Consider the following 70,933-nt stretch of genomic DNA (forward strand, 5'->3'; position numbering starts at 1 on the left):
GCCTGCCCCGGCCCAGCTTCTGCTGGGTGGTGGACCTGTTGGGGGGAGGAGAGCAGCACTTCACCATGACCGAGACATCTCAGGCAACCACCGGGGACAGGCCCTGCTGAAGCCTTCCAAAAAACATAGCCAGGGGTGAAGCTCAGTGTACCAGCCTTATAGCACAAGGGCTTCTGCTGCAAGGAAGAGCTCTCACGGAGGCGGGGGCTGCTTCTCCTTCTGCCCTTTCTGGTCCAGTTCCCTCCCTAAGCTCGTGTGGCCCCATCAGGTGCAGGCCAGGGCTTGTACTGGCATTGGGATTTCAAATACAGATGAGCCTGGCCGGTAATCAGAGACGACCAGCTCCCTCTTTGAAACATGCAGGTGGTTGGTCACAGCTGCCACCATGGTTAGAGTGGCCCAGCTGGCACATCGCTTGCTGCCAGCATCGACTCTCACTGTGGTCCGCTGCAATCACACACATCATGCCAGTGGGGCCACAGACAGCAGTCGTGCTGACACAATGTCCCTCCTTCCCGCTGCAGCCGTCCAGCACGGCCCCTCTCCCGTGGGGTTTTCCATTCCTCCCCTGGCGTCCCCCAGCTATGCAGCTTCTTCCCTAATTCGAAGTTCCCACTGGCATCTTGCACTGGCGACCACGTGTGAAGGGTAAGCAACTCTTAACTTGCACTCCCTTGAACCCAGCAAAGTTTAACTCATCAAGCAACCTTTGCCAGATAACCAAGCCAACTGAGGGAGTCACCAGCAAACACTCAGGAACACCTCTAAGGTACTGATTAGCTTCGCTCATCCTGCACTTGCTTTTGTACCCACTCCCTTCATGTTAAGGGTGCTGCAAGGTTTGGATGGCAAATTCATCCTGCTGCAGAAGGGAAGGGAGGACAGGAATTTTCCCTAACAGCTGTCTGCTTACCCCTCTCCAGAAAATGGGGGGTGCCAAAAAAAAAACAACTTAAAAAATAAAAATAACCTTTTCGTGAGAAAATGCTGTTTACTAAACCAGTCTTTTTTCCAATGATCCTTTTTAAGTGCAGTTTATATAAAGCTGGAAATAATGTTTTAGTTATTACCCATCCTTTTTTTTCCTTACAGTTTATAATAACATAAAAGATTCTGAAAGTATTTTTTTCACTTTTACCTCAGAGCTTCTCCCCCTAATCTGAAGCTCAAATATTTTGTTTTCTGAAAAGTTATCACATGCCTGAAAGAAAACTGCATTTTGCCACTTACTCAGTAGTTTCCCTACACAAGGAAAAAGTTACAGATGTCGGTAAAGTGGGAAAAAGAAACAAAAAGGCTAATAGGAAAAGATGAAGAAAATGATACGTAATTAATTTCATTGCATTGACCATGGTACGGAAGGGAGATCAAAGAAGTTGTGTTCCTGAGGGACAGAGGTTGCATGGCTCTAAATATCTTACATTTCATTATTTTTCCATGCCACAGTGCTATTTAGGCTTCTAATCTTTTTGGCACCATTAATGTCAAAAGCAATGCTGTAAAGCTGAAGGCTCTTGCAAACCCACAGTTGCAATGAAGCTGCTCGTTAGCTAAGTCAGGTCCGATATCTGGGCTCACACCTGTGTCTTTACTGAATAGTCCAAGCCATACAGGGAGTTGTAGTTGTTAAAACACATTTAGTACATGTCCTATGTCTGGACTCTACTTGATGTATAGGCAAGTGGTGAGGAGCTTTCAACCGCCTGAAGGCCATCTCATAGGCTGTGAAACAACTGCATTACTGCCCTGAAGCAAGAACCTGGGCTTCAACTTCACAGATCTCTGCCTCAGCTGCCAGGTCAGCCTCTCTCAGTGTCTCTTGCTGGTGTCATTGTAGACTGGAGATTCCTGCTAGCTCAGAAGAGTTGGTTCATCTGCCCTTTCCCCTTGCCCTGAGGGTCTCCTGTTCTGTCCTCAGAGAAATGATCTGAACTTCCATGTCTCCAACCACAATGAAATTTGTTGAGGCTGTTTTCATTTGTTACTGTGGTGTTGGATTTTTTCACACCAAACTTGCCTTCCTTGGTCCTGGCCAAGGAGTAAGACAGGATACATCAATGATCAAGAGAGAATTCCTAAGAAATCTGACTACCATGTTGAGGAGCTAGTTCTCTGTTGAACACTGAGGAACTCCAATGACTCTCAGGACAGGAAAGGGTCACACCATTTGGCTTCACAAGTAATGAGAAAAAACCCCAAACCATCCACAAGCCGAAGCAGTGAATCATTAACTAGAAGATTATGACAAAGCAGCACAACTCAACAGATAAACCGATCAGCTTCATTCAAAAGCATCTTCAGGATACTGCCTGAGGGAGAAGGCTCTCTCACAGTCTGTACTCTGACCACAGGAACATGACTTTGAGGCTTTGCTCTGCCTGGATTTTTATCCTCCTCCTGCCTGGCCTCTCAGATGGAAGGAAACTCCTGGTGGTGCCCATGGGTGGAAGCCACTGGCTTAGCATGCGACAAGTGGTTGAAAAGCTCAGTGAGAGAGGACACAAAGTGGTGGTGGTTATACCAGAAGTAAGCTGGCAGATGGAAACGACACAGGCATACACAGTGAAAACATACCCAGTGTCTTACACGTTAGAAGAGCTGGATAATGCCTTTCATGAGTACGTTGCCACTCACCTGAAGGACCTGCCTTTCCCTCTGAACGTTCTAGCACTATACAACATCTCAGTGCACGTTTTCCGTACATTCTTTGTTCAGTGCAAGAACCTGTTCAGCAGCAAGGAGACCCTGCAGTACTTGAATCAAAGTGGCTTTGATGCTGTCCTGACAGACCCCGTTTTTATGTGTGGAGCAACACTTGCTAATTATTTTTCTCTTCCATTTGTGTTCTTCATGAGAGGATTTCCTTGCAACTTACACTACGAAGCGCCGCAGTGCCCAAGTCCTCTGTCATATACCCCAAGACTATTTACCTTCAACTCGGACCACATGACCTTTTTCCAGAGAGTGGAAAATGCACTGGTTTCCCTCCTGGAGCTTGTGTACTGTAATGGTTTCTACGAAGATGCAATAAAGTTTTCCTCTGAAGTTCTTCAGCGAGATGTATCCCTGCTAGACCTCCTGAACTCTGCTTCCATTTGGCTTCTGAGATTTGACTTTGTGTTTGAATACGTCAGACCAGTGATGCCCAATATGGTCTTTGTTGGAGGTATAAACTGTGCTCAGAGGAAACCACTGTCTGAGGTATGTTCTTTTTCCTCCAAATTATACATTTTCCAATGAAATCTGATTACATTGTTTCTGGAAGTTTAGTGCTACTGATTTTTTTTTATTGTTTCTGGTAATGATTTAATACAACCAGGTTCTGGCAGTTGTTTTCCACAGGCTGAAATCAAATTACCTCGATGGAGGCAAATGACTTACTTGAATCAATGAGGATTTTCTGAGAAGTCCAACAAAAAATGGACTTCATCTGCCAGCCACAAATTACTGTCCTCAGTGAGTGTATATCATTCACCAACCAGACGCAGTTTTGATTTCATTTTCATGGAGTGTGACATATATTTCCTTCACCTGACCAAAAGCTCAAAGACCATGCTCTAAAAGTCTTCCTTTGTTTTTAATTCTAAGCCCAGCAAAGTCAGTTAATTTGCTTCGGTTGTATTTCCATGACATATGGTTTCCAAACTGGCTGTCTATGTTGTTTCTGTTTGTAGATCATGGTGAAACATAAATGTCACCTTGAAATGGGAAGAATTAATCTAAAGTAGTGTATTTGGTGAAACACACTTGTATGCAAAACTCAGATAAGTTTTCATACCTACTTCTTGACGTTTGCTCCTACCAGAATTGTTCTGCAGGATTTTTAAAGCTAATCTAGAAATTTAAATCTATTTTGATAGTTATCATATAGTCTCTAAAACAATTAATAGCACCAGACATTTCTTTCCAGGCACAAAGCAGGACACAAATTTCTTTCCTATGAAATTACTTCCTCACTTCTGAATTGTGGTCACATAATATCACTACACAACTGCAGTACAGTATCTTTGAGCTGAAGGGTATTTTCTTTCTTCTTTCAGATTTCTTTTATAATCTTTGACAGGCTTATGCAGAGTCCACTGAACTTAGTAAAGAATAATATTATAAATTGGAATATTAGAATATTATTATAAATTATAATATTAGAATAACATTATAAATAAGGCATTCTCAAGTTAGGCTCAAGAGAGTGGCACTTTGTAGTTTGAGATTTAAGAGGCAAATTCTTGCTGGTTCCATGACATAACTCTTTACTTCTATATCTTGAAGGTCTTAAAGCTGCAAACAGTTTGTAGCTTGCTACAAGGGTAGAACCATCCCGCCCTCATTTTATACCTGGCATCTCCCATCTTCATACTGACATTTGTCATTTGCTGGAAATCACATGTTCCAAACCTTGAAAAGCCTTGTGTATTCCTCCTATCTTCAGTCTGCCTTTTCTAGCTACATTTCCTACAGACAGCAGAGGAATTTCCCCTATTTCAGTTTGAACAGTGCCCAGCAACAAGGCAATAATGCAGTAGAGTGTAAACAAATGTGAAGTGAGTCAAATGGGAGAAAGAAATCTACCTATGCATACACAGTGGTAAGCCCTGGGTTGACCAGTACTGTTCAGAAATATAATCATATGGTAAGAATAGATAGTTCTCCAAAACCTTGTAGCCCATTGCCAAACAGACAAGAAAACAAAAAGTTAGGATGACTAGGAAAGGGAGAGAGAACAAGAGATTCAAAATGTGGTTTCTTTTCTCAGACAAGGAGCTTAAGCCACAGATGTTTCTGTTATACCACTTGCCATAGTTTTCCACAGACAGAGAAATCAGGCGTTGTGGCCTCATTCCCAAAGAGGGCTCCTTTCTGCCACGTCTGACATGGCCCCATGGAGTACCTGCTGTGGAGCTGAAGATGTCAGGGTGCTGAGGAGCTCATGCTTTTGCTGAACTGGGCATATGTGTCATATCTAGCCCAGAGCTGGGAATTAAATCCCAAGTTCCCTGACCCTCCTGAGCTGTAAGCATTGTCTGTGGCCTGCAGTCTCGGAGGGAGAACATGCAACCACAGGACTGGGCCTGGGGGAACACAAACTGTGCTTACTCATTGACTAAGATAACCAGATAACTGTACTGGCTGCCTCAGGCTGGATTTCCTCTTGTCCTGCACTTTGCATAGACATCTGTCTCAGTAGCAATTACATATGCATTAACAGACACATAAATCCAATTGCCAAGTCCTACTGTGTCTGGAGGTTTAATACAAGGGTTGCAGGAAATCAGACCCAATATCTTGACTGAGCAGAGGTTCTGTGCCAGCGTCATGCACTAATGACTCCAGAAGTACCTGAAGGCTGGCATGGTAAGTGGTCCCTCATTAGGGGGACATCGCAAATGAACTCAGACTGTAAGCCCTGAGACATTTTGATGAACATCTCATCTTTAGCCAAAGTTAATGCAGAGTTGGTTTTTTGGGCAGCTCATAAAAACAAGGTTCATATGATTTGATCAAAACAAAGTTCAGAAATGTAAACTATAGCAACCTTTCAGAGTTGTTCCTGTTTTTTTAATCTAAACCACCCATTACTTATTTAAACAACTAGTTAACTTAAAACATTAAAATAACCCCAGATTTAAGTAGGTAGTAAAAGAGAAGTGTAACTAAATAAATACCTTGTGGTTTGTCCCTCTAGCACAAGGATTAAGAAGACAGGTCCTGTTCTGAAGCCCTCCTGCCAGAGCCAGCAGAATCTGGGAAGCTCTGATAAGGAGACACTTCTAACTGGTCCTTTGAAATATGCAATTAAAGTGGAATTCAAAGACTTTGGCAAGAAGCCAAATAATACAGTAAGCAGTACCAAAGTGCACACACATACCTGGTACGCAGATATATGCTTTTCAAAAGCCTGCACAACCCAAACATCACTTTGTGTGACCTCAGAAGGGATCCTGTCATGTCTGCGGGTGCTGTTAATTTGCTGACATGGGTAGCTAAGATTAGTACAGCTATAGGGGAACTCTTCATTTTCTGCACTGAAGCAGTAGTCATCACTCCGTTCATGAACCAAATGCTAGTCACTTTTTTTGTGCAATATTCAAGGTGTTGATGAACTTAGTGGCAGTTCAGAGCAGCCTGGTATCCTGTCAGCATCTGCTTATTATGCTTTTGCAAAGGATGTTGAGCACCTTTAAAGCTGGCAATACTGTTCATCTGTCTTATATTGCAATGTCAAAATACACAACATCAGACAAGTAAAAGCAGCAATACTTTTGAAAAAGAAAGTTTAACCGTCATGCGTTGTTCATGTTCAATACACAGCATGTATCAACCTGAAACAGCTGCTCTAAACAAACGGTTTATCTCACTGTCCTCTTCAGTTTGCTCTTGTCCACATCCCTTTGCCTCCATATTTTGAAGAAGAGATACTGAAGGAAGATGTAAAATAGTTCTTTCGACAAGTTCTTTCTGTTCTCCGTTTACCTCTAATTTCTCTTTTTCTTATTTCTGTCCTTCCTGTTACTGCCTCACCTGCCTCACCTTTTCCACAGTTTTGCTCTAATGGTCTGGTACAAAAAGTAGGGAGTCTGTTGAGTCCATAAGAAAGTGTAGCCATACTGTAGTTTCTTACAGACACTGGAAGATAAACTTTGTATTGGCTGTTTTCAGCCAGCTAATTTTGCTATTGAAAATCATATCCAAGTGCAGAGTAAAAAAACACACCAAGTACCAAGTTCCAATTGGATTTAGTCAGTTCCTGTCACAGCAGTTGCAATAAATGTTTTATCTCCAAATCTCCAGTATTTAATCAGAATTACTCATAAATCTGTTCAGTCTCACTCTTTCAGTCTGTGCCTTGCAAAACTGTCTCCCCCCTCTCACTCACCCATATTTGGCCCTTCTCTAGAAATCGGTCCTCCATGTCTGAAGGTGGTTCCTCCATGTCAGTGTTACAGTGTGGAGCTACACAGAGCAGTGCTAGGACCCTTTGGGTGTCTACTGAGACAAACCCCATTGCCTAAGGCTGTAAGGGTTTGTTTCTCCATACCGAAGATACTGGGAATCCCACCACCACTTATAGAAGGAAGGAACAGGAATAACTTTGTGCTGCTGATAGTTTTTCATCAGCTCTTTTCTTCATAAGGACCTCTTCCTTAGCACCACCCAAAAGGGTTCAAACTGTTATTGCTTTTACTTGCATAAAGGAAAAACATCCCTTCAGCAAAGCCCTGAGGGCCTCAGTTCACTGCACGTTTCCAGAGGATAGCAGTGAATGGCAGCGAACAAGGGGTCACACCACCCTAGTAGAGCTTTCTCTGGAAACCCAAGCTGGGGTATTACCACCTAGTTTTTTTATAACAGCCCAGCAGTCAGTTCCTCCCTCAGGAAGCATGAACTCTAGGGACAGCTTGTGCCTCCCTGTGAGTGGATTCAAACCCACAGGTCTAACTACCAAGTTCCTGGCTAATTTAATCAAGAGAGGATCTCTCTTCTCATCAAAGTTGAGCTGCTGCTCAAAGGGAATATGGAAGAGGAAAGGCGAATTTGCAGCTCTCTCAGGACTTATAGCTGAAGAGGTCCAGGAGACGCCTGTATGTGGTTGCTTACATTACTGCCTGTTTCTGTGAAAGGAGGAGAGCTCAGAAGCCTAGTTTGCTTGTTGGGGTTTTCTGTGTGTGTGTTACCAGTGGGATTAGTAAAAGATATATCTCCTTCTAAATTTTGTCTTGCTCAAAATATATAAAAAAGGGTTTTCAGGACAGTGACCAAAGACCGAGGCTCCTTCTTTGTGTCCTGGAAGGTCTACACTGGCCTCCTTTCCCTTCACTTGCCCTGAACCTATCATTTAGTTCATTTTTTAAATCTAGTACCATGGGGAGAAAAGACAAACAGGATTGTTCCTCTCCTCCTCAGATTTGGGATTGCATGGTACATCCTGGTAGCTGTGATATATTCATAAGACATGCAGGTTTGACTGCTTCCAGGAGGTGGGAATTTAACATCAACCTTTTACATACTGGTTAGGTGTTCTCAGTTAGGCTAGCCCATAAAAGAAATGGTGCGATTGCCATTCATTGTGCTGGGTGTATTTTAAAGGTTGCCTTTTGAAAGCAAAACCAGGCTTATTTTCTCACTGGGTACTTATCAAGTCAATGGTATTAACCACAAGTATTATTACAAGATGACATCCCTGGTCTTAGTTTCATGAAGGAAGGAGTGTGTTGATATACTTTCAAGCTTAAAAATTAACAGAAAGTACAAAGGGAGACATCTTTTTCCAAGAACAGTGTGCTCTCCTTCCCTGTTACATGAGCAATTGCAATATTGAAGGGTAACCACAACAATATTGGGAAGTTAAATATTTATTTCTGCAGTCAATAAGTTCCCTGGAGAAAAGTTAAAGCTTGCATGGACCTTCATATAAAAGACTGTGTCAGATGCCTCCAGAGCAGAACCCTCCGGTTTACTTCCACCAAAATGGCTCTTCCATTTCAGTGTTTTTACCAATGTACTGGGATATTTCTTCTTCTGACATCATCTTTAATCTTTGCTGAAGGTGGAAAGATCTTGGTTATACCTTAGGATGGAAGTCACTGGCTCAGCACGTGCCCAGTAGTGGGGAAGCTCCAGCAAAATGGACATGAAGTTGTTGTGGTTGTACTGTCAACAAGTTTGCATATGAAATCAAAGGAGCCTCATAATTACACAGTGAAAGTATATCCAATACCTTACACAGAGGAACATTTAGCTGTTGCGCTCAATTCATTTGTTAGTGCTCATTTTATTGAACACTCTGTTTTGAATATTATTATTACAATGTATCAAAGCATGTCGGAAATTTTCAGGTTCTTTTTCACCAACTGTAAGAGCTTTTTGCACAATGAAGACATGATGCAGTATTTGAGAGGGAGCAAATTTGATGTGGTTTTCACGAATCCGATTATGATGTGCAGTCCGATAATTGCTGAGTATCTTTCAGTTCCTTCTGTCTACTTTTTGCGGGGATTTCTTTGCGGTATGGATTCTGAAGCCACACAGTGTCCAAACCCTCCTTCCTATGTCCCCAGACTCTTCCTAAATAATTCAGATAGCATGACATTTGCTCAACACGTGAAGAACATGCTGGTCCATATGCTGAAGTTCATTTACTGTAAGCCTGTATTCGCTCAATTTGAAGAACTTGCATACAAGATTTTTCAAAAGAAAATGACATCTACAGACCTTCTAAGCCGTTGATCTGTTTGGCTAATGAGATACGATTTTGTGTTTGAGATCCCGAGACCAGTGATACCAAACATGTTTTTTATTGGAGGGATAAACTGTGATCAGAAGAAAAAACTGTCTCAGGTATAAAATTTTATTTTATTTTTATTGAAAAGGTAAGAGCATAAATGTTTAAACATCCTTACATTAAAACCTAACTGCCAACACTTTTGTATTTAAAGATAGAAAGCTAATGAGAAATCCTGCATGATGCAGAAATGTTATTTCCTAATATCCAGCATTCAGATTATATCATATCCTGGCAAACCTAAATCCTTATCAGATATGAGAATTTAAGTAACATGTAACTTTTATGCAAATGATAAGGTCTTTTGTTGAACTGAAGCTCACCTGAATTTTGGTGAGTTGCAAACTTTCCTCCCCAACAGGAAGCCAGACTTGTTACCTTCCATTTCATCTAAGTTTCTTATGCCATGTCCATCTCTGTAAGAGCTGTCCCTGCAACCAAAGCCAGGCTCAGGACTTGGCTATATTGCTCTGAAAGAGTAGCCTTAGGAAAACCTGTAAGCAGTCTGCTCTCTGTCTGCCCCATGGTGTCCTCCCCTCCCAGCTCTCTCATGGACTGTCCATCCATACTTCCATATACCCATTCTCCTTTCATCCACAATGAAGGTTATAGGACTTAAGATTTTAGCTATTCATCAGTTCTTTTTCTGTCACATCCATCTGCCAGACTGATTTATTTACATCTCTGCCATTATGTCAAGGTGTCAATATCAAACCCCGAAAAGAAAGCCTTTTTAAATTGTACCCTCCCCCCCTTTTTTTTATAGGTTATTTAATTAGGTTTTAAGCTTTTCTGTGTGTGGATGTCTTCTGTAAATTCCCATTCAGGTCTTTGGGTACCAGCCAGGTCTCTGAATCATGTACAGCGTATTCTATAGCAGATCAAAAGCAGGAAAGGGATATTCAAGTATTGCAAATTGTGAGTACCCCTGAAACAGAGTAGAGTAGAAGAAAGCCCTAATATCCTCCCTTTTTGTCCCAATAAGTATGTTTAGTGCTTGTGTTGGAAGTGGCAGAGCCAATCCTCTTACCAGGACAGTCTCCAGTGCCACTTGGTTCACACTAACTGGTTATATATGTTCGAATAAAAGAAGAGGAGTAGCAGTTGTTCACAAGGGGTCTTTCAAAAGGACATGGAGTCAGGAGTGCGAAAGATTGCTGACAAGGTATTACAGACCCAAGCAGATGTCTGTAAATGCCCCACATAAGACATGCATGACTGTCTGTCTTCATCTGTCAGTCTAGCTTGAATGCATCTTCTAGTGTACATTTGACAGCCTTGTCAGAGGTTCCGAGCAACAGGTCTGTTCCTATGCATCACCTTCTCCCGAGCTGTTTGGAAATTCCCATTAAGTTAATCCTATGTTGGAAACTACCGATATGGAGACAGTGCAGGTGATGGAGCTGGCTGCTCTTTTTGGAGGGCAGGTTCTCAACAAGGTCAAAGCTTTCCCACCAGGCTTGAAAATAAGCATGCAGATACTGCATGTGAAAGAAAGCTCCACCAGTGATGTAGAGCCCTGAATGTCTTGGAGGACCAAATTGTATCCCAAAGGCACCTGCCCAGCCACCTACTTATAAACTTTTATGGTGAGACTTTATCACCAACATTTCAAAATCCAGCAGTTTACAGCTGAGAAGGATCTGGACCCACAGAGTTGATGAACTCTTTCAGTCATGAACTGAACTGACATTGGCCATGAACTCATGAGTTCATGAATTAGAAACGTGTTGTTGGTTTATGTTATCTGATGTACAATGATGAAGTGCTGTTTTGCAATTTAGTTTTAATACCTGATAGGATAAGAGGTTAGATGGAAGTTACATGTAGAGATGGGGAAATATTTTCTGTTGGCTACTTCAAAAAAATGCATGTTTGCATCAATGAAAAAAAAATATTCATTTTTCTCAGTTGTACCAACTGAGGAAAAAACAAAACCCAGGTACTTTAACATTGATTTCTCATATTTATCTTTACTATAAGTTACATTTACTTTATAGACACAGTACTACCATGTGACGTCAGCAGTGTTTCTGTCCATTCACTTTGTGTATGCATTTCTTTCATGGATTGCCATGCACCTTAGAGCATGTTGTCAGTAAATGTCAGCAAAACATGCTGGGTTGCTGGTGGTAAGAAGTGTCATGAGGCTGTGCTCCTACTATGGGAGGAAGAAGAGAAGGCTGAGGCATTGAGCTGTAGTCTCAGCTTGGGCAAGCGAAGTGTATATGATAGGAGACACACCTCTCTCGTGCTCATACAAACCCGCTTTTGAAGTCCAAACCTCATCTCAAGCTTTTATAATCATTAGTCACCTACTGTGAGTCCAATGCATGCAAACTTGTGAACACCTGAAATGTGAGGCAAGCCAAAAGGGCAGAGGTATCATTAGAAAGCATTGCCAAGTGGTGTGTTTGCATAGGTGGAGCATAGCTACAAAAGCTTGCGAACCACCCCTGGCCTTTCTCCTGCATGGGTTCCTGTCTGTCTAACTTGCAACATGCTGGTGGCAGTGCTGCTCCCCTTCTTGGGCTGCCTGAGTCTTGCCACTGCTGGGAAACTGCTGGTGATCCCAATGGAGGGCAGCCACTGGCTCAGTATGAAGGAAGTGCTGGCCGAGCTGAGCAAGAGAGGGCATGAAATAGTTGTCATCGCACCAGACAGCAAAATGCTGATAGATTCTTCTGGGATATATGAATTGAAAATGTACCCTGTACCTTTCAAAAAGGAAGAGATGGAAGAACTTATGCGCTCACTTAGTGCAAACTGTTTTAGCGAAGAGCCGTTCCTGATGAGATTTTTGAATACCTGGGATAATTTCAGAAAGAGCTCTGCCATGTTTCAAACTTCCTGCAGTTCTTTACTCTACAACAAAGAGATGATGAAATACATCAAAGAAAGTAAATTTGATGCCATCTTCACAGATCCTCTGACACCCTGTGGACAGATAATTGCTTTGCACTTTTCTATCCCTACTGTTTTCTTCTTGCGGGGCATCCCGTGTGCTATAGACATTCATGCTGCTCAGAGTCCAGACCCACCATCCTACATCCCACGAATGTTCTCACTCAATACAGATCATATGACGTTTCCTCAGAGAGTGAAGAACTTCCTCATCAGCATTTCAGAGACTTTCACCTGCAGTATGATCTTTTCACCACTTGAAAGCCTGGCCTCAGACTTTCTCCAAAAACCGATGACAATTAGGCAGCTTTTAAGTCATGGATCCATTTGGCTGAAGAGACTTGACTTTGTCTTTGACTATCCCATGCCTGTAATGCCCAATATGATTTTCATTGGAGGCATAAACTGTGGACAGAAGAAACCATTATCTCAGGTCAGTGACTGGCTGGGAAAGGTATAACAAGGGAAAAGTTCTGGCAGTCATACACCTGCACGATCTGGGTGAGGTTTAATACTGTGTTTGATATGGACATTTCTTACCTAAAGAGATAATTTAGATTAATGCTTTTTGTATAGCCAATCCACATGAAAAACAGAGTGGTATAGTGGACCAGAACAGGATGTGATTCCACCTCCTTTTCTTGGATCTGCCCAACACATGGATTTTGTTTGGTGAGGGCATCACATGCTATGCTGAGTTTAATTCCAGCTGAAGTCAGGTACATAAACAGCATCTAGCCTAGGAATTAATGCAAAAAGGGCAGGTGAATTATAACAGCTCTTCCAAAAATTCTGTGCCCCACATAAGAGGCAGTAGAATATTTCTTCAAGAGCATTAGCTGCTTATCCAGTCAGAAAAGTAACTCACTGAGTTATGTGCAATAGCATCATGTGCTCTTTTCTGTAACAGCAGCCTTCTGTTTGAGTTGAAGGCTAATATTTTGTGGTGAAGATTTTGGTCTAACAACAGCTTCCATCACAAAAACTAGATAGCTGATTTCTCAGCTGCATTTTTAGGAGACATCTGCTTTGGATGGGGAAATGTTGATGGGTGGTTGCTGGGGCATCTGTGGTCAAAAAAGTACTTGATAAAGGCATGCATGTGATGTATGTTAGCTTGTTGGTGCTCATGATATATGTTAGCTTGTTGCTGCATGTGATGTATATTCTTGCTTGCTTGTGCTGTAAGACGAGCAGCCTCATGTGAAGTCAGAGATTAAGTAGAAAAGGATAGGAGGAGACAGCTCTCAGCAGATGATGAATCTGTAGTTAGTGTCATCCAGCTGTTTCAGCTATAAATCACATTGGTTCCCAGAAAGGATAAAGTTTCATCCTTTGTGAACATTGCTTAAAAATAAACAGACTTTCCTCTATTCTTCCCTTGAACCTTTTTCACTTGCCAGCCTTTCCTGAGTCTTAGGGAATGGATTCTTCCTGCCTATCACCACTCTTACTCTTCCCCCAAATTCATAGGCCTTCCTGAACATGAATGAGTGAAGCTTCACAATAAAATATATTTGCATTTTACAAGCCTCGCACATCTTCCCCAAAGTCAACCTTAACAGCCCTCAGGCTTTGCTCCTCCTGGTACTTCCCCTGATGCTGCCCATTGAAAGTACTGTTTATTTCTGTTGAGCTGCTAGTGTTCATATCTTGCTTTTTCACAAAAGTCGCATTCAAATTGCCTGTCAGCCCCCCCTCCTTCACCCAGCCCCCCCCCCCCCCCCCCCCCCCGGCCACTTTTATCAGGGTAGTGCTTTCTCCTATCTGTTCTGTCCATCAGAGCTGCTTAATGGCTCCTCAAGACAAACCCAGGCAGACCCTTTGGGAAAGCAGCACCCTGCCTGCAGGCAAGGCCATATGGCAGCTCCAGGTTAAAATCGGACTTTCCTCTGAAGACAAAGCTCACTCTCGCTCTCATCTTGCCCAGGGGCTAAAGATCATAGTTCAGCAGTAATATTTATTGCAGAAGTACTGATTCTTCAGTCCTGATTTCTTCTTGTCTTCCAACTATGCCTCTGCATCACAGTTAGATCTAACGGCAAAATACAGTCTTGCAGGTTGACAAGTTTATCACAAGTACTTGTTAACTGCTCAGACATGCTGTCTTGCTTTTATCTTTTAATCTGAAGTAATAACACCACCTCTTACCATTTAAAATCAATTCCTGGCCTGAAACAAGAGGGCTGCTACTGGGTACTTCTGTCCAAGCTTTCTTGTATTAGGTATAAGGGGAATTGTGTGGCTTTTCCTTCTTATTGCTCCTGGAAGAAGAAAATGATCGAGAGAGGCACAGAGAGATAGGTCAGGATGAGAAAAAAAAAGTGTCATGTATAGCAGTTGGTGGTTTTCCTTCGTGAATTCAAGCCTTTGCTTCAGTGTTGCTTATTGTAATAAATTTGTTCCTGGTGTTGTATCTGGCCCCAGTGCTGAGCTGTATGTAAATCACAGGCCTCCTCCTTAGGATTTGCACAGATATCGTGCTGTATAGTGGCATAATTTCATTATTTCAAACATAAACTCGAACAGCATCTCAGAACAGCTGTAAAATTCTTATAAAAAAGAAAGAAAGAAAAGAAGGAAAGCATTTTAATACCTGCTTTCAGCAAGCCCAGTTACTTCCAAGTGCCAGCATTATTCAAAGGCTTGGGATTTTGTTTTTGCAAAGCCTGATTTTATTTTCAATTTAACATCAATCAGCACAGAGAAACAATCAGAAAGGACCCATCCCAAGGGAGCCTCAGATACAAAGCCCAGTTTTGCCCAACCTAAGTTGATTTATCATGTTTCTTTAATGATTCATCAATGCCTTGAATGGTTACCGGTGACTGGTTCTGCTGGAAAAGCCGGGTCGTTAAGAGGGAATGTGAGAATCTGGCGGAGGGGGCGGGGATGACGGACGGGTGGACGACGAGGACTGTGGGTCTACTTAAAATCTGTTAGGTCAGGGCAGATGAACAGGCTTTGGATTTCTAGGAACATGGCTCATGTAAGTAAATACAGTTACTTAGTTCCTGTGGGGGTTTTGGTTTTCCTGTCTCTGTTTTGCTTGGCTAATGGTGGAAAGCTGTTGGTGGTGCCAATGGATGGGAGTCACTGGCTCAGCATGCGCTCACTGCTGGCAGCCCTCAGTCAGAAAGGGCACGAAATTGTCATTGTTGCACCAGAAGTAAACTTGAACGTGAAGGCATCTGAATATTACACTCTCAAAACATATCCAGTGCCTTTAACTAGGGAAGAACTGGGAGCAAGCATGCATTCATTTGCGAATGATCTTTTTGAGAGAAGACCTTTTCTTCAAAGAATTACTGCACTTTATGAAAAAGTTCAAGTCATCTCCGATCTCTACATCTCCTCCTGTAGCAGTTTACTGCACAATAAGCATCTGATGCAATATCTTGAAGGGAGTAAATTTGACGCAGTTCTCACAGATCCTGTTGTACCATGTGGACAAATACTGGCTCTGCATCTCTCTATCCCATCAGTTTTCTTTTTACGGGGACTCCCCTGCAGTCTTGATTTGCAGGCTACTCAGTGTCCTGACCCCCCTTCCTATGTCCCAAGAACATTTACAGACAACTCAGACAACATGACGTTTATGCAGCGTGTGGAGAACTTATTTCTCAAGTCATCAGAATCATTTCTTTGCAATTTTGCCTATTTGCCATTTGAACTTCTGGCCTCAGATGTTCTTCACAGACCAGTAACAATGAAGGAGCTCTTAAGCCATGGATCCATTTGGCTTAAAAGAATGGATTTTGTTTTTGAGTATCCCATGCCAGTGATGCCCAACATAGTTTTTATTGGAGGTATAAACTGTGGAAAGAAAAAAACATTATCTCAGGTCAGTGATTTCCTTGATGAACTATATTAATGTTTGAAGGGAGAATGCTGTTTGCTCTGTATGTATATAATTGTATACATGGGTTTGTGGGATTTATATGTGCAGTAAGGTATACTGTAAAGACAAAGAAAATAGGTGAAAACCGGGGTTGATTTTAATTCTCTCCCACTCTTGCAGGTACTCTTCTACAGCATTGGCAGGATATAAGCATTTTTGCTTACATAATTGTTTTCTTTGGGCTAGGTGGAAGTAGTTCATCACTGCACTCTCACTAATGAGGCACACACCCACCAGGGACAGTGATTGCTGTCTTACCAGGCGGGTCTGATGCTGGTGTTTGCCAAATCAGTATTATTAACTCAAACTATTTATTTTACTGTCACAGTTGATTTTTAAGAACTATGAATCTTTTTGGTTTAATAGAGCCATCCTTTCATAATTTAGAAATAAAGTGTCATAACGCATCAGTCGGCAGGTAACGTTCTGGTTGCTCTGTCAGTCCAGGCTTATCCTTTCACTGCATGGATTCCTTACAAAATTTTCTGCAAAACTGTTGGACGTTTTCATAGCTGCTGTCCAACCCTGCACATCTGCAACAGCTTACGCTGCCTTCTGAAAAGTTTTCCTGCAAAGGCTGTACGTAGAGCTGCAGTAGTTCAGTAAATGTACTTTAAAAAAATTCTGATGTATACTATCAACCTCCATACTAAATTATTGTATTGTCAAAATTACTTCTGTGCAATAATTTTCATAATTAGGGCTGTCTGTCTGCAAATCCTGCCTATGCATGAATGTTGTTTGCTTTCATGGCCCTGGGGCATACTCTTCCCAGGCTGATCTGGAACGGTATTTCTGAGTTCCTAATTTAATTTTAAATATAGGTGGCAAACCCCGTGTCCTTGTCCTTTCTCCTTCCAGCCCCTACTTCTTCCTTCCAAAAGGAGGCCTTTCAGTGAAATGAACTTTCATAGCTAATTTTCCATTTTTATTACAGCATCAAGATAGAAAACTGATAAAGAAACCAGACCATTTCCCATGTGAAGCATTAATATTTTTCTAAGCTTTTACAAATAGAAAATGATTTGGACTGGCAGGAGGGGATGAATTTTCTTAGACTGAAAATTCTTGTTTAGAAAATTAATGATCTGTTAATTAGCTCTTTGGAGCAGATCACTTGTTAAATGATCCCTTATTTCCATAAATCCCAGTGTTCCTCCAATACAAAGAGGTGGGTGTTTCCCAATCTAGCTGCTGCTCTGATTACTATCTGCTAAATTGACTGAACTTTAACACCTTTTATTCTGTCTCTGCCATGCCCATGATTATACATTTACCACACTGCAAATAAGTCTAAAGATCATCCGGAGAAAGCACAGCACAGATTGCTTAAAAACATGGAGCTGGGGATATTCTTTTGGGGCAGCACTCACCAGATTTCTGCTGAAATGGCCCTGGTGCTTAGTGCTCATCCGCAAGTCACGGCAACACTGGTGCTGCTCCTGTCTGTGCTCAGTGTGGCTGCTGGTGGGAAGCTGCTGGTGGTGCCGGTGGACGGGAGTCATTGGCTCAGCATGCGGGAAGTGTTGGATGGTCTCAGGCAGAAGGGACATGAAATAGTCGTTGTTGCACCTGAAATAGACATACATATAAAACCATCAGAGAATTTTATTATGACAATGTATCCAATACCGTTCACAAAGAAAGATGTAGATGGAAGTATCCATTCTTTTTCACAGGATGTATCTGAAGAAGGATCTTTTCTGGAAAGAGTCTTAAAGTGCACTGGAGACTGAAAAGCATCTCTGCCATTACTCTCTCTACCTGTGCACACTTACTGTACAACAAAGAGCTTGTCAGATATCTTGAGGAGAGCAAGTTTGATGCTGTCCTTACAGACCCTGTACTACCCTGTGGGCAGATACTGGCTGAGCATCTTTCAGTCCCTTCCGTGGTTCTTTTACGAGGAATACCCTGTGGCTTAGATTTTGAAGCCACTCAGTGTCCCAATCCCCCTTCTTATGTCCCCAGGGTATTTACACAGCATACAGACCGCATGAACTTTCTCCAGCGGGTGAAGAATCTAATGTTTGAACTCCCAAATTATTTTCTCTGTGATTTTTGTCTTTCAACCATACGTAAAACTGGCTTCCGAGTTCCTCCAGCGGGACGTGACTGTGCTGCATCTCTTACGGCAGGCTTCCATTTGGCTCATGAGGTTAGATTTTGTGTTAGATTATCCAAGACCTTTGATGCCCAACATCATTGTAATTGGAGGAGTAAACTGTGCTCACAAGGAGCTACCTCAGGTGGGTCATGCTCTGTTTTTAATTCTTGTTCTGATAGACTTCTGTGTTCACAAGGGTGGAATTTTGTCTTGCAGATAGGAATCAAGTTCCTGTTTAGGGTGAGTTAGGCAAATACGCACGAAATAAATTATTTTTCTCTCACTTTCTTCCTCACTTCCCATTTTCTGTGAAGGCAGCTCTACCTTTTCACTTATAAAGTATGCTCAGCTGAAGAGAAGCTCTAGGTTCTCCTCGTGAAGGTTGGTGATGGGATGTTGTATCCACCAGCCAAAGTGATTGTCATAATTTGTGGACATTAGGACAAAGTGTTGGATTTGTCTTTTGAGCAGCTCCCATGGGACAGCTCAGAAAACCTTAAAAGCTCTTTTCAGGCTCAAAACCCCAGTCCTAATGAATGGAGCCATGGAACAGGTCTGATTTGACATGTCCAACACAGCATGACTAGCAATGAGGGGATGGATGCAGCCTTGGCAATTATGCTGACTTCTCAGATGTAGCATGTACTCTGGGTGCCTCAGGTGTAGAATATAGCAATGCATGCAGTTTTTAATGGAGAGCCTCCTCTGCTGCTCTGTGGGACAGCCTGGAGAGTTTTGCTATTCTTTTTTGTGCCCTGGCTTTCCTCTTCTGTCATATTATTTAGGACTTGTGCACCATGGGGTGAGGTCACAAAGCCTGTGTGGCAATTCCACCCATCTCCAAGTGGCAGATGTGGCTGTGGCATCTTACAGACATCCTCTTGCACACTGTAATTTGCCACCTGAGCGTTCGTGCAACTCCACCGCTGCTGGACACCATGCAAGATTTGCCAGTGACAAAAAAGCCAGAATTAGGCCCTGAATTGTTTCATGGAAAGTGCCCCTCAAAGAGTGTTCATACATCTCTGCTCTGCCCTCCGAGGTCACAAAGCCAACTCCTCCATCCCGAGGCAGGTGTCGGAGACTGGAAGTACTGCTTAATATGGCTGATGTGTCCTGCAGAGAAACCTGGCATCCTGCTTCCAACTTCATCGGTCTTCTCAGTCTAGAAACCATCTTAAACAGCTCTTCCACATCTGCTATCGGGACATAAGCCTCCTAGAGATGACTCTTCAAAGAGAGAGAGGGGAAAGGTCTTGCCTGGGGGAAGCGAGCAGCCTCTACTAGGCTGAATGGTCATGTGGATGTGACACATCTCCTGCACTTGCAAAAGGAGGAAAAAAAGCCAGAGGAAAGCTATCAGAAATACATTGCCAACCAGAACCACCCCTGCTTGCTTCCTGGGACACTCTTTACTTTTCCTCTAATAGAATCAGATGGTGCATCTACCACACACCACCAATCCTGTGGACTTGGCTAGAAATAAATGCTTATTATGCAGCCTTTTATCAAATCAGTGATTATACATTTACCGTACAGCAAATACCTCCAAGGATCAAAAGTTAGGCTGTAGGACAGATTGCTTAAAAGCGTGGAGTTAGTGCTGTTGCTTCAGTGCCACCAGTGGTTTTCTTTCTGGGCAGTACTCACCAGATTTCTGCTGAAATGGCCCTGGTGCTTAGTGCTCATCCGCAAGTCACGGCAACACTGGTTCTGCTCCTGTCTGTGCTCAGTGTGGCTGCTGGTGGGAAGCTGCTGGTGGTGCCGGTGGACGGGAGTCATTGGCTCAGCATGCGGGAAGTGTTGGATGGTCTCAGGCAGAAGGGACATGAAATAGTCGTTGTTGCACCTGAAATCAGTTTGTACATAAAGCCAACAAAGAATTTTGTTATGAAAACCTACTCAGTCCCTTTCACAAAGGAAGAGATGGATGAAAATTTCCAGGCATTTTTACAAGACTTATTTGAAGAAGGATCTTTTCTGGAAAGATTTCTTAAAATATACCAAAGTATGAAAAGAGTCTCTGATTTGGCGATCACCGGCTGTGCACACTTACTGTACAACAAAGAGCTTGTCAGATATCTTGAGGAGAGCAAGTTTGATGCTGTCCTTACAGACCCTGTACTACCCTGTGGGCAGATACTGGCTGAGCATCTTTCACTCCCTTCTGTGTTTTTTTTACGAGGAATACCCTGTGGCTTAGATTTTGAAGCCACTCAGTGTCCCAATCCCCCTTCTTATGTCCCCAGGGTATTTACACAGCATACAGACCGCATGAACTTTCTCCAGCGGGTGAAGAATCTAATGTTTGAACTCCCAAATTATTTTCTCTGTGATTTTGTCTTTCAACCATACGTAAAACTGGCTTCTGAGTTCCTCCAGCGGGATGTGACTGTGCTGCATCTCTTACGGCAGGCTTCCATTTGGCTCATGAGGTTAGATTTTGTGTTAGATTATCCAAGACCTTTGATGCCCAACATCATTGTAATTGGAGGAGTAAACTGTGCTCACAAGGAGCTACCTCAGGTGGGTCATGCTCTGTTTTTAATTCTTGTTCTGATAGACTTCTGTGTTCACAAGGGTGGAATTTTGTCTTGCAGATAGGAATCAAGTTCCTGTTTAGGGTGAGTTAGGCAAATATGCACGAAATAAATTATTTTTCTCTCACTTTCTTCCTCACTTCCCATTTTCTGTGAAGGCAGCTCTACCTTTTCACTTATAAAGTATGCTCAGTTGATGCCTTTTTCATTACACGTATGTGAAGCCATTTTTTGTCATGTTGAGTAACTTGGTACTCTTTCTCCCTTAGTCAGTGATGGAAGAGCAGCAGGCAAGCCTGAGGGCCTGTCACAGCCTTGCAGTTAGGTATAATCCATAGAACTATGCAAATTCTTGTAGCAGGGTCTTGTATTTACTGAGAAATGCATGTCAGGCTTCTGTCCTGGTGTACCCATGCTGGCTTACAACTTCTTTCTTTGTCAATGAATTTGTCTGCTTCTTCACATGGGTGTTTCCAAAGCTGGAATAAGGAGGAATGTTGCAGGCTGTGGACTCTCAGGAGAAGAAGTGCCATCCCTGTTTACAGGGAGGCCTCAGAAGATTTCACCTTGGCGATGGCTATGTGAGATTTGAGAAAAAAATCAATGAGCCTGAAGGGGTTATGGTGGCTTGGCAGATCCTGCTCAAAGGCAATAGAGCTGCCAAAGGTTTTCTAATAGAAATAGATGGGGCTTATCTGGTGCATCCACCACATTTACCGCCCACCTGTGTAGATTGCTGAACTCTAGTCCTTGTTATGCAGCCTTTTATCAAATCAGTGATTATACATTTACCATACAGCAAATACCTCCAAGGATCAAAAGTTAGGCTGTAGGACAGATTGCTTAAAAGCGTGGAGTTAGTGCTGTTGCTTCAGTGCCACCAGTGGTTTTCTTTCTGGGCAGTACTCACCAGATTTCTGCTGAAATGGCCCTGGTGCTTAGTGCTCATCCGCAAGTCACGGCAACACTGGTGCTGCTCCTGTCTGTGCTCAGTGTGGCTGCTGGTGGGAAGCTGCTGGTGGTGCCGGTGGACGGGAGTCATTGGCTCAGCATGCGGGAAGTGTTGGATGGTCTCAGGCAGAAGGGACATGAAATAGTCGTTGTTGCACCTGAAATCAGTTTGTACATAAAGCCAACAAAGAATTTTGTTATGAAAACCTACTCAGTCCCTTTCACAAAGGAAGAGATGGATGAAAATTTCTGGAGAACTAGCCAGCATGTATTTGAAGAAGGATCTTTTCTGGAAAGAATTATTAAAATGTATGAAGGAGTGAAAAATACTTCTGCCATGTTCCTGTCTACCTGTACACACTTACTGTACAACAAAGAGCTTGTCCGATATCTTGAGGAGAGCAAGTTTGATGCTGTCTTTACAGATCCAATACTACCCTGTGGGCAGATACTGGCTGAGCATCTTTCACTCCCTTCTGTGTTTTTCTTGCAGCAAATACCATGTGGCTTAGAATTGGAAGCCACTCAGTGTCCCAGTCCCCCTTCTTATGTCCCCAGGGTATTCACAGACCTTACAGACCGCATGAACTTTCTCCAGCGGGTGAAGAATCTAATGTTTGAACTCCCAAATTATTTTCTCTGTGATATTGTCTTTCAACCATATGCAAAACTAGCTTCTGAATTCCTTCAGCGGGACGTGACTGTGCCAGATCTCTTACGGCAGGCTTCCATTTGGCTTATGAAGCTAGACTTTGTTTTACACTATCCCAGACCTTTGATGCCCAACATGATTATGGTTAGTGGAGTAAACTGTGCTCACAAGAAGCTGACTCAGGTGGGTCGTACTCTTTTTTTTCTTGTCATTCTTGCAGGCTTTTACATACTTTGAAAAGTTGTAACACAGGTTTTGTTAAAAAGATCTCTTTCTGTGGGTAAAAGGATTTCAAACTGCTTTTCCTTTGCAAAGAGGTGCCAGTACTCCTTTCAGTGAAGTTATCCAAATATCATGGTATAAAAATGGAGAAATTGTTTTAAATTAATTTAGCTCTGGGAAACTCTCCATTGGTCACCTGTCTCTGCTTAAAGCCAGCTTTGACATTAGAGCAGGTTGCTCAGGACTGTTGATGCGGTGCAAGGCAGAATTTCATTTGAGGAGACCATTGCTCATCCTGGGGTCCAACTTGTCATTGCTAATTTCCTCTACATTCCTGTTTTTTTTCGTAGACTCATAAAATACTTAGGCTGGAAGGTCATTTGCAGGCCTCTCAGCCAATCTAGTCAAAGCAGGTCTAGTTAGTTTTGGTTGTTCCATTCTATGTCTTGTCAAGTTTTTATTACCTTCTATGACCCTTATAGTGAAAACACTTTATTATATCTGATTTATTATTATATCCAATTTGAATTTTTCATGTTGCATCTTGTGTCTGTTGCCTCTTATCCTGTCACTGTCAATTGCTCAGAAGAGTACAGCTTTGTCTTCTTTATGCCCTTCCGTTAAGGTGGTTAAAGACCACCTTAAGATCTCTTAAGAGACCTTAAGATCTCCTGCTAGCCTTCTTTTCTGAATCCTGAGCAAGCTTGTCTTTCTTAGCCCCTTTTTGCACATCATGCTCCCCAGCTTCTAACCGTCTTCTTGGCTGTTGCTAGACTTGCTGCAGCACATCAATGTCTTTCTTGTACTGGAGAGCCCAAAACTGTGTACATGTCTTCAGGTGTCTCCCAAGTGCTGAACAGAGGAGTGGGATTACCTCTCTTTTACTCGTGTAGCCCAGGATGCTATTGCCTCTATGGCTGCAAGGGCACACTGCTGACTCATATTCAACTTTTTGTCCACAAGGACCCTGGGTCATTTCCTGTAGAGCTGCTGTCTGTCCAGCTGGAGTGCAGCCTGTCCTGTGGCATGGGGTTATCCCATCCCAGTGGCAGAGGTTTGCTTTTGCCTTTGCTGACCTTTGTGACGCTCCTGTTGGCCCATTTCTCCAGCTTGTGGATTTCTTTTTGCATATCCCAGGCCAGTGACACTCCTTATTTAAAATATCAACTGGCATCATAAAAATAAAGTATAAGGTAGGTTACTTTCTTCTTATAAAATGAATCTTGGATTTATTCAAGATTTTTTAAAATGTGTATTCAAATATATTTTGTGGTTTGCAAAGTAACATCATAGCTTCTATTTTTAGAAATACCTATTTCTGTTAAGTAAGTTTTTCAGATATTGACTTTACAAAACAGTGAAATGGGGCTTATTTTTCAGAAAAAGCTGAATATCATGCAGTAAAAATGAAGCATTTTTAAGAGGATTTAAACTTGGCACTCAGTCTAGGAAAGCAGCAATGGAATAAACCATATAGCTAAAACTATGAAAAGAACTATGACAGAGGATCTGTCACAGAGGTCTGTAAAATCCTGAAAAGTGTAGCAAAGGTGAAAGGGATACTGACAAGCAGTTTCTCCCATTACTTGACCTATGACTAACACTGAAATGAGGTGGCAGCAAGCTTAAAGCAAACAAAAGGGAGTACTTTTTCACACCATGCACAAAAAAAAAAAAAAAAAAAAAAAAATTCTGCCTCTCAATGCCAGCAGTGCTTTTTGTAGGCAAAACCTATGAATTTAAAAAGGATTTGGCTGGTTAATAAGAGGTACATTCTGACTGCCAGGATTTGTAGACTTACAAAAGAGGTAATCATGGATTCCCCTAACTGGGGATATTGACTGTACTGTTTCCAGTGTACAACCTTGGCACTCAACTTTGTACTTTAGCTTTACTTTCTCCTGATAGATCTCTCTTTTCACCCCTGCCTTTGGAATGGGCTGAACTTGCAGACTTCAGTCTCTGGACTCATGTACATATGAAAGGGTGTTTGTGTGTTGCTCAAAATCCTGTGACACAACTTTGAAAATCTTATGAACATGCCATTAATCTTAAGGTTTTCATCTGGGTTTTTTTACCTCTTTAATGTTTTTTTTTAATAGTATTTTATGTTATTGTTACACAGATAGTACACATTTGGCTGAAATGTTATCAGTACTTAAAGACTACATGGAAGTGACTATGTATCAAATATGAGATTTGAGGGCCCGTTATATGTTAGCATAGGGTAACAGTATGTCTGGAACTCCGGGTTAACTACCTGAGTGTATACTGCCACCTGAGGGCATATGTAATGCTGCATCACCTTGTTATGTCAGATCTTTTCCTCTATCGCTGAAACATGAAAATGCACACATAGGTACTGCAGCTAACTCTCTGGCACATGAGAATACCTTCTGTCCACCTCCTTTAGTTTTTGGTCTTTTAATATCACCTCACTGTCAGCTGGAGAGAAAGTTTTGCTTCAACAGGCTGCAGAATGGGACTGTATTGATGTCTGAAACTCCTTCCTCTTTAATGCAGTTTCCTTAGACATTAGAGTCCTCCTTGCCTGGCTTACGAGAATCACGTTTTTTAACATGCCACATGGAGAATGTCCTATCAAAATAAACTTTTTAGGACACATTTGGTATTAGCCTTGGATGTGCTTATCGCAGCCAGGTACCTTTGGCAAAAGTAGCCATTTCATGAACCAGATTTCCCTTCGCTCTTACCTGCTCCAAGGCAACTCTTCCAGGCTGCTGCACAGGATGAAGAAATTGTTCAGAGCTCTCTCTGATCAGGTGTGCTTAGTTGGGGGGTCACAGATGCCATGCCTAATATATAAACTGGGGGGAGTTGCCCAGGGGGAGTGGATTGCTGCTTGGGAACTAACTGGGCATTGGTCTAAAACAGTCTCTCTTCTCTAGCCAGCAATTACTCTTGTTCAGCTACCATTCCTATTTCTTGTTTTGCTTTCATAAACTTGCAAACTTTTGGCATCCACCTTTTCCCTTTCTATAAAATATGAGATGAGATCTGCTTGGTCAGATACTTCTTTTAAGCACAAACTGCAGATACCTGCTTTTCGAGATTCATCTTGAAAGTTTTCATGTGCCTTTGCATGTTCTCCCTATCTAAGGACATTGATTTGTTTATAGTCACTTATTTCATTCACCCATCTACCCATTGGGTTTCCATTACATCATTTGCTGCAGCTTCAACCCAGGTTCTCAAGAATAATTAGGCACTTAAATCCCATTCAAATCAACCTGATTTGGATAGCTAAACAAGTCCTTGGAGTGGGATTGTCTTCCACATCAGATCACGTCAGCCATGCTGTTATACAGGCCAACCTTCAAAACCTTCAAAAAGCTTTTTCCAAATGTTCAGTCCAAATCTCTCAAACTGCCGTTTGTGGCCAATTATACTGTTTATTGCTACCCGGAAAAGTTTGGCCCATCATCATTGTTACTGTCCATCAAGTAGCTGCAGGCTGCGGTCGAGTGTTACAGAGAAGAGGACATCCAACATGGTTTGGGTTTTTTTCTGCCTTAAAAATCTTATCATAGCACATGCAGAAGCAGCTTAGAAACTCTGTTCTCTCTTTCTTTTGGTAAACACAGGACACAAGTGTGGACTTCCCTTGGCTCATACCACAGCCAAGCCTTATTAACTTCTTTTTAAAAGTAACTATTATTAAGAACTTTCAAAAACATGTGACCCATAGTCTCTCACCTGTGAAGTCTTATGGCCTCTCTTGAGCAAGGACCGCATATTCTGCTGAATCATTGCTTTCAAAGAGACATTTGGCCTCGAGCCACTCACCTTACAAACTCTTACGGCCCCTCTTGAGCAGGAGCTGCATATTCTGCTGCATCATTATTTTTATAAAAAGGTGTTTGGTTAATATGTTACCCAAACTTTGGTGACACCACTGCTTGGCGTGCCAGCTCCTGCTTACTATGTAGAACATCCTGTGTGAACTCCAGGCACCTTTCTGAGCAAAGGTATAAGAGAGAAAGTTGGAGGTTTAGGTCTTTCATGTCAATAGTGCAACACGCTTCTTGCATTATAAGCACTCTGGAGAAGCTCAGCGGCCATAAAAGTTGATTCCTGACTTGAATCTAGCAGAGGACAGTCAAGTGCACAGTGACTCGCTTGAAACAACCCTGATCCAGAAAAATCCCTCTGCAAACAACTGCTACCTCTGCTAATCAAAGACCCTGCTAATTGTTCTGAATCATTTAAGATAACTTAAATGCATTGAAATGCTTCTTGTCTTTAGATCCCTCCATAGCACTCTTATCAATGCTTTTATCACTATTTAAAATGTGATCTTTGAACTCAAGCAACCTGTCTTAGTAAACATTTGTAGAGGTAGAGATTAAAGACCATCAAGTTATAAATGAGGTACAAGTGTTTTTTGCTTTCATAAGTTGCTTGGAAGAAGTAAGAAGGAATAGTTCATTTCTTTTCCTGCTGACAGCCCCATGACAGTTATGTGGAGGAACCAGATATATGCTGGGCTTGTTCTTTTTCTTCCTTTCTGGAGTTTGGCAGAAGGTGGGAAGCTCTTGGTTGTGCCTCAGGATGGAAGTCACTGGCTGAGCATGCGTGTGGTTTTGGAGAAACTCTGGGAGAGGGGGCATGAAATTGTTGCGGTGATTCCTGATGCCACTTTGCTCATGAAAAGCTCACAATCTTTCACCATCAAAACATACTCTGTGCCTTACACACAGGAGTTTGTGGATAGATATTACCATTCCATCGGTGAAAAAAGTTTCGATAACTCTCCCTTTCTAGAAAAATTTACAATTTTATTCAGCAATATATCAGAAATGACCAGCATGTTCTCTTCTACTTGTCGGCATCTCTTATATGATGAAGAACTAATGAAGTACCTCCAGGAGAGCAAATTTGATGCCATTATGGTGGATCCTGTGTTGCCCTGTGGACCAATTGTTGCTGAATACCTCTCTCTCCCTTCAGTGTACTTCATGCGTGGTCTTCCATGTATCTTAGACTACAAAGCCACCCAGTGTCCCAGTCCTTTTTCTTACGTGCCAAGGACTTTCACATCCAGTTCAGATCACATGACATTTATGGAGCGTGTGAAGAACCTCCTGGTTGGGTTTTCAGAGCCTTTGTTTTGCTATCTGTTTTATTTCAAATACGAGAACTTAGCTTCTGAGTTTCTTCACAGAGAAGTAACAATACTGGAACTATTTAGCAAAGCATCAATTTGGCTGATGAGATATGACTTTGTTTTTGAGTATCCACGCCCAATAATGCCAAATATGGTCTATATTGGAGGCATCAACTGTGAGCAGAAGAAGCCATTATCAAAGGTTTGTCATTGTTTATGTTGAGGGTATTATAGCATTTATTAGTGATTATTTAAGATTTGCTTTTTTAAGTAATTCCTGTAGTAGTATTTGTGCTTGAGGCAATACGTGATTGAATACCAGGATGGCATGACTTGGGAGTGGGAATCTCAGGCTCTGATAAGTGATCACAAGACTTGCCCTGCAAGCAGCTGAAGGGTTTCTCTGTGGGAGACCTTAGGTGAAGTTGTCTAAGTTATGTAGCTGCCTAAGTATAGCGTAGCTTTTTGTAAGTGTATCACCATAATATTAGACAATCATGGCACATATGCTGTATCTAGATAAATGACAAAATCATTCTAGGTCATACAATTCAGTATCTCTAACAGTTGTGGAATACTGATTAATTGCAGGAGAGTTGATTGGACAAGAAGTGGAAATGTGGAACTAACTCTGTATGTATACACCCAGCTACCTATAGTGTGCCATAGAGATTGATAATGTGGATGAATACCCCAAAACCAGGGGTATGCAATCAAAGATGGTAGAGGGAATTCTTTTGCCTCTGAATTTGTGTAAGAGGCAATGTAAGATAGCATATAAGAGGATGACTAGAAAAAATAAGCCTTCAGGATTGTACTATCTGCCCTGCCTCTCAAGCTTGTTTAAATCTCCCTAGTAGGCTGTACAAATAGTGCAGATGCCAGTCATTTATTCTGTTTTTCAGACCGCAGTGGTGTTGCAACAGCAGAAGTTATTGCTAAGCTTACATCACGTTTACTACTGTAGACTCAGGGCTTTCACTTTGATAACTACTACAATCTAGAAACAAATCTGAAGATACACCTTATCAACCCACTGTATATCAAATCTCTGTCAATCATTGCTTCTTGTTTAGACTCTGACAGTGCAAGGTAATCCAAAGTTCAGGCTTTTGTTCCAAGTTTTGTGTCCAATCAGCTGAGCAGACTCAAGGCAGGGAGTTCATCATTAACTGGATGTTAATAAGATAGTAATTGCTGGGTCAGGTGTTACCTCCCAATCATGACTCTTGTTCAGCCTTTCAGTGCAACACACTGCCAATTGCATGACACTTCTCCCTTGAGCATTTGAAGCCTCTAATGTTAATTCAAGCATTCAACTTTACCTTGCAGTGCCCAGTTACTTAAAGCCTTCACTGTGCACAGATGATAAACCCGATCTTTACCCACAGTTAAAAATTACCCTAATTTCTGCCCACCAACGTACAGTCCGTTAAAAATTAAACACTTACCTTAGTTCAGATTAAAGTGCAAAGTACCCTGTGATTTGGTCCTCATCCCCTGCAATAGTTTTGCAGCTGTTTAAAACTTTGCTGACAGCACAAGGAAAATGGCTTCTTCAAATCCAGGATTTAATTCTCTTGCCTCCTGGGTTGTGTTTTTCCTGCTCCTGTGGACCTTTTCTGAAGGGGGAAAGCTTTTGGTTGTACCTATTGATGGCAGCCACTGGCTCAGCATGCACCCAGTTGTGGAACGGCTCCGACAGCGGGGACATGAAATTGTGGTGGTTGCGCCAGAGATAAATTTGCGGATAGATTCATCAGTGCATTATACCATGAAAACATACTCTGTGCCTTACACCAAGGAGTATGTGGATGCAGAATTTAAAAAGCTGGGCTATAGCAGTTTCACACCTCAACCCTTCTTGGAAAAATTCTCAAAAATGGCAAATATTACAACCATGTTCTTTGATTCCTGCAAACGTCTTCTGTCTAACAAAGAGCTGATCAAATACCTTGAAGAAAGCAAATTTGATGCTGTATTTATGGATCCTTTTTTTCCATGTGGACAGATAGTGGCCGAACATCTCTCCCTACCTTCAGTGTACCTTGTACGGGGACTGCCGTGCAGCCTAGACTTCCACGCTACCCTCTGTCCGAATCCTCCTTCTTACATTCCTAGGTTCTTTACTCGCTACACGGACCACATGGCCTTCCTCCAGCGCGTGGGCAATCTCATAGTTAGCTTGAGCAGTTCTCTAGCTTGCAGCTTGCTTTATTCACCGTATGATCATTTGATCAAAGAATTCCTGCAACAAGAGGCAACAGTGTTTGAGCTGTTAAGCCACGCGTCTATTTGGCTCATGAAATATGACTTTGTGTTTGAATACCCCAGGCCCCTAATGCCTAATATGGTCTTGATCGGAGGCATAAGCTGCACTCAGGAAAAAGCATTATCACAGGTTGGTTGCCTTTTTTTCCTAGTTTAGCTGTGGCTGCACTGTTTGCTCTCACCATGAGATGGAGCTCCTGGTAGTTACAAATAATAGCAGGCGAAAAGAGCGAGGTGGAAGTGGCAGGGAAAGCACTTTGCACCTCTGCCTCCCTTGTGCATTGAGGAGTACGTTACTTTGTGGGAGACCTCCAGATTCCCAGACAAGCATGCATACAAAGCTGGACTTCTCCAGGTTTTTTTCCCCAGTATTTTCTGGCTGCCTATTTCCAGTAATTTTGTTTTGTATACCTGTTTACAAGACTTGGCGCTAGCTAGGGTAATGCAGCAGGCCAAAGCATCCTAGTTCTCTGCTCTTGAGCAGAGCACCACTTCCGCAAGAATTGCAGACTGTGGCAGACCTGAATGAAATCCCCACCACCCCATGAAGCCGCAAGAGATCTGCTTCTTTTGTGTAAACTACTCTGTCCCAGATCTGGTCTGCAACTGTATTTTGCTTGAACTATGCCAAACTTCCTAAATATGCAATATCTGCCACTTTCCACTAAGAAATCTTCCTAATTCTTAGTGCTTTCTGTTATTTTTGCAGTGAGTGTCCACTGCAGGTTTTTCATAAAGGTTGTGTATAGCACCCACTGATACAAGCAGCTGCTGGTTAAAAAGTCTTAAGTAAAATAACCCACCTATTCCCAAAGCAGGGCTGCAAAAAGTTTCATAACGGTAGTGGCATTTCTGAGCAGAAAGTCAGACCTTGGCACACAAAAACATTTAAAGAACAGATTAAAACTGATGTGACTAGTCCCACAGAAAATAAATAGGGCTAAATACACCCTGAAATAGCTGTATCTGTCCCACTGCATCAGGAACTGCCAAAGAATTTTGTACCAAAAGCACATTTGCAGTTTGGGGAGGATTTTGCAGTTCCCAGGTGTCTGTGAGTTTATACAGAACTGAGCTCTGAGTTCCCAGCCAGACATCTATGACACCTTAGTGGAGAGCATGTCTTCAGAGAAATCTGGTAAGACAGAACCAAGCCCCAAAATGAGAGTTATACTTCACCTTGTTTGCCCCCAGGAGAGTGCCAGGTCTGCTGTCCAGGGTGCAGCTATCAGCAAACCTTCGATGGCTCCTTCTATTTGGGATCCAGTCCAAGCGAAGGGCCACAGCACTCTGGTCAGCCACAAAAATACATAACAGAGCGTAAACTAAGAGGGTCAGTCTCAGTTACCCCCTCAGAATCTAGAGATATTTCAATTGCCAGACTTATGGGAACATTAGTTTATTTTACCCCACTCATTTAACTCTGATGCCCACAGCAATTCCCTCCAGTTTTGTCTTTCCTTCCCTGGCTTTACCAAATATTTTTCTGTGGCACAGGATTTTTGCTCTAGTCTTCAGCTGTTTTTATGCTTCATTGGAATCCTTTTGTTCTTGGATTCCAGTGACAGATCTCCTAGTCCTTCTTTTACTTAAATTAAACAAACAGAACATGTAAAAAAACCAAACCTGGCAGTGCTTCAATATTATCATACTCAAAGCAGATCCAATAAATCCATATTAGAAATTAGAGCTATCTGCTGTCAGAACACTTTTCAAAATCTTAATTCTCTCTTGCAGCTGCATGGTTTGAAAAGAAGAGCATCAACTCTAAAGCCAGAGCATCTAACTTGCAATAAATGTGAAAATAAACCACAGTGTATTCACCTGGGGGCTGGTTGCCAGGAAAAGTATGATGATGAATTGATCTCCTTAATTGGTACAGCATCTTTTTACTGCACAGAAACCAATGTCTTTGAGCAGGCAGGCTTTGCTATATGGCTGTTTTAAAGTAATTTTTTTCTCATGTTCATACTGAATGTCAGTTTGGGCTTCAATTCTGCAAACACTCATGCACCTCCATAACTTTGTTCATCCACCTGTGCCCATTTTTTTCCCCTGGGACTCATTTTCATACAGATAACTATTTTTCCTGATCATAATTTTGTTGTGTTGACTGCTCATTTTATTGCCTTTACAAATAGTTTTGTGTGAATGTGACAAAATTACAGTGTATGACGTGGAAGGGATGTGCTTTGTATTGGCAGGAATTTGAAGCTATTGTGAATGCCTCTGGAGAACATGGCATTGTTGTTTTCTCACTGGGCTCCATGGTCTCCGAGATTCCTATGAAGAAAGCCACAGAAATTGCAGATGCCTTGGCATCAGTCCCTCAAACGGTATGGTTTCCCTCTTTCCCTTCCAGCACAGAAATTCAACACTGTTTTCAAATACAGTACATGATTACCTTTGTCCTGGTTTCAGCTGGGATAGAGTTAACTGTCTTCCTAGTAGCTGGTACAGTGCTATGTTTTGAGTTCAGTATGCGAAGAATGCTGATAACACTGATGTTTTCAGTTGTTGCTCAGTAGCGTTTAGTCTAAAGTCAAGGATTTTTCAGCTTCTCATGCCCAGCCATCGAGAAAGCTGGAGGGGCACAAGAAGCTGGCACAGGACACAGCCAAGGCACCTGACCCAAAGTGGCCAACGGTGTATTCCATACCATGGGACGTCACATCTAGTATAGGAACTGGGAGGTGGGTGTGGGGAATCACTGCTTGGGGACTAGCTGGGTGTTGGTCGGTGGGTGGTGAGCAATTGTCCTGCGCACCATTTGTACATTCCAATTCTTTTAATACTACTGTTGTCATTTTATTAGTGTTATCATTATTTCTTCTTTTCTGTTCTATTAAACCATTCTTAACTCACGAGTTTTACTTCTTTTCCTGATTTTCTCCCCCATCCCACTGCGGGGGGGGGGGGGGGGGGGCGCGGGGGGAGAGTGAGTGAGTGGCTGCATGGTGCTTAGTTGCTGGCTGGGGTTAAACCACGACACCTTCAGCTTCCAGTATGCTTGGTCCTCCCTTCTTTGTCCTGCTCCCTGATGCCAGAAGAAACTATCACCCCAGCTGCTCTGCATGATGGAACAGGTTGTGTGCACCACAGATGTTTTTAGCTGTGCTTTTCAAACCCACTGAGGAGCAGCAAGAAGCCAGTTGTTGAGAACTGACATTGTGTTTACTTCTCTTGAAAGGTTTTGTGGCGATACACGGGAGAGGTGCCTCCCAATCTGCCGAAGAACGTAAAGCTTGTCAAATGGCTGCCACAGAATGATCTTCTAGGTAGGTCTGAGATACCTTGAGTGATACCGGTGTTCCTTTTAATCTGATAATGCTGTTGTAAGGCCCCATTAGCATCATCTGTGCTGACTTCTGGTATCACTCTGGGTCACAGGACTTCCTTACAGCCTTTGCTGTTTGAACCAGAGCTTGTCTTTTAGAAACTTATCTGATTGCAACTTCAAAATTGCCAAATTATGAAACAACACTGTTTGGAAAGGTGTTCCAATGCTGGACTAGCCTTACTGTCAAAAATGGGGGGCCTGTATCTCTAACTAGCCAGTCTCAACACCCAGCCATGTTTTTTTGTCATGTTTTTGTCTACTGGACTGAAACCAAAATTTAAGGTGCCTGAGTGAGCATTTCCAGACAGGTTGTTGGGCTTTTCAAGTGGTAAAATTGTACATGCTATTGCTAGGAGTGCATTTGTTGGTTAGACAACAAGCCTTGGCTGTGTGAGATCTGCAAAACGGGCAAATGGAAGACATGGTAAAAAGCAAGCAATGGTAACATCATTTTTAACCTCACTTGGCTCTGATTTAATCCTAAAATCTGAGAAGCTTTGAAGGATTATCCAAGGCTTTCCAGAGATTGCTCAAACCAAGACAGAGCTCTACAACCCAAGGTTCATTCAATCCCTTGTAATGTCATGTTCTCTGCAGCCCTAAGTCTGTCCAAAAGTAGTGATGTGTATGAAAACCTGAAGTTCTTGGTTTATAGCTACCAGTGCCATTTTTTGTGCAAGTTCTTCCCCAGGGATGTGTTACTATGACTTAACAAATCAAATAGCTAAGCAAGCGTTTCTTTCCTCCACAGCTCACCCTAAGACTCGTGCCTTTATTACCCATGGAGGCTCACACGGTGTTTACGAGGGCATATGCAATGCGGTGCCGATGGTACTGATGCCTTTATTTGGAGACCAGATGGACAATGCCAAGCGAGTAGAGTCACGAGGAGCAGGACTGACACTGAATATACTTGAAATGACTTCAAAGGACATATCCACTGCCCTGAAAGCAGTTATTAATGATAAAAAGTCAGTAATAGAAATACAGCCTTTCTTCTTCTACTGTTGTGTAACACCAGCACACTAGCTTCCAGCTTAACAGAATGTTAATCTGTTCTTATATGCGTTCTTATATCAAAGTTACATCATTGAGAACTGATGTTTGCCCTGGGTTAACCTCATCTTGTCCCTGTAACAGCACCATCCTTCTCACTGCCTGGGAATATAATCATTAGGTGACAAGAACTGGCTGATATGAGAAGATGCAGGTATCAGAGAAGATGGGGTATAGATGCAACGGAACAAATCAAATTGACAAAAGATGTGTCACCCGCTTAAAGCCAAATTTACCAGGCAGTGGTGTAGAGGGCTTTGACACAATGTGGCAGAAAAGGCAATCAGTGAAGGGAGATGTGGCAAATTGCTTTTTTATCCCCAAATCAGTGGTGACATGAGTCAGTGGAGAGCCTGAAAAGGTTGAAAGGTTCAGCTGCCTGGTGGATTTTTTTTGCACGAGGCTTGCCCAGAGATGCTGTCTGCACAGCAGCTGGCAGTGCCTTGGTATAGTCCAGAGGCTGTACCGTGTCAGGAAGCATTGCCTTCTGGCTGGCAGGGTTTACTAAACATCTAAACATAGCTATTATCACTCATTTATTTTACAGACTAGTTCTGTCAGTCATTTTCCCCCCTGCCTAGTGCTCCTAGGGAGCTGTATGAGCACAGTCAGCTGCTGCCTGACTCAGCAAGGCTGGACAATTCCAGCACAGAGCAGGAGGAAAATGCAAGGGTACGCTGAGGCAGTACAGTGAACCACACTAGACATCACAGTATTGCAGTCAGCATGCCTAAGGTGTTTTAAGGCATCACAGCAAAGGGGAGCTTTAAGACATACCCTCCTCTTTCTTGCTCTCATTCTCTGTTGTCATTAGGGCTTCTTGGTCCTTGTCATCTTCTTCCCCATCGTGTTTCTGAGAAATGGCACCTTATTGCCATTTTTTCCTAACCACTGTTCTTATAGCAATAATAATAACAACAGTAATAATAATAATAATGCATCTTGATCTTGAACAGCTGGATGGCTTTTCTACAGCCAGTCTCACTTTCAGCCAGATACCTTCACCCCAGAGATTTTGCTGACAGCTCAAACTAAGCTTTTTCTTTTTCTTCTTTTCTAATACCTTTCCCTCTTTTTTTTTGGTCATTGAAAACAGCACTCTTCTGGTCTTATAACTCTGCCGTTATCCTTCTCATGGGGTAGTGGTGGTGGGGAAACACACCAGAGAAGCCCCCAGTGGGTTGTCAGACAACTGACACTGCATCCCTTTTTTCTGGGGACTCAGTCTCAGAAGCACAAGTCACTGAAAACACCCAACATCTTTTCTTGACAGGTACAAAGAGAACATCAAGCGTCTCTCAGACCTTCACCTCGACAGACCCATACACCCCCTGGACCTGGCTGTGCACTGGGTGGAGTTTGTAATGAGACACAAAGGGGCCCCACACCTGCGACCTGCTGCTCATGACCTGAACTGGATCCAGTACCACTCCCTGGATGTCATCGCCTTCCTTCTTGCCGTGGTGCTCCTCTCCCTCTTCATTTCTCTGAAGTGCTGTCTGTTCTGCTGCCGCAGGTGCTGCTGTAAGAAGGGAAGAACAAGAAAGCCAACCAAATCAAAGTCCCACTAGCAGATGAAACCAGTGGTAGCAGATAAGGCCTCTGCTCCAGACCAGAACGATTAGAGAACATCTCAAATTTCACTAAAATAATTGCTGACTTTCGTCAAGAAATAATAGTGTTCCTTTAAACTAGCACCATGGGTGGGATTGTTTCACTGATGATGTAATTTTTGCCTTTAACTAAGAATCGGTTGTTGAAAATAATTTGTATAGGATTGTGTCAGTCACTTGGGAAGATATTAGTGTGAAGTCCAAAGCTCCTGGCTTCCCCGTCTTAGTGTACAGAGGACTCACATTGACCTTTTTTTTTTTTTAACCTCTATATGCAGTGGAGATATATAGGGATTTCATAAGACTTTGCTTCAGGGGCTTTAGCAGAACCATTTGCTCTAGTGCAAGACTGAGGTTTATCAGGCACTTTGAAATCTTTGTATAGATGTTGTTTTAGAAGAGGCAAATGTTATACACTGACAATACATGTCACATAAGCCAAGCTAGGCGCACATCTTAAATGGGTTTTGTGTGTGTTTACAATACCCTGAACAAAATTAAGTTTTCAGCAGGGAAGTGGTAAAGCCACTGATGTTTCACCCGAGTTCCGTATCAGGCGGAGTCCTGTATCTGGAGCTTACCTGTTAGGTGATGAGACCTTTGTAAGCAATGTTTATAAAACCCAACTGATTTACTCTTTTTAAGCGTTGTTCAGGTAAAGACCCAAACCCCATCCCTATAAATAAATCCCCAATACTAACAATAACGGCTCTTGTATTTTCTGACTTGAGAGATATGGGGCTGGATGCTTGTTCAATCATGGGGAGAGAGCTGGAGAAGGGGAAGATTCAATACCTCACAGTGTGAAAGCCACCCCAATGCACAAAAGCCATTTCTCAGCATTACTGTCTCACTGCTTGGTGACTTGGTCCTTGCTGAGAGCTTACATCCTGAGGCTGCCATAGTCCCCACTACTATATGCAGAAAAAGTCAGAAAAGTACTTACACCTAAATTAATATTCAGGGCTCAAAACAGGCTGGGGCATCCTGGTACCTCATGGCAGCACAGGCGTCCTGCTAAGTACCTGGTGCTGTTATTTTCTATTGCTGTTTGAAAAAGCAGGTACTTCAGTGAAAGCTATTAAGTTCAAGAAGACAGTCCCTTTCCTCCTCAGCCTGTCCCCAGTGCAGTGCCCAATTCCCGTGGGCAACCACACCATGGCAACCTGTCCAGGACCGATGCCAACTGTTGCTTTTCATCCTCTGCCTTTCCTTCCCCTCCTCTTACCCCCAGTAAACAGAAGGAAACCCTTCTTTGGGATACGTGGAGAGTCCCCATGGTGCATGAGAGCTGACCTCCTTTTAAAATGCAGCTTTCGTGGCTCCTCATGTTCCTGAAGTGACAGCTCTGGCTGTCCCCACGGTCCCAGCTGGAGTCAGGTGACAGCAGCGCATCTGTGCCTCTGGAAATGAGACCCAGTGGGAACTTGCAATGCCCATCACACCACCAGCCATGGTGGTTTCAGTCATCTCTGAGCATGGGGCTGGCTTCCAGCAGCTGTCTGATGCAAAAAGCACTTTAAAATGTCCTTATGGAGAAGTTCTCCAAGTACCCTGCTGCAAACAGGCTCTGGATTGATCCAGTGACTTTCTCTGCATGGACAAAAGAAAAAACCCTTGATTTCAGATCAGATGAACAGAATTTAAAAAAAATTGCCAATTGCAGCTGTTTGGGTTTTTTCTTTTTTAATAACTCGAACCCTCTTGTGTAGGTGAAGAAAAGGAGCTACAAGAAAGGGAGGAAGAATCAAAAGCCCCATCCCATGGCTTTCATTTCATTTCAGAAATATCTTAAACACAACCAAGGCAAAACAACAGCAGAAACCAGGTATCCTCCTCCTCTCCTTTTTCCTTCACTCTCCTTAGCCTCGTTTGTCCTGCTTTTTATTTTCCTTTGGCTCACTTAGGGGACGTGCGAGCCCAGGCCTGGACAACTGTCACATCGTGCCCAGCAGAGGACACTATGATATCGCTAACAGGAGGGAGCAAGGAAAAGGCCATCCTTCCCCCCAAGCCAGGCCAGGTGGGTCAGTAGAAGTCAATAGAGACTTGTTTATCTGCCTGTGCTCCAGGAATATGGACCCTGCTGCACAGAGATGATTTTCAGGGTGAATTAGGAGCCAAAGTGCATGGGACAAGCAGCTTCAGTGCAGAGGAGGGAGCCAAAGGGGCTGCAGCATCGCTGCAACACAGCCTTCCCAGCCCTTCTCAAGGGAAGAGTTGCGCTGGGGGTGCTGTCCCCTCTTACCGCCCCTTAATTGGGTGCCATATAGAGCTGTGCTGCCCCTTAAGCAGGGCAGAGACCCCCAAGCCCCTGCTTCCTTTACTGGGAGAAGGAGAAACCATTGGCCACGATGTATTTCTAAGCAACAGAGCTGAGACAGGGTGACTTCTCCAAAGGGGAAACTGAGGCAGGGCCAGCCATTGCTCCTCTCCCTGAGCTGCGCAGGCTCCACATCGCCCCAGGGCTCCAGGAACTGCAGCCTGAGCTTTTCCAGCAAACCCTCCAAATCTCTGTGAGACAGCAGCCAAAATCCCTTTGCTGCCCTTGGAGAAATGACAGGCATAAACACCTCCCACCTCCAGCAGCCTCTCTCCATCGCCTAGCACTCATGTAGCACCCCTGCAGAGCTGTGAAAGGAGAGGAGAGCTGTTGCTTGCCACTCCCACCCGAGGACTTTTTTAGCGTTTATTTTATTTTTGCCTGGATTTTAACATCGAGGCTTGCAACAGTAAGGCTGGGAAAAAAAGCAGTGCGAGACAGTGCTGCTCCTGACTCTTCTGATGACCCTCAGACCCCCCTGGCTGCAAAACACCGGTGAAAGCCTCTTTGGTTTTGGGATGGGGCGTGTCCTCGGGGACACAGCAGCCCTGGCTCCGGTAGGAAGATGCAGCTGGCATCCCTTGCTGCTTCCCACCAGCTGGACCACGGGAAATGACAGGAATTGCTGACATTTTTCTGCAGCCACAGGGTTTCTGCAGCCACAGGGTTTCTGCAGCCTCACCCCAGCCCTCCAGTCCCCAAGGGCAATGGTGAGGTTTTTCCACTGCCACAGGAGCTCTGGGCAGCTCTCGGGCTCCTCTACCTCCCCAGTTCATGGGCCGAAGAAGAACCCTGTCCCATAGGGACACAGCACTTGAAGGGGGGACTCACCCCCTTGCAAGACACACTGAGAAGTTAAATACGCTTGTTATTCAAGGGCACAGCAAGAAAGAGCAGTGACCTGCAAACGAGCACTCCCTCCCCCTCCCCTGCACAGGGCTCCCAGGGCCAGACACCCACAGATGTGTCCAGACACCACATCCCGGTGCTGCCTTGCCCTGCACACTCACACTTGGATGCTCACACTCAGACCTACAATTACTTAACTTGATTTTTTAAAAGATCTATCTTCTGGGTGGCTTTGTAAAAAGTAAATACTTACTGCTGCCAGCAGCCAGCCATGACTCCAGTTTGGGAGGTTTCACAAGAGCTCCCAAATCCCCTTTCAGCCTTGTTTCCCGCCATGGGAAACCACTGAAAGCTTGAGACTCAAGCAAGTGCGGTGTGTGTGCCCACTTCCCTTAGGAGTGTGGACAAGGGATGCCGACCTGCCAGGAGCAGCACCAGCCTCATTTTAAAAAAAAACCCACAAAACAACTCAAACCACATGCATCCACAAACAAGGCTGCTTTGGGGTAGCAGGCGTAATGACTATGATGGTCCAGAGCCCTGCCCTCCTCCCTGAAAGCCTGGGGAGCAGCGCAGCACCACATAGCCCCCCACAGAACCCACAGGAAACGGTTGAGGCTGCCCCACAACATGGCTTGGCCCCTGCATCATTCTCTGGAGCTATCCCTGCAGCATCCCTGCAGACCCCTATACAGCATCCCGGTGGGTGAGCCTGGATTTGGCAATGGAGACATCCCATCCTGTGACACACTGCGTGTCGGCCAGTGCCAGTCCCCAGTGCTGCCTGGAGGATGGCAGGGAGCCGACACAGGCAAGCCAGGTACTTTTAGCTGGCGCAGCCATGCAGCTCTCCAATTCGTTATCACCTGCAGAGGTGGTTTTAGGAGTTATTTATAGGTAAGCATGATGAAACCTGGGGAAAAGCAATTGCCACAGTGAACCAGGTGCAAAATGCAGGACAGCCTCTCCCTTCCTGGGGAAGAATGTACCCTGCTGAACCCAGAGAGGGAGCAAACTGCTCTGGCTTTAGCATTTAAGCTCAGTGAGCCAGGTTAAGCCCATGTGGCAGCTGGACTTGGTCCATAGCTTGGTGCATAACCCCGCTGCTGCTGGTGCCATGGGCTGCTGGGACTGAACCAGGCTTACAAAGGAAAGAGAAGATGAAATCTCCATCCACAAATATTTCCTCACTGGCTGAGCGTGCTGGTATTTCTAGGGGAGGCAATGCTGTCTCCGAGCTCATCTTTCCCAGAGCGAACTCCTGCCCTGCCTATGGCAGGTGTCACGGCTCATGCTAAAAGCTGCTGTCACACGACTCTGCTTTGACAGGTACTAGCAACTGCTCCCAGCATCAATTCCCTTTCTATTAAGAATGGGTGAAAGGTTTCATACGCCAGATGTGATTGCTTAGGATGATAAAAGCAAGTCATCAGCATGGGCTGTTCAGGCATTGGCAAATCCTAAATCCCCCCAGCCAGATATTGGCTGGCTTATGTAACCGCGTGACCTGTCTTCAAAAGCTAGCCTGGACAAAGGGAGCAGTTTTCTTCCCTGAAATGCTCCCAGCCTAGATTATCTGGAGGGCGTGGGGGGGTGGAACACAGTCCCCCCCCTCACTGGGGCAGATCCAAGCAAGCTGCATCTGTTACCAAGCCTCCCTCTCTGGCTCATCGCTCTCTCCCAGCAAGGGACCAGACTGCAACCCAGTGACTCACTTTGTGCTGGACGAGACTTTGCAAAGCATCTGCTGGAAAGTTTAATTAACGTTCAGTGGGGGGTAATCAAAGCAGGGCAGAAACCCAAGGTTCATTATCTTCCGGAGGCTGCTGAAGCGATGGCGAGGCTGTCCTTTGAGTTTTGGCCACAAATGGTTGGTCCAAACACCTTGGAGGGTGGGTCCGAGATGGTTTCAGCATACCACAAGGGAGGCTGCAGGATGGATTCAGTGATGGGCAGGGGAAGGAAGGGGAAACCACAATCAGCGGTGCTCCTGTCGTCAAGCGAGTCTGTTAAACAGCAATAAAAATAATATGGTCATCTCTCCAGTCAGAAGCTCCTTCCTTTTCATGTAGGACATCAGGGTCCTTTCACCCCCAATCAAGCAATTAGTCACCCCTTGCAGAACTGACCACTCAACAAGTGAAACTTGCCTCTCTTTTGGCCAGGCTCCTCTGCACACAGCCTTTGGGAAAAACATGCCTTTATATTCTGCTTTCCCCCCCCCATTATAATAAAAAAACCCGAACATGTCATTGGTTGCTTGGAAGTCCCTGAATTTCACCAATGGATTAAGCCTGCTGAGCTGTGAAGAGGCGAGCCCCGGGGCATGCTTTGGGTAAAGCTTGTTATCAAAAAAAAGGGCTTTTGACAGGAGATTTGAGCAGGTCATGCTGCAAACGCGCAATGGGAGTTGCACTTCCAGGGATGATAACTGTCCCTGTTAATTTACAGTCATTCAAGCCCATGTTTTATGAGGGATCAGGCCTGATTAAATTAGATCGGGTTATTAAGGTGAAAAGGTCATAAGGGTCCAGCAGACAAGAAAACCCCAATGTGGAACAGGACTGCTGAGCCAGATGTGCCTGGGATGCTGGCAGAGCCCAGCACCCAGGGCAGAAGTCTAAGCAATGCAAAGTGACCCTCTCTAAGGGTGTCTTCTACAAGGGTTTTCCACAAAGCAAACCATTGTGCCTGCACCTGGCATGGGGGATATGGCCATCAGAGGAGGGTGGATGCAGGGGTCAGCCCTGGGAAGGATGAGGTTTTGATGGCAAAAGACACCTGCCAACAAGAGGAAGACCTTGGAGCAGCCCTTTAACCAGCTCGTCTCCTCTAAGCACTCATGACCCGCTCCTCCTATTGCAAGATAAAGGTGTCCTGACAGCAGATAATCCACAACAAGCATTTAATTGAGAGCTGGGAAGGAAGCAAAGGAATTGATTTTCAGCAGCGATTTCTAGGGATGAAAACAGGTGCACAGAGACCTCCAGGGTTGTTAATTGTAGACTCCAGTTTTCATTGCAAACTGCACTGGGCATCCGGACACCAAGAACTGGTGAGGACAAAGCAAGAATCACCGATACAGCAGCTCTTCTGTACAGATACCGATAACCCAGAGGTGACTTTTCTTTCCTCTCCCCTTCTGACGTATCTTCTTCAGTCATTTAGTGCCAAGCTGAGTTGATGCAAGCTGATCATTCAATTTTGATGGCTGAAGTAGTGGAGAAAATGGTGCAAATGCATTTCCAAGGTGACCCGCACTGAAGCAGCTCATTCCCCTGATCGGCCCAAGGAAGAAAAGCCAACATCTTTTCCTTGAAGTTGAAATATTAGAGGGAGTCAGTCAGCAGTGAAACAGCTAATGGGGAACTGCTCAAATCAGATGACCAGTGCCCTTCCTACCCAGACTGTGTAGGAGTGAGGTGCCCACATGGCGAGGCACCCATGGTGGGGCACCCTTCCCACCCATCCCAGGGGTATGAATCTGCATTGCCAGGGCCATCAGGAGGGGACTGATAACCCCAGCAGAAACCAAACCTTTATGCACATAATTCAGAAATAATTCAGAATATGCCACAGCAGACCATCACTGGGACATCATCTCACATACCTTTTTGCATTCTTACCAGGCGTACCAGTGCTGGAGGATAGATTTTCACACCACGTTATGTTGTGAGGCTCCCAACATCAACCACCGCCCCAGCCACGGGTTGCTGGCACTGACCAACTTCACAGAGGAAAGGAAACAAGGAAGGATGGGCAGCTGAGGTGAGAGAGCTTCTTACCAGTGGAAAAGAAAGGCAGGCAATAGGATACACAGCCATCCGTGGGTTTTAAGGAAGCAAGCCAAGGCATTGTTACTGGACCAGCAGATCCACACGTGTAATTGAATCTGGGATTGTTATTCCCCTGGTTTTCTTCTCAGTTCACGCACATCTCAAAGCAGATGTATCTGGACAAAATGAGCAATAGAGCCATTCTAGGAAAGCATCTGTAGGAAACAGAGGGCTGTGAAGCAGCAGCAGCAGCGAGTAAAATAGTGGCTCAACTGCATCATCCTCCTGATTAAAACTTTGCCCCAAATGCACAGTCTTAAAGCCCAAATGCTGTCCATGACACAGCCACTCTCCAATAGCCGCAGCTGAGCCTTTGGGCTGCAGCAGTGCTCACCCTGCCACCCTGCTCTCTCCAGGGAGCCTCAACTGGGGTCGTGAATTGACTGAAGCCCCAAGAGCCTGGACAGTGTCTGAACCACAGCCCAAATCCCATGATGGCCACAGCTCTGGGTACTGAAGCAAGGTGGGGGGAACGATGCAGGAAGGGCTGAGCAAGCCGGGGAGGGAGAAGAATGCTGGCAGTATGTCCATCACCCTGCTTTGGAGGCCAACACCCTCCTGAACGTAGGGCTGAAAAATTAAATGGGTTAGACAGATGGGAAAGTATCTGCTTGGGAAACGAGGGAGAGCCAAGATCAGGAGACAAAAGGAGGAGAGGCAACAGCTGGCTGCTGGTGCATCATCCCTGCAAGAGTCTGGGAAGAACTTGCTGTGTGTTCCCTTTGACAGCGGAAAGGGATGCTCGGTACCTTCCTTAGCTCATGAGTTCCACAAAAAGCTTACTTTCTCATTTTCCCCCCCCTGCTCTCTTCATCTTCTCCTAGGCTAGACCTCAGTTTTGTTTTGGAAATCAAGCCACATTATGCCAAGAAGGAAATTTCCAGTCTCCTTCCATGAGCCAGCTGGCCTGGTATCAGCAGGCACTGGTACCTGGCTTCATGAGCTCATTAGCCACCAGCGTGCATCCCCCTGCAAGCTCACCCTCCTCGCAAGGAGGGACCGAGGCTTTCAGGAGAGGACACAGTCACACCCATCCAGGCATGGATGGAGCAACAGGTCCAAGCAAGGTCCAAGCACATCTTTGTGTGCAACATGTCCTCCTCACGACCCACGAGACATGGTGGTCCTGGCTCAGCAGCCCAGATGTGCCTTGTTATGCTGGACCACAAGACGCTTTTGCTAAGGATGAAATCAAACCATCGTGTCTCCTCTTCACCTTTGGCAAACTGAAGCCACAGCCAGATAGCTGAATATTTCACTTTCGTGGCTTGAAATCTGAACTCCATTCATATCAGGAACGCCGCAAGTGCCTTGGCTAAATACAAGGATGTTTTCTCCATTCAGAAAACAACCAGAAAAACATCTCCACACCAGAACAAATCCTGCAACCAAAGCTTTCCCCGCTTCAGAAAGTTTCTTACCTAGTACTTGAACATAAGCAGCAGCTTGGGAGGCCAGATGGTTTCCAGCGACCTTACCCCGGAGAGGGCAGGATGGAAAGGCACAGGGAAGGAGAATCGGATTCAGACTGGCCCCAGGGGACTGCTGGCTCTAGGTGTGGAAACGTGCTGTGAGGAACATGCTGTTGGCATGGTGGAAAACCTACTAAATTAATCCCACGCATCAAAGCTGCTTTGAGATGAAGAGACAACAGTAGATGTCTACTCTGGAGTACTGGAATAGTAACAGCTTTAATTGGAGTATTTTTTTTTCCAAAAATTTTTTTCTTTAAAAAAGGAAAAAAAAAAGGAACATTAAAAGGTAAGTACAATAACCAGTTACTGCACAAAGGGTGGTAATGCAGAGCCCAGACAGAAGTTTTGGAGAAGGCCTTGATGTTTAGCAGGCAGAAGGCATCCAAAGGACATACGCCCAGTCCCAGCACGTGAGGAGGGACTAGATTTCAGACCGAGGACAGGGACAAATTAATGCAGTGGTCACCCCACGGGCCTCAAAACGCGCCGGCTGTGCTCCCACGGGTCTCAGAGTGCACACCATCCGACCTGAGCACAGCATGGTTTAGGCTGTTGCTGAAATGTTAAGTTGGGTATATGGAGTACCTGAGGTAGTTAGAAAAACCAAGGTAGGGGGGGGGTGTTTAAAAAAAACAACAAAACGAACTGAAATAATTCAGGGACATCCCTGAAATACAGGAGGCTCCAACTCCTGCCCTCGCCTGCTGCTGACACCCTCAGGGGTCCCCAGCACAGGCGTTCCTGCAGAGCTCCGGACCTTGCCAGGAGAATGGCGAAAGCCAAGATTTGGGTAAAACCTCAGGAGAAAGCTGTCCCTCTGCCTGCATGCATGCTCCTGCAGGAGGTATTCCTTACTGCAATGGGGATTTTTGCTTGTGCATGGAAAAATGTGCTCTTAGGGTGCCTTAAGAAAAGAGAAAGGGGACGGGTAGTGGGCTTGGCTGCTGACAGACCCTCTCTCTCTGTGCTATGTTAAGTTGCATAGGAAACTCCTTAAAGCCCCTGAGGAGAAATTTAAGGTGCTATTTACTTCTTGTGGGGTCCACCGAGAGTGATCATTTCTGGGGACGTGATTTTGGGAAGAGGAAAGGAGACCATTCCCTCCTGAGGCCGCTATGCTGGCACAATCCACTGGATGCCTTTCCCATTCTTTCTCTCTCTTTTTTTTTTTTTATTAACCTGAAAGAAAATTATCCTTTAAAAACTAACCTTTCTGTGGTAGCAGCGTTTCACTATAAAGAGACTTTGCACTTAAAATAATTGTTCTGTGCAAAAATAAAAAATATTTCCCTCCCATGTAAAATATTTGAAAGCTGGGGAGTGGGAAGAGGAGGGGAGGTCATTCAAAAGCCTTGGCTATAAAACGAATGGGGGAAAACATCTGGGCACTCTGTGCCACAAATATTTAGCTCGTTGGCACCAGGTTTATAGTAAAGACTATTTACAAGTTAAACTGGACTTTAGGAGCCTTGAAGAGCCCCACTTGAAGCCCTCCGAAACCAATGGCAATGAGCATTAAGTCATGAAGCACATCTGGAACATCTCCAGTAAGCTTGGATTTCAAATTAGGAGAAATATCTTCTCTTTTCCTTCTTTTTTTTTGTTGTTTCTGTGTGTAAAGGGATATATGGATGGCAACAATTCTATCCCCTTTTCTGGCCTCTTCTCCAAAGCAGGAGCATCTGGAGAGTTTGCTGCCATGGCAGGGCGAGCCACTCTCACCATCCTCCTGGTCTATCTCCTAAGGACGTCTCTGGTGAACCCCAAACCTCCAGCTTCTTCCAGAGATGTCCTGCAGCACCCGGGTGGGATAAAGCGCAAGGGGCAGCAGCCGCTTCTCCTGGTTAAAAACAGTACCCATGCATCTGCAAACAGGCAATGAGCATCTCCCTGTCCACAAATGAGAAAATGCATGTTTGCAGAGACATGAAAATAAAACAAAAAACAATCAAACGGGTCACAGGGCCTGTTAAAAAAAAAAAAAAAAAAAAGCAAGCTCCTTTTTGGTGTAAGATGCTTGTTGGGCTGAGGACATCCCAAGTTCATACGGTGCTTTACAGTCATGTCTGGCAGCCTGCCAAAGCCTGACAGTGGGGGAGGGCATTTACTGTGCTTCTTCTTAAAATACATATTTACATTACTCACGTTCATCTCAAAAATGATAATTTAAAAGCAGTTTCTACAACATAAAAAACAACCACAGCTTCCCCCCAAAGTGGTTACAACCTTTACTGCTTGTTACAAAAATTAGACTTTTATTTGCAAATGCCTAAAAAATGTGATCTCTTTTGTGATCCCTCCCCACTCCCTTGCCCCCTTTAAAGTTTTTTTAGTAAGAAATAGTTTAACTGGTATCAATGCTGTAGGAAAAGCCATTCCCCTCTGGATGCCTTCCCATCAAGGAGAGATGTCTGCTGCTGATTTCTAGTCCCAGTGGAGTACTTGCAAACTTTGGCCTCTTAAAACCTGGGGAGAGCAACCTCCGCTTCTTTTTAAAGTCAACTGCTTAAAAAAAGGGGGAAAAAAGCACAGAAAAAAAAATCCAGCAAATGAGAAGCGGACAAAAATATCACTGCAGGAACTAGATTGCAAAATCCTCGTGGTCTTGTGGGCTGAAGGCAGCTGCCCGCAACATGTCCAAGGAGTTGACGAGGATCAGGGTGCCGGTGAGATGCTTCCAGCGTTTGGTGATGGGGTTCTTCATCTTGTCCAGCCCAGTGTGCAGCTCCTGGATCACGTCGCGGTAGCTGTCACCCATCTGGCTGCTCCAGGTGAGAAGGAAATCATACGCTGGCTTCCACATGGCCTGCAGTGATGGGGCAGAGGGGAGAGAAGATCAGAGCTGAGTCAGGCTGGGTGGCCAGCAAGCAAGTGATGCCATCCCCAACACACCCCCATCCCAGAACAAGCACATTCCTGAGAAAAAAAACACCCCCAAGTTACCCCAGCACACCCAAATCCCTTTTATCCCCCCAAGGTGCTCCAGAAGAATGTGCTCTGGAGGTATCTGCAACCCTAGGGGACCCATGGAGACCAAGACCCATCCGTTCTCACCTCGCTGTCCACTGTCCCTGTCTTGTCCCGGTGTGGGGCCTCGTAGGCATCCATCTGCTGCTTGGAGACTTTGGCGAGCTTCTCCGCGAGCTCCCTCCAGCGCTGGGCCACCTCCACGGCCGTGGTCAGCAGCACAAAATCCTGGATGAGCCGGACGACCAGCCCCTGGCAGTCCATTTTCAGCAGGGCCTGAAGGACAGTGGTGAAAACCAAACAAGAAAGTCAAGGCAGGCAGTAGATGGCAGGTAACCGATGGGACCATGCAGGGAAGTTCATCGAGAAGCAACCCCCAAAATCCTCCCACCCCCTTTTTAGCAACAGCCGGTGAAATTAGACCATCAGGCTCAACAGACGAGTAATCCCATTAATTGAACCAAGTGCCCTACCCCTGTTCAATGAGGCTTGCAGCCTGGGCTGCAACCTTATTTTCAGGCAACCCCTCAAGATGTTCAGGCACCACCATAAGCAGTTTAAAGCATCCCAGGGGCTGAGAAGAACAGATGCCTTTAATCAAGGTAACTAATCCAGCATGGTCCATGAACCTGAGGCTCCCTGAGCCTGGAGGAGCACCATCCTTCAGCATGGGTGGGTGGGCAGGCATGGGCCAGCCAGTACGTTTTGGGATGGGACTTGGACATCAGCCTCGGGAGGAGATGGGCCGGGGTAAGACCCAGGCAAAGGGCCAGCTGACAGCACTACAGGACCATCGCCCGGCTTAGGATGTTGTTGCTCTTCTCACTGCCCCTCTGCCTTCCCATGCCAGTTCAGAAACCTCCTCCTTCTGTGTCATTTATTGACCTAAAAGCCAAGATTTTCTGCAAATGGTTTTGAAGAAGTGGGGAAGAGGAATTGGAGCAGTCAAGAGTTTTCCAGCTAGCAATAACTTAGCCAGGAAAAAAATGACAGAGCAGGGTTAGCTCCTATCTTTAGGTACCAAATCACATTAACATCCACTCAAAGTGGAAAGCAAGTTGTAAAACGGGGAAACCCACAGTGTGGCCCATGAAAGAAAGGGTTTAAGTGGCAACTATTAGAGGACAGGATCTGACAGACAGAATCAACATCCCACTCACCAGGGCTCCTCCATCCTCTGCCAGAGCCCATGGACTGCAACAACCTCAGCAGCAACCCCCGTCCCTGGGCAAATCCCACCCTGAACCTCAAGTGGTTACAGAAAGGTGTTTTACATTACAAAATGGGCATCCCCTTTTTAAAACATGGAAATCAAGCAAACAGACCCCAGACCCTGCCTTGGGCAATAATTTGTCAAGTACCCTCTTTTTTTCCTATGGCCAGATCTGGAGCCATGGCACCAGCGGACTCAGGACGGTGGCTCCAGGATAGATGAACACCAAGGGGTGGTGTTCACTTCAGTAGAGGCAAACCACACCTCAGGGATGAAGGGACAGACCCTTCAAAGGATGCAGAACGCCAGCGAGTGCCCAAGGAACCATGCTGGCACCTGTGTCCCCATCAGAAACATCAACCGCACTTTCACAACAGCACAGGGCTGGTTAGTACAGAAACCATGGATGTGGTGGTCCCCATGCAGCCAGAATCCTCCTGCTTTCTGCCACCGTGGGTCTTGACATCCTCTCCTGACATGGAGGGTCTAGGCAAACCCCAGCTGGTTTGGCTCTGGGGCAGAAGAAGGGTTAAAATCTCGCATAGGCGGATTCACAGGCACAATTGGGGGAAGATGGGAACATCTGAAACCACTCCAGCAATTTGCAAAGCAAATGCATGTTGATTTTTCCCTTATCTGTTTCCAGCTTAAAGCTGGGCTCAATCTAATTACAGCTGCAGACCCACGCTTGTTTGCTCCTCCAAAGTGCTTACACTGGTTTCCTGTGCTAGGAGAGAAGTCATAAACCCTCTTCTTAAGGAAGCAAGGAAAATACATTCAAAAGAGCATTTATTTATTTTTTTCTAAAAAGGGCATTAAGAAGCATTTATATCTCACACCTGTGCTGCAACCGCCTCCCCTCCAGCAATGCTACCTTACCACCCAGCCCCCAGATTAATCACCCTCTCCTCTGCAGGTAGGGATTCAAGATGGTCCTAAGGAAGAGCAGATTTAGCATCCTCAAACCTGCCTTTCCAGGCGGCTTGGATCACCTGCATGCAAACCCTGAAACAACCTGGTATTTAGGAAAGCAGGCTCGATGAGTTGCTCTCATCTCTTGCCAGAGGCCGAGCAGGTCTGAGGCAGTGGAGGAGGCCACCAGGAGCAAAATGTGCCGCAGGGGTTAAGAAGGATAGAGCTGCAGGAGACAGATTCTCCTGTTCCTTCTGCTGCTCGAAGTAAACAAGAAAACAGCATCAGGTAAAGCAGCTGGGAGGCCATGTAATTGCGAACTGTATAATCACTCAAAGCACCAGCTTTGGAAGAGATGGATTGCTTCCCGCCACACAGAACGTTAACTCTGAAACCTACTGATGGCCACAGAACCACCTAGTTCCTGTGCTTTTCCCCTGGTGATTTGAGCTGGGGAGGCTCAGCACACAAATTACGGGCTGGGGAAAATGCAGGAGGGTGGGCAGAGGTGATGGGAGATAGGGACAGCACGAAATCCAGGTGGGGATGGGGTGCAAGGAGGACATAGGGCCACTAAGGTCAGAGCCGAAGGGGGAATATTAGTGGTAAGAGCAACACACTTTTTTTGGCCTGGGCACAACTTGCTCCCTCTATCACAGAAATACATGACACACAGGGCTCTCCTGGAAGCCCTGACTGCCTGGCTGGGATTAGCAGGGCTCACAACAGACTTAATCCTCCAGCAGGCGCTTTTGGGATTACACTACAATTTCTTTCCATCCTCCTCCTCCACCCTGGACAAGCCTCCCTGGATATCTGGGTACACCCGCTGCATCTCCGTCCCTTGGTACCCAGCCATGCTCCCTGCTGAGGCGTGACATGGGCTGTGCCTTGCCAGTGACCTCCAAAGCATTTATTAACCTCAGAGCAGAGCGAGCTCCAAGCCTGCTCCACCAGACTGGGACACAGCAAAGGAGATGGTTTGATATTCAAATCCCAGTTCAAAGAGGCGCAGAAGCGCCTCTACTTAAAAGGCATCCAAGGGAGGGTGAATTTGCATCCCAGCTCTGAAATGCAGAATCCCATTTCCCATCCTCTAATGATGGAAACCAGCATCTGGAAGAAAGCAAGCCAAGCCAGAAGACAGAGGCAACCCCAAAGACCACCTGCAGATGTGTGGCAAACCCCTGCCCATGCCCATCATCACTGTGACCTTCACGGTTCACTCCCAACTCTGCGAGCCTCCAGCCCTGCTCGCTCACCCAGGCACAAATAGGCAGCTTCCCCACAGTCCATCCAGTCCTGACCCCCACATGCTCTGGAGCGGAAAGCATCGCCGAGTTCACATGTGCCCACCAAGCGTGGTGCAAGCTGTTACGCAAATGGACTTTTAAAATTAATAACTTTTTTTAAAAAAATAGCATTTAAATTGGAAAGCACCCCAGGGGGTCCAAATGTTATCACGCATTAGTCACCACCCCGAAACGTCGGTGGGGGAAGCAGAGATGTGGTTACCCTAAGCAGTAATACTTAGCATCCCATTAACTGCTGCAGGGATGCGTGCCAGGGCAGGGATGTGACCCAAGCGTGGCAGGCAGGCAATGTGCCTGGGCTGGCACCGTGCCACAGCTCCCGCCTGGGACCTCCTCAAACATGGGGAGAAAGGTCCTGGGTCCCCAAGGGGCCAGCGAGACCCACAGGGTGAGAGGATGCTCGTGCACAGGCTCCTGTCTCCACCGTCCTCTCCAGGATCCCGGTCAGGTTTTTGGCCCAAATAAGTGACCTCTGTACAAGCGCTCCCCAAAACAACACTTGCTTTAGGCATTAAACATGTCTTCTGCTTGCTTCTTTTGGCTGTCAGCACCCCCAAAATCACCAGTCACACACACTTAAAATACTGTGGTACATGCTCACGATCTTAAATACTAATTTCTTTTTTTGACATAACACAGGCACAGGTTCTGTGGGGCAATCTCCCTGAACATGGTGCCCGGCTGAGTCTCGGGGTGCTTAAGGCATCGCTTCTGAAGTGACACCAAGTGCCATCAGCCACACTCCCAGGTGGCTTGGAGAAGGTACCATCAATGCAACTGTAAGAGGCTTTTTGGGTTTTGGGTTTTTTTGGTTGGTTGTTTTTTTGCAAGAGCAAAATTGCATGGGAGCAAGAACACAGGGTCTGCAACTGCTGCACTGGGGATGGGAAGGCAGTAAAGATTTCCTGCCAGACCCAGAAAATAAAAGTGGGTTGGCTTATGCTGTCCACAGAGCAAGGAGCCCGACAACATGACAGCTGAAAGGTGTTGGGTGGCATTTCTACAGCTTTCTATTAATTGACAGGAGCACAGGGCAAGGCTTTCAGGTGTTGTGCATGAAAAGACCTTGCTGGAAGCCTGCAAGCAACTCTTTCTCCTTCTGTGCTGGAAGCAACTTGGCTATGCAAGGACAAGCCATGCCCTACAGAAAACATCCCCACCAACTTCAGCAGGGTGCAGCGTGGTGCCTCAGGGGAGCAATGTCCAGGATCTATATGTGTGGTGGGGATTTGTTCCCATGAAAGCAGAAGCACAGGAGTTGCGCTTTCCCCTCTGGACCCAAATTCAGCACACGGACTACCATTAGCCAGCAGATTGCTTTGGGATGGAGGAGCAAGAGGGGCCCAACATGAGCAACCTTGGGCTGGCATGCTCCAGGCGTGCCAGTGCAAGGTCCAAGCGATGGACATCCTGCTCTGCATGACATTAAGGACTGCTTGAGCCTACCAGCAGCGCTTTGGGATCTGCACCCACCAGGGACAGACAGTATCTTTTGGTAGAAGAGAGGCAGCATGCAGATACCTGCAGTCAGAACAAATGGTAAAAAACAAAGGGGGAAAAAAAATCCCAACATCATCTTCTGTATGATCTTTAGAAGCAGCCTGGAGAAGAAAAAGCTCATTGTTTCCACAGCTCTCTGCTGACATGCCCAATGGCATTCCCAGAAGACCCATGTTTTTCCCAACAGCAGCATCTGTTGGAAAGGATGATAAATGTGAGGCTCTATAAAAACACTATATCGAAAACCTAGAGAAAGAGAGAAATGCTGTGTCTCATGACAGGCCTAACCCCAGCTCCTGAGCACCAGGTAGTGCAGTCACTGCATGGCCAGATACCAGTGGCCCAGTTGCAATGAGGTCTTCTTGCATCTGTGCGCAGGTTTTAGCAAGAGCATCTGTGTGCTTTCAATGGGCAGAGAGGAGGGAGGGGATAGGTAGGTTTCTCTTTCTGATGTGATGACTAACTTCTGAGCAACATTCCCCCAGTTACCTTCACACACCGCTGCTAGCACTAGATTTGAAAAATAACAATTAAATGCAGATTACTTATTAACTAGTCATCATGACCAGGCTTCTCCGTGCTTGGCTGCTGGTGCATGGCTCTGCCACTGCAATTTATGTATTCAACACTGAAGTCAGAAGCACTTACTGCTTCTCCCTTCACAGTCCCTTTGAGAGGAGACAACCAACTTTAAGATGAAACAGCCAGATCAGAACTTAACCCAACCAGTTCTTCTTGCCAGCAGATGCCAGAAAGTGAGTCCATTTGTTACAAACAAAATCAGATTTAAACACAATAAAATACATTACTGCTCTGATGTCATCCCCCGAAACATCTATTTCTTCTTTTTTTTTTTTTTTTTTTTTTTAAACCAGGCTCAATCTAATTTCTCCATAAGCTAAGGAGGATTTGACAGCAGCAAGGGGTTTAGAAGAAGCATCATCTTCCACCAGGAAGAGAGCTCATCCTTTATCGACAGGCTCAGACTCACAAAGAATAGGAAACAGAGCCAACACTCAGGATTAGCCTCCATTCAAACAAGGAAAATAAAACCTGCTCTGGGACTCTGCACTCCAGGCATCCCTTGGGGAGCGGGATGTTTTCCTGCAGCTTATGGCCGTCCCCTTGAGTTAGTTGCTCCCTGAGTATCTGAAGAGCCTTATCTTTCCCTTTGTCTCCCCACTGAGGTCTGGCATAGATTTTCCACGACCTACAGACTGGCTGGAAATCCTGAAGCCAAAGGGAATAGATAAAAAAATCACTTACAGGTTTGCAAATCAGTAAGGCAAACAGCACAAAGCCCTTGGAAGCATCCAACTAGAGGAGCACAGATTTCATCCCATCCTTCACTGAGGCTAATGATTAAAGGAGCAAACCCTCCCTCCTTGGGGGAACCACGGGGCCAGACACCAGCCTTGGCTACCATGGTGGGTATTCTCCCTTCCTGGGTGGCCCCAGAAAGAAGAGAGACAACCGTGTATGATGGCCAGAGGAATGGCTCAACAGAAGCAGCATTGGTGGCATGACCTGGCACCTGAAAGTCAAAGCTAAAACATTGCCCCATGGGCCACAAAGCGATAACCAGGCACCGGGAACTCGCTGGACAATATTTCCATGAGTAGCAAAGGGCTCCGTACTCTTCCTAACACCTTACACCTTGTATTCGATCCTCAAATTTCCCCCTTATTAAAGGGAGTTTGGGAAATGAAATACTTCATTTGGCTCCAGTCCTCTTTACCCAGGCTGCCTACTTGTTATTTCATTTTGCGTGCTGCTGCCTGCACCCATCATGGCCAAGCGAAGCTGTCGCTATTCCTTAATTCGATTGGCATTTTAAACCACATGATTCGCCATAACTCAGTTATCCTGCTTCTGCAGGCAAGAGCTGCAAATCTCTTCTAGACATTTTGTCCTGGATTTTCTTTGGCTCACTTCATATGAAATGCTAGAAATGATCATGAATATGATTTCTCGCAAGAGACTTCTGAACAGCATCCTAGAAATAATTGCCTTTCAGGACAGAAGCAAGCCATGCATTTCAATTTACAAACACAATCCACAGTTGGACGTAGAAGTGCCCTTGGTTTAGCTGCCACTCAAAAAGAGACAGGGCAGACATAACCTGACACTATTATAGAGGAATTTGAGGTTGTTTCATGAAGGCAAAGGTATAGCATCATTCTTCACAGCAGCTGTAAAACCCTTTTCCAGTATGCTTTGACACACCTAGTGATGCAAAAGTATGTGACCTGAGATGTAGCTCACCAGCCCCACTCTGTATAGGAAAAGCTTTTGTGTTTCTTGCCCTTTTTGCAGTTTTCCATCGGCATTGCCTTCAACGATGCACACTTTTACACTGGGGTTGAGGAGACCAGCAGCTTTCAGGTAACTCCTAGAACTGTACATCATCGAAGGCTGAAACATGAACACCCAGCAGCAGGGACCTGTCGAGTGCTATGAAAACACTGGACCAAAATCACCTTCATCTTGAAGGGTTTCAGATTAGATACCTTCCAAAGCAAGCCTGTTGGCTGCCCTCACACAACATGTACTTATGGTATTTCACTCAACTTTTGCCTCATTTATGGCCATGATCCCATTAAACTAGGAGCCCACCAATGCGTACAACCACAGGACTGAACTTCCACATGGCTGTGCCTAGCAGCCTGCAGAAGACCTTAAAGATGGACTTCATTTTCTACAGACTGAATTAGGAAACTTCCACCTCTCATTCACCCTCATCATAATGCACAGCAGGGAATGAAGACCCCTCGTCAGACCTCAGACTCACCGTCATGAGCTCCTTCTGGAAAGACTTCCTCTCCTTGTTCTCAGCATTGTTGCAGTCTTCCTTCAGCTTTTCCAAGACGGAGGCCACTCGCTCCGGCTCGCTGTCCAACTCTGCTCGGCAGAAAAAAGTGAGTGGCAAATTCAAGTACCCCAGCGCATCAGCGAAGGAGCGCCAGCTGCTGAGGTTCTCCATGAGCAGAGTCCTCACAGAGGCGTAGATGTAGGTCAGGAACTTGCAGGGCCTCAGGATCTGCTCGAGCAACAGGCTGGTGGTGAGATCTGGCCCAGAGAAGTAGCTGGGCTTGACCTTCCCAACCACCAGCACGTTTTTGGTGTGCACAAGGCCTATTTTTCCCTGGTAGTAGCCAATATACCACTCTTTGGTCCACAGCTGCCCTTTTAACCTGATCTTCTCCTCACTGAGGAGGGCTATGACATCTCCTTTCTTGTACTCCAGCAAATAGTGGTTCTTGCTTTGCCTCACCACGGTCTTCAGCAGCTTGCCATACTTCAAGCTCAACACCGGCCGGTCCTGAAAAACTGGATACTTGGCGGTGGCAGCCAGAGGTGAAAGGATGATCTTTCCGACCTCATTCTTCTTGAGGAACCGCCTCTGCCCCATCGGTTTGATGGCACTTTTCGGAGGCGGCTGCGGCGTCTGGACACAGAATTGGGTCAAAATGGCATCCTTGTCATCTATGACCTGTATCCTTAGCGTGAAGTCTGAGAGCTCATTGGGGTCGTGGGATGCAATGGGGAAGATAAGGCGGCTAACCTTGCCCAGCTTCATCTGAAAGCCCCGCACAATTTTGGCTTGCTCGCTAGCTTTCACCTCATAGTTGGTCATGTTGGAGAACATGCAGAGCTTGAGGTCCTGAGGCCTGGAGAGGGCAAACTGATGCTTACCCCAGAGCTGGAGGGCAACAGGAGCTGGGCTGTGGGACTGTCTTGTGACCTCGTTCACCAGGAGAGTCTTGGGGGCACATTCATGCCCAAACATGGCCACGACGGTTTTAAAGGACGGGTGAATGTGTTTTGGGCCATAGACACCAACCGTGATCTTCTTGCTGATGTAATCCCAAACGGTGTAAGGGTAGAGGATGTTCTGCCCCTGGGCTACAGCCGCGATGTACATGCAAGGCTCCAGGTTCTCCAGCTGCACCTGGATCGTGTCCCCATATGAGTAGCTCAACTGCATCGGCGTGTATGGCCCCTCTTTCATGTCGCTCCGCAGACACTGCAGTCCTACCAAACTCTTGCTCACGATGTCATTCTTGACCTCTGCCGACACTTTCATCTCCAGAATGATGAAGGTTTTCACCTCCATATTGCTGAGTTTGATCTGCAGGACCGGGCTGATGGTGCTGCACTTGTCACTGTTCAGCTCCAGTGGTGGATCCAGCATCGCTTTCATGGAGATCTGCTGTGTTTCCCCAGGGCACACATGACCCTCTGGCACGTGGATGCTGATGTTGGTGTCTGGAAGCTGAACGGCTCCACCAGAGCTATCCAGCTTGCAGACAATGTTGGTCTCCACTGGTTGCGTCTGACCCCAGCCAGGATTTTGACCAAGCAAATCTAAGTCATGGCAAGACCGAGCCAGCTTCCTGTGGTTCAGCCACGCTGTCCTAAAATCTTCCCGGCTCTGGAACTGCTCAGGGGTGGGAGACTTCAAACCGCTGAAGAAACCCGATGATGCCGGAGTGTCTGACTTGGCCTGAAGAACGGACAGTTCAGACAAACTGTAGGAGCGTTTACTTCTGAAGAATGGATTGTCCCTTTTCACAGGCTGTTCCAGATCCAGCCTGTTTGTGGATGGAAACTCATCAAAAATGTTACCGAGGCTGCTATTAGCAGCCGAACTGGAAACAGCTGAAGTAGGAGCCCCCGTGTCAAAAAGCAGCAAGTCAACGGCAACGTTGGAGTTGGACTCTTTGTCCGAGCTGGGGACTGTTTGCAAATTCCCATTCAGAAATGGGTTTGTCTGGAGTCCGTTCAAGAACGGGTTGTTATTGCAGGTTTTTGCAGAGTTTCTTTTCAAGTCAGTCCATTCTCCAAGCAGGTCTAACTCCTTGACCCCCTCGTCAGGGCTCTCCAGTAGATTGTCTATCATCCCGCTGTCTGTTAAGGAAGAGTTGCGGTAGTTTACTGGCTGGACGTAGGAGGAAGGGATGTAACCCATTTCTGTGGTGTTATGAGCGTACCACCACTCACCTCCCGACGTGTCTAAGACATAAAGGTGGTCCCCCTTGGAGAACTTCAAAGTGGTGAAATTAGTTGGACAGTAATCTTTGATTGCTATTACTTCCTTCGCATTTCCAAAGGACGTGGGATTGTCAACCAGCAAGGCACTAGGAGAAGGCACTGCAAAGCCAAGAAGAAAACAGCACTGTAAGCAATCCACAAGAGAGTCACAATTTACTTGCAAGCATTTATTTCAGGTCAGCAATCCATGCTACTTTAAGCAGTGACGTAAGGTAGTGTTACAACCTCTCAAACCTGGAGGTATGGTCCCCCCCCGTCCCCCCCCTAAAATTCTTAAACAAAACTTCTCCCTCTGCTACTTCTGATACATTCACATTCCTCTTCCCCAAAGGGTTCATGATCTAAAGGGATGGGCATTGACGCAGCTGGGAAGAGCAACCAGAGCCAAGATAGGAGAAGCAGCAACTTGTTATCTTCGCCATGCAGACAAGTGCTAAGAAGATGTGTTGGATGGAGTTTTGAGGGAGTGGGAGTCGCTTCTTATCAGCTCTCCTTTTCACCTGGTGTGTTGGGATCTAAGCTCCTACAGGCATGTGCTAGAATGGCAGGCACCCCCTTAAATGTTCACATTTAAAATAACAGAAGTTAATTACAGGAGGTTCTCAATGATTGCTACATGGAAAGAGCCATTATCCCACCAATCTGTTCAGTGGTATCTCAAGGTCTTTGGCCACCAGCTCTTTAGCTCTGCCATTGCACTCTCCATATGCAAATAGTTATCTGTGCTGCTGCTGGTGAATGCCTCCTCTTCAAAGAGATGATGTGATAACCCAAGGTAACATAAACCCAAGATAACTTTCAGCACAGGCTAAAAGTGCTCTCACTCGGCCATAACCCCAGTCCTGCACAAGTGAAACATGCTTCAGTGAAAGAAACATCTAAGGGAATGTCATACTCCTACGTTTTCACATCACACCAGCCAAAAACCCCAGCATCTCATTCCTTTTACACAGCACCTATATTTCAAAGCTCCTCAACAAAAATTAACTCAATTTCTGAAGAAGGTCATGTAGTTTGAACCCTCAGAAAGAAGCACAGCATCATCATCCTGCAGTGCTGTTGTGGTCCTAGCAGCATCTCCAATGTCACTTTCAACAGTGCCAGGTGAAAGTCATCCTGCCAGGGGATCCCAATTACAAGCAAGATAGCTGGGTCAAGCCTACAGATACTTACACTGTCACTGTATTTATTGGTTTTGCTCTGACTTTTAGGACCTATTACTGTAAAAAGCACTAGAAACAAGCTGCAGATGATGTTAGGTGAATGTTCAAATGTGTCTTATCTCACCAGACAGACCTAAGAAAACAAGGAGAGCTGGATTTTCACCAATACAAAGCTGCAACAGAACCTGCTTCAATAGGCTCGGGAGCTCTCTAGAGGCAAAAGGGGGATTTAAGAAACACAGGCAGCCCCTAAAATCCTGGGGACAAAGGGATGGCAGATCAGACTGTGCGTCCCTTTGATCACTAGTTGCAGGCTGGCAGCACTTCTCGGACACAGAAACTACAAGGCAAGAGAAGATACAGATGAGCAGGAAAAGTCTTTAAGTATACGCTAGGGATCAAATATTAAGAAGAGAAGAGTTTGTACACATGCTAAACAACTCATCGTTAACCCACTTCCTCCGCCAGCAGGTAGGCAAAGTTGTGAGGACATTTATTCAGCGTAAAACTATATATAAACTCTGTATTGAAACTATTTTGCCACCCTGGTAGGAAGCCACCGTTAACTCGGCGTGGCAGCCGGAGCTGTCTGCAGGAAGAGGCATTTTTGGTCTCCCCAACCTGTCCGATCAGACGGGCAAGTAGCCATCCCTGTGTGCCCCTCAGCTGTGCATGCAGCCGGCGCAGCAGCAGGGTTAACACGGATGTGCTGAAACCAGCAAAACCCTTGGAGAATATGAGTAATTCCTATTTTTGCATTAAAAACAATCTAATTTGCAGTGAGAGCGTTTGATGTTTGGGTCTCTTCTTGCTACACCTGCAAAAGCAATCGCTTTTGTGCATGTTTATTTTTAAAGGCCCTCGGCACATGCTTAACTTCCACCCAGAGTTATTTCTTGGGATCTGGTTCTGCCGGGGGAACAGTTAATTCCCCTCTTACTGAACACGGCTTTTATGCCGGGTAAGGTAAATGCAGCTGAAGAAAAAGCAATAAAAAGAAGAAAAAGGATTATTCAAGCAAACTGCAAGCTCCCAGCTCTGGGGAAGGGGAAAACAAACCATTGCAACCGCCTTGTTGCTGTCACCTCTCTTGGGTGCTAGATCTCTTGGTGTCAGGTCCATGCCCATCCTTGTACCCGTGGATGCGCTCACCAGCGCTTGCTGCTCTTCCCCATCAGCTGCCATCTGCTAATTATTAACCAACCCCTTCCTGGACCCTAGGGGTGAGAGGGTGCCCCCTAACCGAGGAGGGGGCATCGTCCAAACCCACCCCGTGGGGGTGCCCAGCCGTCCCTCCACACCTTTGACGTCGCAGAGGCTGGTCTCGGCGAAGCCCTCGCTGAGGTCGATGAGCGTCCCCTCCGACTTGCACCGTGGCAGGCCACCCGAGTTGGCCGCCCGGATCCTCTGCGCCGCCATCTCTGGCCTGCCGACCCCCGTGGTCCCGGGGAGCGCTAGGTGGCCATGGCCTCTCCGCGATCGGAGCCAGCTACAGGGACCCCGGTGTCACCTTGGGGAACCAGCCTGGGGGAGAGAAGCAAACCCCAGCACGTTAGCAAAGGCTCTGGGTCCCACCATGCCACCCACACGCCGACGATGCTGTCCCTGGGCACACGCCAACCCTGTGGTGGTGATACAGGAGAACATCCTTATGTTCTCCATAAAGCATCATGAAAGATAACCTGGATGCTCCTAATAAGCACGGCACTGGGTAGCGAGGGCAGCCTGGTCTTGCATGATGCTACTGCTGGCCACCACCCTGTACGAAGCAACCCTCTTGCCTTTAAGAGTTATTTGGGGATACATTGCTCCCAGGCTTATAAATTGGTCCTCCTCCCCATTTTGTAAGAGCTTTCAGGGCATTTGCACATTGCTGTAATACATATTTATAAAACCATCAAGCACTCAGATATTATGGGACCCCAGAGCAGCGGTTAGCGAGCATGGAGGGCCCACAGGACCAGGCTTTTTGCACGGTCAGCCGTGTCATCCCTCTCTCCCACCGCAGCACTGGGATCTCCTGGGATGGGGACTGGCTCTTCCTGCTTGCTCCCTGGATCCCTCCCCTTTGCCCAGCCAACCAGGCAGGGACCAGGCAGAGAGACGTCCCTTCTTGCACCGACTGCCCTGCTTCACTTGAGGTAAAATAAAAATAAAGGGACTTTTTCTCCCTTTTTTTCCCCCAGAAACACTTGCAAACCCACTTCCAGAAACCCTGTAGAAGAGCAGCTGCATCAGCATGTCAGAGCCGAGAGAAAAATTAACCCATTTCCCGCTGCCCGCAGAACACACTGTCACTTTGTCCGCTAATGCTGTGACTGATGCAAGTGCTGGTAAGACCTCCTCTGGTGTCACCTGTGTCCTCTTGGGCTTGGAGGGTGGCCAGAAAGGCCAGGAGCATGTGGGCGAGCAGGCAAGCCTGGTGCCTCTCTGCTAGCTGAAGGCAAGGCTGGAGAGCACAGAGCCTGAGCCGAGCTTTGCTTCTCCAGGTTTGTGCCAGGGAGCAGGTATGCGGTCTGAGATACCTGGCATTATCCTGGTAAATCCTGCCATCCAGCATCCCTACAGGCATCCCTACATCCTGCTCCCTACAAACTTGCCACAAAACTCCAGCCTGGCTACAAACCGCCAACAGCTCTTAAAAATAAAGTCCTGCGCAATTAAAAGTTCTCTCCAAATCCCTTGCTTTAGTCTAGCACCCAAAGGGCTTTTCATCCACTCCTAACACTGTTTTTCTTTTCTCCCCCTCCCATGCAAATTTTTTTTTTCTCCCTCTGCTTGAAAATCAGATCAAGCAGAAAACAACCCCCAAACCCAAATTCCTTAGGTGGGAATACTGAGCTGATGGAAACGTGAAGACAAGCGCCGATTGCTTTGGCTGCAGCCAGCTGTTATTAAACCAGCGGGTCTCTCTCCACCGGCACGGGCGAGGAAGAGCAGCAGCAAGCCCTGAAGGATTCGGTGCCCTTTTCTGGAATGCAGTAAGAGGAAACTTGCAGGGGAGAGCCTGAGCAGGAGATACTCCAGCCTGCTTGAAATGCTTCCCAAGCCATCCCCTGGGCCGGTATGCTGGGAATGCAGTTAGCTGGAAGGGATGCACCAGGCTCCAGCCAGAAAAGGGAAGGGAGAACTTGTGTGCAAACACTTTTCCCTTTGAGAAGAGTGTTGCTTTGGGTCCTGCTGGGAGTGCTCCAAGGGGAGAGGGCTTGGCAGGCATTAAATACAGAGAAACCAGGCTTTGAGTCAAGACTGTGCTTATCAGAGCTGGGCCAGGTAAGACAGGGTATTTGGAGCTGCCATCAGCAGCAAGAAAAAGCAATAAGCAGTCAGTGGGAAGCGAGGAAGGGAGGAAAGACGCTCTCGTTAGCTAGCACGGTTCATCACCCATTCAGCTCACCCCTTTGCAGAGCACCACCACGGCGGGCAGGGTGTTGTGTCTCATTAACGCGAGGCACTGTTTGGGATTGAACATTTTCCAGCTGGCATGCAAAGACCCTAAACACTTGCTGCCTCCCTCTAAAGAGACCCTGCAGACACTAGCTAGGTTTTTTTTTTTCTCCCTAGCTGGAGGGTTCAAGCCTCCCATAGCTACATAGGCAAAAAAATCCAGCACGAGGTGCACAGCATCATCATTGCAGAAATAGCTCAAGTGGCAAAGTTTTCATTAATTTTAGTGATGCTTGCACACAATCCTGTTAAAAAAACAAAACCACTTTGACAGCCCAAAGGTCACCCCTGCTTGGTGAGCACTGCACGAAGCAAGAAAGAAACCGCGCACAGGTAGGTGATTTCTCCCATGAATCAAAAGCGCAAGCCACAAATATATTATAAACACCTGCCTGGTAGTCCATTGCCAAATAATTTTTTATATGAATCATTACAGCTGTGCACTGACAACTCTCACCGATGTATCCACATGCCTCGCACTGCCTGGCATTTGCAGGGATGCTCCCCTGTCCTGTATTTATGTAACTATATAAGAAGCTTTATGCTAAAGGTCTGGACAGATGTGACTGTGTGGAAAAACAGCTGGAAAAATCCCCCTTACATGCACCCTGCGGTCTCAAAAGGCAGCAAGAACATATATTAAAATGAGTGATTATGAAAAGGTATTTCCTCTCCCAAAAGCACAATCTTGGCTGCGTCTCAGTCCACGCTGAATGTAGCAATGCTCTCACACACACAAAAGGATGGGGGTGCATGCCCCCCACAGCTGGACTTGGGGTGGGAGCCATTTTTTGGAGCCGACAGTCCCAGGGGATGGATCCGAGTTGTTTCTAAATGCAGAGGCAGGACAGATAACCAGCAAGCATTCAAACGCGGGCTATGCGAGAATGAAAGGGGACAGTTGGGAGCAGGGTGGGGGGAAACAAGGGTGGACAGGGCAAGATTTGTTTAGAAATCATTTCTGCAGCCATAGCTGAGACAATGGTCTGCAAACTCCTCTGAAAGCACTTTAAATACAGACTAGGATTAAATATAGACTAGGAAAAACCCAGCCCCATCTGTTTACCCAAAGCCATAAACAGCATCCAAAATGAAGGGGGGGGGGGGAAACCTGTGAGCAACCAGAGCTCGTCCCGCACAAGCAAGAAAGGCGACAGCATCTCGTCATGCAACCAGCTCAAAGGCACCCGCACCCGCTTTTCACACCATTTTTTTCCTCCCACGAGGGAAAGGCAATGCTGCAGGGTAAAATCCAACCCTGCAAGCCAGAGGACCCGCTGCGTGCTTCCCTCACCCGGACAAATCTGACAGGCAGCTTTTGCAGGCAGCATGCAGGCAGCAGCTGCCCGGGGAGGGGCTCCATGGTGGTTACACCCCACAGTACCAGCCATGTCACTATTCTTTCCAAAATCCTAAACAGGCTTTGCTGAGGGTTGGGCAAAGCTTTAGGGAAGCCCCGACAAGCACGTTCCCACACCTGCTGGCTGGCACCCTGTGAATCCTCACCAGCTTCCTGGGGCACAGAAGCGGCAGGGATGGTGCATGGTGGGGGGATGCAGGGCTTCTCTCTGGATACCCCTTGCTCCTATGCCGGCATCGCGTGGGGTGACAGCAGCCGCGTCACCTCCCCTGCCCATCTGCTGGCAGGGACATCACGGGACACCCGTCCTGTGAGTCACCCGTCGGGGAACAGCAGAGCTGTCTTCAACAAGGACTTGCAGAGCATGGATTGATTTAACTTTGCATTAGCTGGGGCTGTGAATAAGGTTTTTGGGAAGGGACAGATGGAACATGCAGACCTAGCCACGCTCCTCTCTGCAGAAAGGCTGGCTGCTTCTCAAGGTGTAGAAACGCTGCCATGAGCAAGCTGGGGAGCAGCAAGAATCTCCAGGGTCTTGAATCAGTGCTCTACCTGCTTCTGGATCTCCTCTCCACGAGGCATGGAGCAGCAGCAGGTTTGGGGAGGGTCTAGGGCTGGTGACGGTGTAGCACCTATTTAAAAAAATTTATTAAAACCTATTAAAGAAAACAACCCCCAAGGTCTCTTTCCTGCAGCATTTGAACGCACAGCATTCAGCTTTCCAACAGCAGCATTTCCTGGCGTGCAATGGCACAGAAAAGGTTAAAAATAACTTCTGCAAACTGTCTGGTACGGCTTAGCCCGGAAACTCAACCACAGGGTTTCCCATCCTGGCCCCGCAGACCCAGGGGAGCCTCCTGAGACCCCCCGGCACAGGCTGATGGTGGCACGGCGGGGCCGTCAGCAGAGCCCCATCCTTCCCAATGCTCCCAAGCTCCATCCATCATGCCAAGCTGGTCCTGATGGGATTACAGTATGGACCCACCTCTGCCCGGACACTGAGCTATAAATCAGAGTCATAGCATGGGCATCCGGCCAAGCTGAACGAGGTTAGCAGAGAAAAGCAATCCCAGGAAAAATACTCACTGGCAGTATTAAGCCCTGTGTCCACGAGCAAAGAAATGCAGTAAAAACACAGGAACACCTAAAAAGTGCAAACCCTGAGGGCAGGAAGCAGGATCTGCTGCTGCCCAAGGGGAGGTCTTCAACAAGCACTGACTGAAGCCCAGTGCAGGTGGGAGAGGAGCCCTCCAAAAGCCTCAATGATGGAAAACTCCTGACTGCCAAGAATTTGGGCTGATAAGACCTGGGAGGGCTGGCAGGGCTGGGTGGTACCAAGCACTATCAGGGCTGGAAATGGGGCTAGGTCTGTCCAAGTGCAGCCAAAGCTAGGGCAGTACACGGTACCTGCCACCAGCAAAGGGAGGTGGGGAGGACTGATGCACATCTCTGCCCATCCCGCAGCTCCCAGCCCTCCCTGGAGCTCAGCCAAGTCAGGGAGCTTCAGGGTCCATCCCATCACAGCACGCATGTGTCCATGCAAAGCATCAGGAACAGGAGCCACCGTGACACAACATGGGCCAATCTTGCAATAACTACTATACCTGTCCACCTGTTCTCCCTGGAAAACACATGAAAAGCCCCTCAAGCCCTAAGCCCATGGTACAAGTTCAGGGGAAACCTTCCACCTACCCTTGGCCACAAACTAAAAGGTGGGAAGAGAAGAAAGAGCTTCTAATCAATCACTCATCATCCTCTTCCCACATCAAAGCCAAGACCAACTCCAAGCACTTGTTGCTAATGGCTTTTAATTTGCCTTTTCCTTCTCCAAAGTCAAGCTCCTCCGGCTCTCCTACAAACATAGAAGTGTTTTTGGAGGTTTCTTTTAAAAACAGTCAACTTTGCTTAAATACAAGTGAATTTAACTTTTGGTAGCTAGAAATTAATTTCCAGAGCCACAGCACAACCCACAGAGCACATTCATCCTACGCAATGAATTTACTGAAAATGTTGCTTTTGTCACAGTCACAAAACCTTAACTGACCCAAGACCACAGAAGCAGTCGCAAAAGAGACTCCTCCTGGAAACCCAGAGGACAGGCACAGGGGACACCTCAGCCCTGAGGGAGCTGACGGCTGCCAAAAGATGTGCCTGGGAGCACCAGCACAAACCGGATTCTGTCATGGCAATGTGCAATGGCCTCCAAAAGAGGCCATTTTTGGCCTTTTTTTGGCTACAATTGCCAAATTTTAGCAAACAATCTAATTTAAGAACTTGGTTTTGCCCTGCAGATTCTTCACCTTCAAGAGCTTCCTCATGACTATGCTACAACACAACCTTGGCCATTGGGCTTAAGTTGCTCAACACACTTCCACCCACCAGAAAATGATCTGACCATCTAGGGATTTGCCTACTTTTTCCATGCTTGTATTACCAGATCTTCCAGCACATGTTAAAAACACAACATCCTCTAAACTGGTAACATCAGCACAGACCCAACCAGGCCCTCTATGGCCTCCTAAAAGACTGGGATGGCTTTTGAAACTGCCGGTGTCTTCCTACCACCCGTGTTGGCAAGGCGGACAGACTGACATTTTGGCAGCTCACCTCTGAGGTCAGTGCCAGACAGACGGGCTCATGGCTGACTCCCCACTTCCATGAGTGGCTATGTAGTGTATCCATCACTCGCTGCAAGCTATCGTGAGGAAGGCATGGCCCGAGGTGCTCTCAGGGCACATGCAGTGCTGTGAAAGACCACCTGACTTGTGCAACCCCATACCTTACCAACCACCAAGTGACCTTCTGCCTGGCATCCGCCCCATCCACCGGTCTGCCCAGCCAAACCACTGCAGGACACCACGGAGATGTCTTCTGGCCGTGGGATGCCTCCAAGGGTCTCCAGACATCTGGTGGTAACAAGTGCCAGCAGAGAACAACACGTTTTGGTTAGGAGGGAGAATGGAACAATTCCTCCTCCCTCTCCTTTGTCCTAGAGACAAAGCATCTTGCTCCCTGCAATCCTGACCTCTTCAGTTAGGCAGTTTGAGCCTTGCTGGTGAAGACGGGCGGGAAGAGCTAGCTGCTATTGTTTTTTTCCCTCCAGAAGCCTGGGCCAGGCATTTTGCACGTTTGATGCCATCAGTGCCACATACGCTGATGATTCCCGACCTTGTCACCTTTCTTTTATCTCTTCCTCCTACTTTGCCACTTGTGTTTGCAAAACTAATCCTTTCATCTTCAAAAAAACCCCACCAAAGGTAAACCCCCCCTTAAGACAACACAAAATACAAGCTCTTTGTACCAGAAAGAACATGTTAGCATGAACTCACGTACATCCCAAACAAGCCTTGGAGCTGCCGACGTGGCAGAACAGAAGATATGTTGTTTTGCCCCTTTTCTAGCAAACAAGAAGGGACTTGAGGAAATATTGGGACCTCCCATCCCTCCTGTAGCACCCTCATCTCCCAGGGGTTTGCTTTGGACCCAATCCCCACTGCGCATAGCAAGTGGCGGGGATGCTCGCACTCAGCATCCCTGCTTGGGCATCGCAACGGCAGCAGAGCCGGCTGGAGAGTAGAGCCCCGTGCTACGACGTCCCCTCCAGCCCCTGCCAAGCCCCACGGAAAAATCCTGCCTGCAAGCTTTAAGCTTGGCTCAGCTCCTGCTGGCTGAGCCCGCTGCCAGGTGAGGGCAAGCCAAACACAGGAGGTTTGATGAGGCAGAGGTAGAAGTGAGAAAAAAAGAAGAAAAAAAAAAAGAAAAAAAAAGTAATTATGGCTAAGCATGTGTTGCCGGTGTCTGCTGTCACCTGGTTTCTGTTACAGCCTCCCTGATGGGGATGTCACCCTTCATGAGTGAAGCAGGAAGGATGGGAAAGTTTCCTTTTATAGCAACGACTTTGGAGCACAAGTCCCTCTGGATATCCTTCTCCAGCGCTGACTTTCAAGTGACTCAAATACAGATTAGGTGTCTTTGGCAGAAGAGGGGAGCGGGAGGGTAGGGGAAGAGAGTTTTCCCTGCAGGACCTCCTGCTGCTGCCAAGCACAGGCTCCAGCCCAGCACCCATCCACTGATTTTGATCACCCATGCACCATACAATCAGCCACCAAGTCAGGTGAAAGAACTGCAGAAGCCAGCGAGACTGGGTCAGGTACAGCCTAAGAACTGCTCGTGGTAAGGAGAGTTGGCTGTCTTGGCATCAAGCAGAGAGCAGCACAGATGTGCTGATTGCCAAGGCACAGGAGGTTCCCAGAGGTGCAGGTACAACCCTCAAGCATCCACAGCAACTTCAAAGCTCTTCCAAAAATCACTGAAAATGGTGCCAGTGTGGCAAAGGTTTAAATGCCTGCAAGCGTAGGAAGGTGCTAGCAGTGCTTGCTATACACAGCAGGAACCCTCATGAGGTTTATAGGGCCATAAAAAGGGTGCTCCTGGGCTGACAGCCCAGGTCCTACTACCTGACAACAATGCTTCCCAGCAATAAAACCATTACATGCACCCGAGTCCTGATAATATAGCAGGGAAGTAAATAAAGTTGCACTTGCTTCCACGGTTTCAAGGCTACCATGGGCTGCAAGACCAGTCACCTCCACTGGCATCCCCAACAAAGCAAGACAGACGGATGTCTCCAGTGGCAGAGTCCTCAGTGCAGCCAACGCTGCTACAAACAGACTTCTCTATGCCACAAAATTAATATAAGAAAAAGATAGTGTCAGGTGCAAACATCTCATGGTGAAGCAATGTGACCAAAGGAGAACATCTCGACAGAGACACTCTGCCCATTTTGCAACTTCAGCTGGACCTCTTGCCCAGGGGAGGACTGGGTCAGTCTTTCCTTGAACCCACATACATGTTTTGCTTCCACAATGTCCTTCAGCAAGAAACTCCACGGATCTGCTGCCTGGGCAATGGAATACCCACCTCCATCAGGAATAGGCTCTCACCAGCTCTGTCTGATGTCCACTAGCCCTCAAATCAGAAGAGGCAGAGTTCAGTCTTGATCCACCCTCTCCCTACTGTCTGCTCAATGTTCTTCCAAGAGCAAAAAACACTTCCTAATTCAGGTGCGGCAGTCCCAAAGGTGTTCTGTTTTTTTAACAGGGAGCTGCGGATGGACCTTCCTCTGCCAGGGCAAGGAGTTTGTTCCTGCCAAGTCCCTATAGAGACCAACAAAAACATGAAAACCCAAAATCATATCCAGCATTGAGTGCCCAGGGAATAAACATAAAAGCTGTAAACTCAAGTTTGAAACAGTTGGAGGGAACAGGAGCCCACGAGAGCACCTTCTTCCTCCAAGCCCTTGCAGTCCCTCCAAAGTCCTTTGCAAGCCCAAGAACTCAGCCGGTGGCCAAAACGAGACTGCTCCTGAGGGATGCTTAGGGCCAAAAGCAAGGACTGAGAGCCTTTCAAACCAGGAGAACTCAGATTTGAGCTGGACTGGGCAACAGCATAAGCTCACGCAGGCAGTCGGTGGCAGAGGAGAAATGAAACCCAGATTTCCAGAGCCACAGTCCAGCTGCTGGCCACAGAGAGACACTTTTAAAGAAAAAATGGTCTTGTCTGACAACAGACATCCTGCCCATGGCTCGTAGTCACCATCCTCTGCCTTGGAAGAGGAAGAAAACCTCTTCTTTTCTTTTTTAAGCACTGCACACTAATCAGTGGGTTAACCTAAGGGCACGCCTGCACCCTGGCACAGACGTCTGCATGAGCTGCTCCGGAGCAGGGATGCTGGAAAAAGCTCATCGGCTGTTGCCAGCATCCGCTCTGCCTGTTGGTGGCACGCTCTCGGTTGATGGCGGAATGGTATGAACGCTGTGCTGCGGCCCTATCAGGATCATCACCAGGAAAAAGCACTGCTCCACGTGTGATGCCAAAATTGAAAAAGAAGCTATGGTCACCCATGAGATCTCGGGTCAACATCCACAAAGAGCAGACTAAGGGCAACCACAGAAAACAAAAGGAGGGGAAATGGTTTCCTGCCTCCACGGGTGCTGCAAGAACCATCTCATTAACACCTGATGCACTTGAGGGGGGCCATGCAAACCCCTCTTCCCCTTCTCAAGACACCAAATTAACCAGGGCAATGAAACCTTGAAGCATAGTAAAAGGCTTTCATTGAGAAAATCTTGGGAGCAACTCCCTATCGTGCTACCCCTGAGGGTCCCAGTTCTGGCAGTGTCTCCTTACTTAGATAATTTGGATGTTAATTTGGAGTTCAAGAGCTGTCAAAAGCTGAAGCAACCAAGTCCCTGAAAAGCTGTGCTTCCCCAAGTGGAGACGATGACAGAGCTTCAAGTGCAACAACACTTCAGAGCCCTGTCTCCATCACCCTTCACTAATTTCGTCTTTGTCTGATGGAAAGAAGTAGCTGTTCTCAGCTGAATTGCTGGTGCAATGCACAGAGCCACGTGCTCTCCTTGTTCTCGGCTGCAATGCTGGGAAACCAGTCCCACCAGCGTGACCAGAGAAGGGCAGGCACAGGAAAGTCACTTGGGCTGCTGGCTGGGGAGGCTGGCACCATAACTGATGCAGTGACACACAAGAGAGGACAACAAAAAGCTCCAGAGATGAGCTAGCCCACCAGAGATGAGCTAGCTCCAACTCGCCTGTAGACCAACACATAGCCAAGTCCACGCAGCTCTCCCTGCCCAAGTACTCCACCAAGACATATCTTCCCCACACTGACCACTTCCTCACACAAAGAACATCAAAGACTGAAAAAAAATCGGTCCTGCTTGGTCCTCTGGACTTACCTGACCTGCTCATCACTTAAAAAGAGGGTGCTGCATTCAAGACACAGATGCCGCAGGCAGGATGGGCACACAGCAGCCACCCATGGGTCACCCAAAAGGTGACTTTGTAAGCAGGCAGCGAGGACATGGCTGCAGCCCCCAGATCAGCTGGATTTGCTCCTGACCTCGGTCAGGAGGTCCATTTTAGGAAAAAAAGCAGGGTTTTGTTCCCAGCTCGCTGCCCGAGCATGCCCCCAGTCACCGAGCAGCCACCACCTAGCAGCCAGATTCTCTTGCTAACGAATAAAACCTCTTTGGATTATCAAACTGAAGAACACATTCAAGCGATGAGCTCGTGCAAAAGCTTACCCTTGATTTAATGTTCTTACACACTTTGCTGATTAGTCCAGGTACTGATCTGTTGGTGGATTACGTGACACCTTCAGCTATGCTGAAAATGCTGACAGGAGCCAAAAACCATCACAGCCTGAGTTAGGCAGAAACAAAAGCAATCAGCACATTGCAATGAATTTCCTCAAACCAGCAGTTTTTTATTAAGCACTCATCCTTGGTAAATATTTCCAAACCAGATTCCCCACAATACCTGGATTTAAGCAGCTTAACCGTTTGCTGGAGCTGATGGTCTCATAGGAAAGCAACATGAGGGGTTAAACTGGACTTCGGGTTCCTTGCTCCATGGGATGCTCCATGTTTGACCAAATCTCTAGACCACGTACCCATGTTGGGAAGAGGGCAAGCTCATCGAGAGCATCACGATACCTGGAGAGCAAATCCCCAGGTGATGATGCCATTCTGGAGGT

General features: G+C 46.1%; 2 protein-coding genes and 1 long non-coding RNA gene across 8 annotated transcripts; 2 read left to right on the forward strand and 1 right to left on the reverse strand.

The window, feature by feature from the left end:
* The first annotated feature begins 2,278 nt into the window (after nt 1–2,278).
* On the forward strand, nt 2,279–36,671 carry LOC126038518 (UDP-glucuronosyltransferase 1A1-like). 6 transcript variants are annotated; one of them, XM_049800322.1, is made up of 5 exons: nt 2,279–3,201; nt 32,161–32,292; nt 33,147–33,234; nt 34,048–34,267; nt 35,626–36,671. In XM_049800322.1, the coding sequence occupies exons 1-5, from the start codon at nt 2,356–2,358 to the stop codon at nt 35,921–35,923; spliced, it is 1,584 nt and encodes a 527-aa protein (XP_049656279.1). In that variant the 5' UTR covers nt 2,279–2,355; the 3' UTR covers nt 35,924–36,671. The 6 variants fall into 6 exon arrangements, with proteins under 6 accessions (XP_049656279.1, XP_049656287.1, XP_049656304.1 ...); XM_049800330.1 differs by lacking the exon at nt 2,279–3,201 and adding an exon at nt 11,762–12,617; XM_049800347.1 differs by lacking the exon at nt 2,279–3,201 and adding an exon at nt 19,801–20,718.
* Nucleotides 36,672–37,113: 442 nt separating this feature from the next.
* LOC126038581 (uncharacterized) lies at nt 37,114–43,832 on the forward strand. Its single transcript, XR_007506044.1, has 3 exons — nt 37,114–37,988; nt 42,767–42,905; nt 43,798–43,832. It is a non-coding gene; the product is annotated as an uncharacterized LOC126038581 (long non-coding RNA).
* On the reverse strand, nt 43,812–60,095 carry SH3BP4 (SH3 domain binding protein 4). Its single transcript, XM_049800259.1, has 4 exons — nt 59,873–60,095; nt 55,145–57,507; nt 47,503–47,691; nt 43,812–47,254 (listed from the first exon to the last, which is right to left on the reverse strand). Exons 1-4 carry the CDS (start codon nt 59,988–59,990, stop codon nt 47,030–47,032), a joined length of 2,895 nt encoding a protein of 964 aa, XP_049656216.1. The 5' UTR covers nt 59,991–60,095; the 3' UTR covers nt 43,812–47,029.
* Nucleotides 60,096–70,933: the final 10,838 nt, after the last annotated feature.

The sequence above is a fragment of the Accipiter gentilis genome, chromosome 1, assembly GCF_929443795.1.
Source record: "Accipiter gentilis chromosome 1, bAccGen1.1, whole genome shotgun sequence".
Classification (NCBI taxonomy): domain Eukaryota; kingdom Metazoa; phylum Chordata; class Aves; order Accipitriformes; family Accipitridae; genus Astur; species Astur gentilis.

Coding starts and splice junctions, on each gene's coding strand:
- LOC126038518 (XM_049800347.1), top strand. CDS start 19,858: ATGGCCCTGGTGCTTAGTGCTCATCCGCAAGTCACGGCAACACTGGTT. Junction 33,235..34,047: donor GCCACAGAATGATCTTCTAG/GTAGGTCTGAGA, acceptor TTTCCTCCACAG/CTCACCCTAAGACTCGTGCC. Junction 34,268..35,625: donor GCAGTTATTAATGATAAAAA/GTCAGTAATAGA, acceptor TTTTCTTGACAG/GTACAAAGAGAACATCAAGC.
- SH3BP4 (XM_049800259.1), bottom strand. CDS start 59,990: ATGGCGGCGCAGAGGATCCGGGCGGCCAACTCGGGTGGCCTGCCACGG. Junction 47,692..55,144: donor TCCAGAAGGAGCTCATGACG/GTGAGTCTGAGG, acceptor ACTGTCCTTCAG/GCCCTGCTGAAAATGGACTG. Junction 47,255..47,502: donor CAGGGACAGTGGACAGCGAG/GTGAGAACGGAT, acceptor CCATCACTGCAG/GCCATGTGGAAGCCAGCGTA.